Here is a 72,089-nt window from a genome sequence, read left to right as displayed (position 1 = left end):
TTTGAACTTCTATGCTATGGGAAGAGCATTGTGAATTCAAAGTATGACTTTATCAGAAATAGCAGGTAGCTGTGCTCACACCTTCTGAAGTATGAGGGACGTGTTTGCATAACTGACTGAGGGTGCTTTTCATGTGGCTGACATGTTGACAATGATTACTTATCTTAATATTTGCTTGGGTTCTGAGCCTGCACCAAGAGATTAAAGATACTTTTGGAAATTAATGATTTTGCTTGCACACCTTCCTCTAATTGTTTGCTAAATAATTTATCATCTTTGTGTTTCAAATCTCTGAGTACTGAAAATAGTACTTAGACAGTATGTGTTAGTGGAGAGGGAAGTAAATACATATGTGTAAAGAGTGTGTGGATAAAGGAATGAACGAGTGAGCATTAGAGGTTAAAAGGAATGTAAGCATCTTCCACAACTAAATAGGAGGTGATAATTTACAGGTTGCTGGTGTCAAAGAGCTGTAATGTTTCATGCAGACCTGCAGAATCTATCTTTATTACGTGGATGTTAAGTGACCTGTTACAAACTTAAAAGTCTACAGCAAATTTTTCAACAGTTTGCATTTCTGAACATCAGGAAACTCGCCAAACTAGGTCCCTCCAGAAACTAAACTACCTACTCCTCTACTTCTCCCTAATAGATACCTTTTTTGCTGCACTTATTTGTTCTCAGTGGCCCTCATCTGAAAATCACTGGGTATCTTTCTATGTATTTCACTATGTTCTTGAAGGTCATAGGGATGCCTGCAATGTTCAGCTTGTTCTGTAAATATGGTAGGTATCTTTTTCAGCATGAATTTGACTTAATATATGTTTCACCTCTTTGCACCCTATCAAATGCATGGCTCCAGTTTGTAAGCATGTCATGCATTGTTGCTGCCTTTTCTATTGAGATAAAATAAACCAAATGATGCAGTAGGATTATTTAAACAGAAACTGAAATTCTGGGAAAGAGGTAATGATAGAGTAGTTCTGTCTTTGTGATTTCTGATTGATTTCTGAGTTGTGAGTGAAAGGGAAACTACGAGTCTCTTACCCTTTTTGACTGTCATTATCTCGGTTAATCCACTAAAACCTCTATGACATAGCTAACACCGTGCAGTCCAGAAGCCAATGTCTGAATAATTACCAGAAGGCATCGGTCAGCCTTAGATGGGTATAGTTCTTGCAGTTGTCACTGGTATGTCTCATCAAATTTACGATAGAAACTTCTAGTATTGGGAAAGAATTCTGGCTAGTTTGGACATGGTATCCTGTGTTAATTCTGGGCCAACAACCTACCTGATGTGTGACTCATATATATGACTGTTAAAATTGATTATGCTGATGTGTTGTAAAGTAATGGCTGAAAGCACTAATTTCCACAAAATACTGGTCAGCTTCCCCTACTCCTGTGTGACAACACAGCCCTTCATTAATCTCCTGGTGATCTCATTGCTAAGGTCAGCTGCATATTCTTAACAACAGCCCAGCATCAGTGGAAGCTCAATGGCTGTGGTAACACTCTTTTGTCAGATTTAATTCAAGCACTGTTAGGTATTTCCCAAAATCTTTTACAAACACAGAGAGAAAAAATTAAGCAAAGTATGAAGAGATAGAAGATGGGAATCCTCCTACATATTCATAAACAAATCATCCATTTCTATCCTCTGGTATGTCTGGGCTGTCCACATGCAAAATCTTTGGCAAATTTCATTTCACTCTGCAGAAATTTGTCGAAAAAATACCAACACCAAGCCAAGCGAAAAGAGAACTGTGGAGGAAAATTTCATAAGGATAGCATAGTGTTAATGTAGGAAAATGCCATTTGCAAACCTCAGAACAATGATGGATAACTGCATTTATTCCTTCTTTGCTAGATAAAAATAAAAGGAAACAAGTGTGGAGTGCCTTTTACCTCAAATTTCCTCATGCCTCTGTTCATGTAGTCAGTGTTTCCCATTCTCAGTGGATTAATTGATATCGTTCTCCATCCAGCCAACCTATTGGCTATCGATAAAATTATATTGGCTATCCATAAACTTATATTGGCTAACTGTAGAAAACCTACAGACCTCTGGCAGTATATCAACTTACAAAGCCAGATTGGAAGGGGCTTTGAGCAACCTGGTCTAGTGGAAGGTTTTCCTGCCCATGGCAGGGGGGTTGAAACAAGGTGGTCTTTAGGGACCCTTCAAGCCCAAACCAGATTCTATGCTTAAGACTTTGATGTGCATACCAGTGAGAGTGTCTGACTCAAAACAAGCAACAGTAAATTCCTTTTTTAAAAAATGAAAAGGAATCACGGGCTGTCTTCATAGAAGCATAGAATCATAGAATAGTTAGGGTTGGAAAGGACCTCAAGATCATCTAGTTCCAACCCCCCTGCCATGGGCAGGGACACCTCACACTAAACCATCCCACACAAGGCTTCATCCAACCTGGCCTTGAACACCGCCAGGGATGGAGCACTCACAACCCCCCTGGGCAACCCATTCCAGTGTCTCACCACCCTAACAGGAAAGAATTTCCTCCTTATATCCAATCTAAACTTCCCCTGTTTAAGTTTTAACCCATTACCCCTTGTCCTGTCACTACAGTCCCTGACAAAGAGTCCTTCTCCAGCATCCCTATAGGCCCCCTTCAGGTACTGGAAGGCTGCTATGAGGTCCCCACGCAGCCTTCTCTTCTCCAGGCTGAACAGCCCCAACTTCCTCAGCCTATCTTCATCTCTCCTTCCTGTTTTTCTCTCATACACACAAGTGCACCTTAATCTGTTCAAGTCAACCACTCTGTCCAGCCTTCATGTTTTATCTTAGATTTCTGCCTTTCCATTTATACTATTTTTTCAAAGGAGACGTCTTTGATCATTTTTTTCTTTAGCTAAATATTCAAAGTACTGGTAAAATTAGCATCATAGAAATTTCCTTGTGTGCATCCAGATAATAGAGTTTAACCGTTACCAGATTTCATATTTAGGGGTGCAAAATGAGGTCTGGGATATAAAGGCTCAAGTGAAAGAGCCACAGATGCATTTTCCTAAGCCTTACACTGTCTAGAGGAGTCCTTGGTTTAGCTTTCAGTTGATCTAGGTAAAGAAAACAGGCATGTGTGCTCAGTTAAAGGCTTAGGATGGGCTCTTTCACACTCAGCAGATCACTATATAGTTTTACATGCAAGTGTCACTTTTGGGGTTAGCTGGTTGTTGAATAGCTGCTTGTTCCTCAGGCTCCCAGTGTTTGACAATCTCTTCTTGCATATTTGGCTCCTACTCTTCCAAATGTTTTTCTCTCCCAAATGGCTTTCTCAAAACCTATGTTCCAAGGATTTGCTCATGATATAAGTTAAAGGAAGGACATGACTACCTTTATTTGGCCCTGTAGATATGATACAAGAGAAATCTAAGATACAGTCTTGGACTCTGTGATCTGGAACCTCCTGAGTAAACTTTGGAACCTGTGTCATCTCCATACGCCTGCACACCAACACACACGGCAGGAGAAGGCAAACTGAGCTGATGTGTGCTGGCAACTCATCAAAGTAGTTTTAGAGTGGAAAGCATATCTTTGGCATATGGCTCCCAAACTTTGACACTTGATAGGTGATTATAAAGATAGTTAGCCCCAATTCTGAGCCATTATGTTATTACATTCATACTCGTGTTATAGACCATGCTACCCAAACTTGCTAAACAACCAAAAAACCTCACTGCTCTGTGCCAGATTAATACAAACAGATCCTTCCATTTGTATTTGGCTGTTGGGATTACTTGACTATCATGTTTCTCTCTGCTGTGTGTAGCAGGGCTGACAGCTGGGGACAGGAGACGTAGCTTCAGTTCTCCAAATTTAGAGTGAGAGCAATCAGACTTCCAAGCCCCAAAGGCTACTAATTTCCTGACTGTTAAGGCAGAAAAAATATTTTTCTATAGATAGCAAGGCCAACCTTTGAAGACAGAATTGGCAAATTGAAGACAAATTCTCCAGTCTGGTTGAATATCAAATAAACAAATATAATTCTGCCACAGAAACCTGCAGAAATATTGTGCTATGCACAGACTCATGCATGTTTTTACCCCTGGTCTAGGTTAAAGCTATGCACAGTAGTAGAAATGAGAGACCACATGCACTGCAGTCTGATTATTTCCTCTACATTACACAGAAACACTGTGTGTGTTCTTCTTGACTCCATATAGATTCTTAATGGTCAGAATATGTTTGAGAGACCTGAGGCAAAATTCATTCTTTTTATATTCAGAAAATAATGAAGTCCTATCTGGAAGAAAAAATAGGCTTGTTATGATGTTTGATAACATACCAAATAGCAATATTCTGAGCCCCTTGAGATTAATTTCCTGGAGGAACTACACTTATTTTCTTTGCTTCTTGCCTTTGCCTCTAGCTGCCTGCTCCAGAACAGGACTTCCATTCTTCTTTGTCCGCCCATTACAAAAGCATAGTCCAGGAGAGTATTTATGCAGAGAATGGTGCTGCTGCCATCTACTCGTTGAAAGAAGCATCAACACTTTCTTGTAAGTTATGAACAGAGCTCAGTTTATGTCCCAAATCACTTTTGTTTTCCCTAAGTCTAAATGTTTAATCAGAATTTTTATCTCACTTGTGCTATGTATCCACCAGACAATCCACCATGCTTTCTCTTTTCCCCCAGCCACTGGAACACAAAACAAGCAGTTGCATGACCATTAGAGTTTCCTATTTTGTGAAGGGATTAGGAGTACCTAATAAGATGCCAGCTCAGGCAGAAACATTTCCTGCAGCTGTGCCATTAATAATGTCTTTCTCTCACATGGATTCTCTTGGCTTCTGTTGTGGCTGAGCTCTTGCTGCAGTGGCAGCTCCTTGATTTGAGAAGAGCTCTTCATTTGGCAGACTGCCTTTGCAAAATTTATCTTTATACTGTAACAATATACATCTACTGTAAACCTAGTTCCTTTTTATTTTTTTTTAATTTGTGTTTGACAGATCTTTGAGTTTCACTGAGGTGCCTGCCTGCGATTAAGAGAAAGTTTTGGTCCTGTATGTCCAAATCACCGTGACTCAAAATTTAACTAAAATTGGAAGGTTCCATAAAGGGGTGTTACTTGCTCAAGAGGATTCCCTAACATCTCCATTTCCTTTGACATGAGTGGAGGGCTTTTTCTACTGTATGACTTGCCTTCATGGCGCAGGTGTGATTAACATGCTGTTGTGTGCCCTTTGCTATCTGTGTGCCACGAGGGGGATTCTGCAGTGAAAATTTTCTCTAGAAAGGTTTCAGCTAAAACCCCCTGATTTTCCTATTTTCCTTTTTTATTTTTTAGTTTGCTTTTTAATTTTGCTGCCTAAGCAGCACCATATCAAATCAGCTGCAAAAGAACCCCAGCTGAGCTGCATTATTGGAGCACAAACATGCCTGCCTGATTCCTTATAGAGTGGGTACTGAGGACACACTTAAAACATTTAAAGGATGCTGTTTACAGAGTGTCTCATTGCTGAGCCTTTGTCTGGGGATTTGCTGCATGTCAAAATTAACACTAAACAGCAACTGTATCTTGGAATTATTGGAAAAGCAGTTTACAGATACTTTGGTTCTGGTGACATTTGTGCAATATAAAGAAATACAGGTGACATTTTCTGATTTATAAGTTTAGTCATCTTTAGGAAAACGTCTTGATCTTTCCTATGATACTCTTTCAAATGGCACAAAAGTGCTCTGTGTTTTAAAACAACCTTGCTAAAAGTTTTATACATTGAAGCTTCCTTCTGGCCTTCATAAATGCCATTACAGCACCCAAAGGAATACTGTGTTTTAGAAGCACTTCTAAAAGCCTAACGACAGAAGAAATATATTAGATCTTGAAGAAGTAGGAATTAACGACAGCATCGCACTTTCTTTGTTTTCTGTCTCTTTTCTGAGACCACTACCACTGGGACATGAGTACAAACAGAATTTTAAACCTGTATCTGACTCATTCTTCTCTTGAAGCTGCACAAAGGACTGCAAACAAAATGAGGTACCATGAAGGAATTCATGGCCCAGTTTCATCTCTCAGAGTAATTCTTGGTTAGCCAAGGGAAGCAACAATGTGCTTACCATGAGGCACCTAATTTGTTCAAGGAATTATTGCTTATTGACTTGTTTGTCAAAAGAAAAGAGACAGTGTGCAGCACTACATGATGTCTCCAGCTGGCATTGGCTGGAGTCTCCCAGAGCTACAGCTATCCTTCACTATGAAATTCTCAGGCAGAAAATGAAAAAGAAATTCAAATGATCATTTCAGAGAACATTACTTTTTATTATGATTTATTTCTCAAGTTCTCTGCTCCACTTGTGTACTGTTAAACTAAAAAATGGCTTTCATTTTAAGCTTTTACATGAGTAAAGCGATTTTTTTACTGCTAGATTCAGTGATCTAATGCATCTTTCATACCTATAAATGCTGGAACAGGATCTGTTGATAGCAACTCTGCACCAGAGGTTTTCTAACTATAGATATTTTGGTATATACAATGCAGAATGCTCTTATCATCAAATAATAAATGATTTAGTAATAGTAAGATTAATATTCAAAATGTGATGTGCTAAATTATGTCCAAATTTTAAAATGGTTCTCAGTAGATTTGTAGGATGTGTTAACAATGAGATTTACCAATGGTTTTGAAATAAAGAGTTTGAGATAGGCAGCTAGAAATAAATTAAGAAGGAAACCAGGAATAGAGAAATAGACATTTGAAAGGACCTGCACAACATCTCAAGCTGAACAGACATCTTAGTGCTTCAACAGTCTGCCATAATTTTTGTTTTTGTGCTAGAAAAGGCTGATGTTCCCGCTCCATCACTTAGCATGAGGCTATTCTGACAGCTGAGCCACAGACTCCAGCAGGAAGAGGGGGATGAGTAGGTGGGATCTGGGCTAGCCATAGGGCGATAGATAGATGAGAGGAAAAATCCACCTCTGCTAAAGAGCTGCTCTTTGATCATAGAATCATAGAATCATAGAATAGTTAGGGCTGGAAAGGACCTCAAGATCATCTAGTCCCAACCCCCCTGCCATGGGCAGGGACACCTCACACTAAACCATCCCACACAAGGTCTCATCCAACCTGGTCTTGAACACCGCCAGGGATGGAGCACTCACAACCCCCCTGGGCAACCCATTCCAGTGTCTCACCACCCTAACAGGAAAGAATTTCCTCCTTATATCCAATTTAAACTTCCCCTGTTTAAGTTTTAACCCATTACCCCTTGTCCTGTCACTACAGTCCCTGACGAAGAGTCCCTCCCCAGCATCCCTATAGGCCCCCAAATGCAGCAGCAGCTGTTGGCTGCTCCAACGAGTTTCTTTTCATCCTCTTCTGGAGGCTTTCACCTGAACTGCATTATGCTGGATGTACTTCTCTGTACAACCTTGCTTTCATAGTTAATGGAAAAGAGAAGCAGAGCTGAGAACAGGAAACATAATAAAGGCAATCTGTACTGAATATATGCTGTTTCAGAAAGCCCATTGGTGTCTATGGTGTGGCACTGTACAGGTCAGTTAAAGTTAGTTTCACTTTTTTTTTTTTTTTTGATGGAAAAGCATAAACGGGCACAGAAAGGTCATCTGTGAAGGTGTGGGAAATGCCTGCCTGAAAATTGGAAGCTGGGAGGATAGGAAGGCATTATATTCCTTTCTCAAAGACTTGCTACTGGCCTCTCTGAGACAAGCTGCATGGCTGGAGGGACCCCTGCTCTGACCTCATGCATCTGGGCTTGATTGGTTATTCGAAGGGACAAGGACCAAGGGAAGATGTTGTTGTGCAGGAGGCTGGTATGGAAATTCCCAGTGGACCAGCAACAGACACTCCCAGAGCCACCACTGAAGGCAGACACAGGTTGCTTTCCTTTGAAAAGTATCTCCCAGTCACCGTCATATTCTAAGATGTCATCAGAATCTTTTCCCGTATGCATTTCTGTTTAAATACACATGATAAAAACACTGGTACTAAGCTGTGTTAGATAAATTCTGGGAAGTTCCATATGGGCTGTGCTGTTGTGCACACAGAACTTCTCAAATCTGTCACAGTCTATGCTCAGAGAGGGAAGAAGGATGCTCTTCGTCTTTGTGTTTATTCTGGAAAAAGTGCTCAAACTGATCAAAAGTGTTCTTTTTCCTCCAAGGTGATAGTCTGGATGGTGATTTCTTACATGGCAGGGACCTCTGCTGGTGCTAAGGTAATCCTGCAGAGCACCCACCTTGCCCTCGCATCACCCTGGAGCACAGTCCACTTGAGGGGCATGAGGGAGACCATGATACGGTGATGTAGGGAAGGGACCTGAGTAGTAAGGAGCAGACAACAGCCTCTCTTTTATTGCCAGGAGGCAAAATGATACTACTTTGGAGTACAATTTTTAATGAAGATCAATATAAAATTTTAATCATTAAGAAAATTTGCTATAAATTGATAATTGTTCTTGTTTTAACACACCACCAAAATACAAATCATATGCTTGCCCAGCTGCAATGAAGTATACTATATGAAGAACATGATTAGTACACAATTCATGTACAGACAGCCAGGATAATAATGCAGGTAGTTCAGCCTCAAAGCAAAATCCTTTGCATTAATGTCTGTAATAATTTATCATGGCAGGAGGAGAAATGGAACGATGTTAGTGTTCAAGTACCTGCAAAAGTCCCAAAAGGATGGCTGTTTGCCATGTGTGATGAGCATATCTAATGCACATCACAATATCTGTTCCTACTAAACACAGATTATTTGACTGTCCCTGTGAATGATTTCCATGCTGCTGAAGACAGCTGGCTGTGGTGCTGGGATGGCTGAGCTTTCCACTTTCCTGTCTCCATCCTCATTCTCTATGGTTTTATTATGCAGAAGGGATCTCAGTAACGTGACTTACATATCACTAAGTAGTTCCTAATTTTCAGTGGCTCTGGAGAAGTTCATATGACAAAAAAAAATTATTGTGCAATATTATCATTATTGATTTTTGGACCACATATTTAAAATCTGAGGTAGGGAGCTTACCTAAGGACCCTGAGACTACTAACTTGCAATTAAAAAAGCCTATCATGCTTTTGAAAATCTAAGCCTTTGTAAATTAGGCAAAGAGAAATGATGGTCATCTCCAGCAGGAATCAAGAAAAAAAGAGTGAAATTCTACCCAAGAAAAAATGTCCACTTTTTACTTTTCCACTTTTTGTCTAGAGGGAATTACCAGTAATTTATATATAGTCTGTGTTTTGATGAAATCTATATTTATATATGTGAAAGCTGCATAAAGGAGGAAAATAGGTGATAAGGGGGTGCATTTAAGGGTATTTGTGCATATATGTGATGTTCTGAGGCTGTTACAGTACAGTCCTGAAGACTGGCTCCCTTGAGTGCCTCCATAAGGAGTATGAGGGCTTTGGCCCAGAGCCTGAGGAGCAAATAGCCTTTCCCTACAAACCCCGTGGGGAAAGATGGTGTAAGCAGGAGCTGTCTGATGTTTGAGGGCAGACACATATTCAGAAATGCTAATGGAATCTCACTAGAATGAGATGCTCATGAGTTAGCTGGGCTCCGTTTTTATGAGAGCTTTGTGGTATTTAAGGGCATGTCAAATCTCAGTGTTTGCAAGTCACTCTAACATGAGCAATATTAACAAGGACACCCTGTGCAGTACCATGTTCCTAGGGTGTCTGTGGAGATAATCACGCTATGTTATCCATTACCATTTTCATTATTATGCTGCAAAACCTCTATTTTGTAGCTGCAGGGAAAAAAAAAATCAGGTTAAATCAGAAACCTGTTTTATGTGGCAGCTTGGGTTTTTGGGGGGGATTTAGTATTTTTCTTTCTGTTGTCGTGTTGTCCTTCCCCCCTCTACTTCCTTCTTTCTCTGTGAGTAAAACTATAGAGTCAAAGTGGCGTGCCCTCCTCTGGCCAAAGAGCCGAGACATGGGGTATCTCAGCCCGTGTATCCACAGTCACCTTCTGACACACTGGGACCCTGAAGGGTTGAGGATGTGAACCAGAATAAATTCGATGTATTTACATAGAAAAAAAGCTGCAAAAAGCATGTCACAGTGGTCGCAAGGGGGCAGAAGAAGCCCAAGATTAAGTCTGCTTCTCAAAGGTGGTTTGCCCTAACCCGGGTTCCTTCTATTTACGTTCAAACTCATAAAATCTTTGAACAAAAATGAAAGCACATGCCTTAACACAGTTATGCCCAGCTGTATTATTATCTCAGTTTTGAAAAAGAAACCCAAAATGTCTGAAATTACTTTTGTTTATAGTCTGCTGAAGAGATCAGCTTTCTTGGGAGCTGAATCTTGGAAACAAGGGGCTCCAGAAAAGCCAGGATTTTGATAGCATCCTTACTCACTCTCTCCCGTTCCTTTAAAATCAGTTGCAAGACAAGTTCTGTCACTGCAGAAAAGAGAAAATGAAGAAAATATACTAATTTCTTCAGGTGAGATATGATTCTTTCCCTTTGCCCCTCTTCATACGTTTTTGGTTCTGATACTAAGAGGTTGGTTTCATGCATTCAGCTTTAATTATATAAGTAAGTATCCTTGCTAAGTCCACTCAGGCCATAACAGTAGAGCAAGGCTTTTTAGGATCAGATAACACCTGACTTTATATATCTGTAAATCCTGGAAATCTCTCTATACACCAAAATTAGCTCCAAAATCAGCTCCAAAATAATTTCAAATTAGTTCAAAGAAGCATTATGAGATTGGGCTCTCTACATCAAATTATATAAATTTCTGATTTCGATGCTTAAATCCAAATCTGAGCCTGTTCCTTCCTGCCAACAGCTCTGGACCAGATGGGCATGCAGCATCCCCACTCTGCCATATAGAAATGGCCTCCTGAGCTCCTCCTCTGCTGGCTGTTGGCTTCCAGCAGCATGGAGGAGCCAGCACGGGCAAGCACAAGCCTTGTTGGAAAGGGTACAGACTGGGAGCCACTCAAAACTGATCCAGAACTTCTGTGTTAGACAATAACCTTTTAATTTAGTGCTCCAAGCAATGACTCATTTTTTCCATGTTGCTGAATAATTCAGCTACTGAAATATGCATTAAGAACAAAACTTGTAATGACCATTTTTAGAAATAATTCCATTTACCACTTAATGAAAAGGACAGGCAGAACCCCTAGAGAACTTATCTGAATACTCTGCTTAATGTAATACATGCCTACAGGATCAAATCCATTTATTAATAGGGGACTTAATTTACTGGGAAATGGAACAATATAAATAATAATGTAATAATGCAATAGTATAAAAGAAATAAAACACAGACAATGGCATGAGTGGTGAACAGACTCAAGAATCAAACCCTCTTATTTGTTGTCATTTGCATATTACCTTGGAGAGGCAGGCCTTTACATATGCTAGACCCCTGGGTAGCCTGGGACACCAAAGAATTTGGAATAAGTATTTCAGATACCAAAGTATTTGAAATAATTATTCCAAATACCAAAGTATTTGGAATAAGTAAACAGCTTCCTATTGCACCAGTCCCAAATGATTGAATCCTTGTCTGTGTGACCTTCATTGCAATTTAGAGGTGGCGTGAAAGGAAATCTTGATATTTTTCAGGGATTTAAAACCGTGATTCATCCTGCAGTATACTAACGATGACAATTTCTAGGTTCTACTAATTAATTCCTAAATTACACATGTCACTAAACCAAGAAGGATGGCAAATTCCTTTGATGAGTAGAACAGAGCTCAAAATGTCCCCAGCAAATTGGAATATGGACTTAAAAATAGGAAAAAAATTAAAAGAAGTCATAATTTAATTAGCCAAAGGCATGATATCTAAGTGGGATTCATCATTCAAGATGTGGAAAATGGACGATCCAGGGAATTACAGACCAGTCAGTCTCACCTCTGTGCCTGGCAAAATCTTGGAGCACATTCTCCTGGAAGGCATGCTAAGGCACATGAAAAACAACAAGGTGCTTGGTGACAGCCAGCATGGCTTCACTAAGGGGAAATCCTGCCTGACCAATTTGGTGGCCTTCTATGATGGGGCTACGGAACTGATGGACAGGGGTAGAGCAGTTGATGTCATCCACCTGGACTTGTGCAAAGCGTTCGACACTGTCCCACACAACATCCTTGTCTCTAAATTGGAGAGACGTCAACTTGATAGGTGGACCACTCAGTGGATAAAGAACTGGATGGATGGCTGCACACAAAGAGTTGTGGTCAATGGCTCAATGTCCAGCTGGAGACCAGTAACAAGTGGTGTCCCTCAGGTATCAGTGTTGAGACCGGTCTTGTTCAGCATCTTTGTTGGTGACATGGACAGTGGGATTGAGCGTGCCCTAAGCAAGTTTGCTGGGGACACCAAGCTGTGTGGTTTGATTGTGTCATGGTTTAAACCGATCCACACAGCTTGTCCACTCACTCCCCCCCTTTCTTGCCCTCCCCCTTCTCCCGGAGGGACGGAGAGGAGAATCAAAATGAATGCAACTCCCACGGGTTGAGATAAGAACAGTTTAGTAACTAAGGTATAACACAAATCAGTACTGCTACCACCAATAATAATAATGATAAAGGAAATAACAAGAGAAAAGAATACACCACCTCAAAACCAGCCGACCAATAACTTGCCCCACTCCCCCCAGCCGAGCACCGACCGATACCTCGTCCAACCCTCCAGTCCCCCCAGCCCTTCCGGGTAACTCCCCGTTACATCCTGGGCATGACGTGCTGTGGTATGGAATACCTCTTTGGTCAGTTTGGGTCAGGTGTCCTGTCTCTGCTTCCTCCCAGCTTCCCCTCCTCCCTGGTAGAGCATGAGGCTCAGAAAGTCCTTGGCCAGACCAAACATTCGAGCAGCAACTGAAAACATCGGCGTTATCAGCACTGTTCCCAGGCCAAAAAAATCAAAACACAGCACTGCACTAGCTACTAAGAAGGAGAAAAAATAATTGCTACTGCTGAACCCAGGACAGATTGATACGCTGGAGGAAAGGAACGCCATCCAGAGGGACCCTGACATGCTTGTGAAGTGGGCTGATGCCAACCTTATGAAGTTCAACCATGCCAAGTGCAAAGTCCTACCCCCGGCGTTGGAGCTATCCCAGGCACAGCTACAGGCTGGGCAGAGAAGAGATTCAGAGCAGCCCTGCAAAGAAGGACTTGGGGGTGCTGGTCGATGAGAAAATGAACATGAGCCAGCTCCAGTGTGCCAGAAAGCCAACCCTATCCTGGGCTGCATCAAAAGGAGCGTGACCAGCAGGTCGAAAGAGGTGATCCTGCCCCTCTACTCTGCTCTTGAGAGACCTCACCTGGAGTATTGTGTGCAGTTCTGGTGTCCTCAACATAAAAAGGACTTGGAACTGTTGGAACAAGTCCAGAGGAGGGCCACGAGGATGATCAGGGGACTGGAGCACCTCCCATATGAAGACAGGCTGAGGAAGTTGGGGCTGTTCAGCCTGGAGAAGAGAAGGCTGCATGGAGACGTAATAGCAGCCTTCCAGTACCTGAAGGGGGCTTATAAAGATGCTGGGGAGGGACTCTTCATTAGCGACTGTGGTGATAGAACAAGGGGCAACGGGTTAAAACTTAAACAGGGGAAGTTTTGATTGGATATAAGGAAGAAGCTCTTTACTGTGGGGCTGGTGAGGCACTGGAATGGGTTTCCCAGGGAGGTTGTGACTTCTCTGTCCCTGGTGGTGTTCAAGACCAGGTTGGATGAAGCCTTGGGTGAGATGGTTTAGTGTGAGGTGTCCCTGCCCATGGCAGGGTGGTTGGAACTAGATGATCTTAATGTCCTTTGCAACCCTAACTATTCTATGATTCTATTATTCTTGTTGATACAGGATAGGGAGCAACTTTCTTCAGCAGTTTTGATGAAAAACAATCTAATCTAGTATGGTCATAAACTGGCATTCCAGCAACCATGTCATATCATTACAAAAATAGGAAATGTTACCCCAAGTTGTTCAGATGTCAGAAAACCTGCTCCTGCCTGCTTTGGCCCCTCAACATGGGCTGCAGTGTGGGTTTCTGTGCCACTGTCCTCCCCTCTGGGCTGCAGGGACACAAGCTGCTTCACCATCACAGGCTACAGGGGAATCTTTGCTCTGGCACCTGGATCACCTTCTCCCTGCCTTCTTCACTGACCTGAGTGTCTGTGGGGCTGCTTCTCTCATATTTTCTCACTACACTTTCCCACAGCTGCTTAGCAGCATTTTCACCTTTTCTTAAGTACATTATCACAAAGGCATCACCAGCATTGCTGGTGAGCTCAGCTTTAGCCAGTGGCAGGCCCATCAGAGCCAGCTGAAACTGGCTGTGTCCAATGTAGTATCTCCTCACAGAAGCCAGCCCTTCATCTGTCAAAACTTTGCCATGTAAACCCAGTACAGGAGTATAGTCTATTCTCCATGATGGTATTGGACAGGATGAGTAATATGTGCTTAAATTGCAAGAAAGGAGATACGTGTTAGCCATTCTTGTGGTGAGGCTAGTAAACCAGTAGGATTTCATGGGAAGGCTATGAAATTTTGATTACAGGATGTGTTTAGAAAAAGACAGAAAATCTTTCTGTCAGAAGTGATCATATTGCAGAGTAGAGATAGAGGGCCTTTTGAGGCCCCTTCCAATTCTGTGATCATAGAAGGTTGAAAGAATGAGTTAATTGGTGTCAGATAAGGAAACTTTGCTCTACAGGCAAAGCCATGATTTGGGAGTTTACTTGACCAATTTATTATATTTGCTTATTTAGTATTTTGTGATAATTTCTTAGACCTCACCCCTTCCCTCCCTCCCCCCTAAGCTTTGGTGCTTGTGTAGTCTCTTACCTGTAGGCTATTATCTGTCTCTCTGGAAGTTTTATAATGCTGTGTGTGTCCATTACAATTCCAGTTTAGTCTTTACCGCATCCAAGGGATAACAAGAGTAGTGTCTAGCAGATTTCATAAAGTGTTTGCTTTTCTTTTGCTTTCTGGCTAAAAATTTCTGCTTTGGGGTTTGACCTTTAAAATGTAGGATATATTAATATATGTTTTGTTTGTGCCATTAGCATAGCTCCTGTTAAACAGACTGTTTCTGAGAGTGGATGTTTTCTGGTTATTGCATTTTTCCTCAGGTGCAGACATCATACATTCAAATATTTAGTGCTGACCTCTTTCTTTTGGGCTGTCTACAGAGGCTTTTAATGAGCTTGAATATTGCTTTAAAGGCTTGTTGATGGCTCCCTGGAGAAGATTAATCTTCTGTGGATAGAGTAATAGCAAGTAAACATTAAAGTCTGTTCCCAAGATACTCAGTCTTTGAGCTCTGCAAAGTGAGGAAGGCGTTTTGCCTTTCATGTGTAATATAATACTCCTCATGTTGCAATGGTAGATGAGGGAGCATGCTGCCACTGCCTATGATGTGTGCCACCTCCAAGATGGGACAAACCGGATGCCACCAGCCATTACATCTTTTCCTGATCTTTCCTTTCTGGGTCCATAGCAAATAGATACCCTGAGCATAGGGATTCTTTCCTGCACAAAGAGAGAACCAGGAGTGCTGAATGTTATGTGGAAAACTCCAACCTGGCAGCCTATGTACAGCCTGTGTTGGTCCAGTGGAGACTTAGCCCTTGCCTAGGACTCACAGGCATGTGGTTATACACTTGAGCCAGTAATACAAAGCCCCTTAATAGCTATATTTGAATATTACATGCAAATTAAAAAGAATATCCAAGGCAATTGTCTTTATTGCAGTACTGAATTAGACACTAAACTCCTCAAGGCCCGGATATTTAGATGAACTATAAACTTTTCTGAAACACATTCGATTTTACCTCTCATTTCCTGCCCTTTTCATAAACAGTCATAAAGGTTTTCCAATACACTATGATGCAATCAAGATGATGATTTAGTTTAGAAAACATCCTGGGGTTTAGAAAGTGAATATTACGATGCTGAAGATGCACAGTGTAAAACCACAGCTGGCCACAGAAGTTTACTTTGGAGCATCTGTAATAAACTAATGACCCCCCCTCAAGTCAGAAAAAGAATGTAGTGCACTAGATATCTCCATTTGACAGGGAAGGGAAAGGGAAAGGGAAGGGGAAGGGAAAGGGTAGGGAAAGGGAAGGGGAAGGGAAAGGGAAGGGGAAGGGAAAGGGAAAGGGAAAGGGAAAGGGAAAGGGAAAGGGAAAGGGAAGGGAAGGGGAAGGGAAGGGGAAGGGAAGGGGAAGGGAAGGGAGGGAAATGGAAAGGGAAGGGAAGGGAAGGGAAGGGAAGGGAAGGGAAGGGAAGGGAAGGGAAGGGAAGGGAAGGGAAGGGAAGGGAAGGGAAGGAAAGGAAAGGAAAGGAAAGGAAAGGAAAGGAAAGGAAAGGAAAGGAAAGGAAAGGAAAGGAAAGGAAAGGAAAGGAAAGGAAAGGAAAGGAAAGGAAAGGAAAGGAAAGGAAAGGAAAGGAAAGGAAAGGAAAGGAAAGGAAAGGAAAGGAAAGGAAAGGAAAGGATTGATGCTGCAAAAAAGAAATATAAGAAATTCTCGTGGCTTGGTTTTAGGCAGATTGAGAAAAGTCTGTCACTTTTAATACTGATTTGCAAACTTTCGGTGTTTACAAAGCTAAAGCTATCTGTCACTTCTTTTTTTCTTTTAGAGGAAGCAGAATGTGACAGAATTTGGTCATTAAAGAATAAGGTACTCCTACTCGCTCGGCACTGCTGCTATTCCAAATCCCAAACACAGCTTGCTAAAATCAGTGCATGCATAAATACAAGAAAATAAGCATTAAACCCACAGAAGTATACTCAGCATATTGGCAATATCCACTCTTTAGAAATGGTACCTGAAAAGCTGTCTTGAAGAGATGTGAGCATTTGTAACCATCTGAGACAGCTGCCTTAAACCTGTTACTAATAGCCTGCTATGGCTTACTGAGCAGCCTCTCCAATTGAATTAAAACCACTAGAGGAAGTAGAACAGTTCAGTTTACGTGTTGCCAAGCTGTTATTCAAACCCTTCACTGGAAACCCCCAGAGCAAACACCAGCACGAGGGCAAGAATGGTACACACTGTTGTAAGACAGCTTTTGGCGTTGAAGAAAACACCAGTTTCTCTGTAAGTCTCATGGCAAAATAAGAAATGTAATCAGAATCACAAACTGACTACACAATGATCATTTAGACATGCCAGGTCTGACAAAATTCATGCTACTTTTTCTTATGTCCACACTTTCATCAAAGGTGTAGCATTTCCACCTAGGATTCAGTAATGAAGCTGCAGTAAAAACTGTTTTAAATTACAGTTTGTAACATGTACAGGTTATATTGTCATCTGACACAAGATAACATATTCATTTTGGATGCATAAAAGCCTGTTAATACTCAGAATTACAATATTAGAAGATTGTGACTGTAGTCACTTAATGAGCACTTTGGAGAAAGACAGCAAATTAAGCAGGCTCTGACATCCAGCATACACCTACACACCTGCTCTACTACATGACACTTCTGAATGGGCATACCCCATTTACCCCAACGGTATTTGACAAGGGATGGAAGGTGTGCTGTTAAATCTGACAGTCTCTCTGGTCTGTATACCTAGGATGCTTTTTGTTAAAACACTTCCAGCTTTGGGTTTTCCTGAACAGAACCCCTACTTTAAGAACTGTATTGGCACATTAAGTAAATCCACCTGTTTATCATGCTGTATTTTCTAGCAGGACTCAAGGATTTAAAGACCTCTGTGTGAGGCTCCCAAAAAAGGGCCTGAATTCTTGGAAGGTGGGTGTGCAAAATCATTTATCATTTTCCCAAGAAGTACATAAAGTGATTAATATAAAATATGAATGTGTAGCATATCATAGCAATGTTGTTTCATGTAATATACAATGTATAAAATATACATAATTATAATAATTACATGAATCCACTTACTAAAATGAAATTATGTAATTACATCTTATAGTAATATATATAGAATCATAGAATAGTTAGGGTTGGAAAGGATCTCAAGATCATCTAGTCCCAACCCCCTTGCCATGGGCAGGGACACCTCACACTAAACCATCCCACACAAGGCTTCATCCAACCTGGCCTTGAACACCGCCAGGGATGGAGCACTCACAACCTCCCTGGGCAACCCATTCCAGTGTCTCACCACCCTAACAGGAAAGAATTTCCTCCTTATATCCAACCTAAACTTCCCCTGTTTAAGTTTTAACCCGTTACCCCTTGTCCTGTCACTACAGTCCCTGACGAAGAGTCCCTCCCCAGCATCCCTATAGGCCCCCTTCAGATACTGGAAGGCTGCTATTACGTCTCCATGCAGCCTTCTCTTCTCCAGGCTGAACAGCCCCAACTTCCTCAGCCTGTCTTCATATGGGAGGTGCTCCAGTCCCCTGATCATCCTCGTGGCCCTCCTCTGGACTTGTTCCAGCAGTTCCATGTCCCTTTTATGTTGAGGACACCAGAACTGCACACAATACTCCAGGTGAAGTCTCACAAGAGCAGAGAAGAGGGGCAGGATCACCTCCTTCAACCTGCTGGTCACACTCCTTTTGATGCAGCCCAGGATACGATTGGCTTTCTAGGCCGCACACTGGCGGCTCATGTTCATTTTCTCATCGACCAGCACCCCCAAGTCCTTCTCTGCAGGGCTGCTCTGAATCTCTTCTTTGCCCAACCGGTAGCTGTGCCTGGGATTGCTCCGACCCAGGTGTAGGACCTTGCACTTGGCATGGTTGAACTTCATAAGGTTGGCATGGGCTGACCTCACAAGCGTGTCAAGGGCCCTCTGGATGGCATCCCTTCCCTCCAGCATATCAACCGGACCACACAGCTTGGTGTCATCGGCAAACTTGTTGAGGGCGCACTCTATCCCACTGTCCATGTCAGCGACGAAGATGTTAAACACGACCAGTCCCAACCGGTCCCAACCCTAAGGGACACCACTTGTTACCGGTCTCCAGCCGGACATCAAGCCATTGACCACAACTCTTTGTGTGCGGCCATCCAGCCAGTTCTTTATCCACCAAGTGGTCCATTCATCAAATTGATATCTCTCCAATTTAGAGAGAAGGATGTCGTATACTGATATTTCTTTAAAATATAAAATTTCTTATTAGCCTTAGCCTTTTGCTCCAAACTGTGACAAGTTCTCTTTTACATTTTTAAACCCCTGAATTTTATTGTCATTTTTATTTGGCAGTGTAGCTGATTTTGAGTATGCGTTTCAAAACTGTCACTGTTAAGTGTATGAGAATATGATGTGTATATAATAGCCATTGAATGAATTACTGCCCATTCCTACCTTTCCAAAATCCAACATCCGAGCTCCTAAAAAAAAAAATAAAATATGTATTTATTCAATTCTGTTCCTTCAAAATGCTTTAAGAACAATAATATCCCAATTTCCCCCATCTTCAGTGATTTTTGATCCAGCCATTTAAGGAAAGCCTGATATCCCCTGTCCTGACACTGGTGTTTTGTTCTGAGGACTTCAGATGCAGCCAACTCAGCAGATGTGAGGGGCTGTCCCATAAAATATAGTTATAGCAGCAGTCCTAGTATTATAACAGAAATCATGGCCTTCAAGGTCATGTTCCTCCTATATTGCAATAAGTCAGGCACTCTCTTGTGTCCTCTCCATTTCTCTGAGTTCTTTTTCCATAGACTATTTTCAGGAGGAAGACTGCAGCATAACTATTTAAAACAAACTACTTGAATATTTAGGAAACTGTAACAAAGATGGGGAGATACCAGCCTGGATATAAAATTAACTGATATTATCCTATGTCCTAAGTTTAGACCCTTAAAACCCTACTTAGTTTCTACATAACACTTCAATGTGTGCTTTTGTTTTAGGCAAGTTCCCTGAACATGATGATCAGAGGACTGGGAAGACTGCCACATGAGGAAAGGCTGAGATAATTGGTAAGAAGGCTCAGGGGAGACCTTTAAGTATTTAAAGGGTGGCTACAAAGAAGACAGAGACTCCATTTTTCAAGGAGTCTCATGGAAAAGACGAGGGGTGATGGGCACAAGTTACTGCTGGGGAGATTCCAGTTGGACACAAGAGGAAAACTTTTTATAATGAGAGCAATCACCCATTGGAATAATCTTCCCAGAGAAGCGGTGGATTCCCAAACATTGGACACTTTAAAAATCCACCTGGACAGGGTGCTAGGCCATCTTGTCTAGACTGCGTTTTTGCAAGGCAAGGTTGGACCAGATGATCCTAGAGGTTCATTCCGAACTGGTATTCTATGATTCTATGAAATACCTCATTCTGGACAGGTTAAGGGCTACCTCCATTTTGACAAAGTATGCCTGTTTGTCCAGTTTCTGCGCAGACTCATAAGCTAAACGTTTCTGTGGCCATCTATCTCAGTGACAGGGTTCAATCTCTTAACTCTTTCAGCCCATGCCTCCCAGATAAAACACTATACAAAACAGCAGTAATGCCTCCTTTTCCCTGAAGGCAACCTAAAGTACTCATCCTTCTTCTGCTGCCAGAAAACACATATTATGCGTCTCCTTGGAGAGTTTACTGATCATCATGAATGTCTTATTGTGACTTGGACTTCCATTTCCCATAGAGTCCCAGTATATTCGCTGCCCTCAAGAGACCAAGTGGATAAGAGTATTCAGTAGCTCAATGTTCAGTAGCTACAGTACCAACTAGGGGAGGCAGAGACCTATTTACCCGTTTCTACATCAGCAAATAGTTAAATTTAAGCATTTGACAGTTAAACATTATAGCCCCTAAAACCTCACAATAAAATACCTGCCAGACTGTGGGAAAGGTGTGCAAACATTGCAGCAAATAGCAGAGCTGGTCTGTGCCTTTTCTTTTCCAAGAACAACCTGCAAACACACTTAGATCTCTGCAAAAATGTTTCTCAAGTTCAAAGTAGATTACATAGGCAGTGTGAATGAACAGGCTTTGAGTGTCAAAGTCTTGGATACAAATGAACATACCTAAATATATGAGTTCTAAACAAGTGCATTACAAAATGGTTTGTAATCATAGGACAGGTTCACCTGTGATTTCCAATACAAAGCACGTTGGATCTTCAAGGTGGATAAAATCCGAGTCTGAAAGCATGTGGGCATACTGGAGCAGAACAAGATCAGCAGAGGGTTTGCAGGATGGCTGGGGGCTGGAGCATGGGGTATATGAGAATAGACTAAGAGACCCGAGGTTGCTTGGCTAGGAGAAGTAGTCTACAACTACTTATGGAAAACCAATGTCTTTCTACTATAAAACTCACCCTCTTGCTTTATGAAAGACTTCTTCAAATGGAGTGAAAAAATTCATCACTGCATGGGAGATTACAAAATATTTTTTTCCAACTTGAGCATAACGTTGAGAAATCTTCACTAAAGCAGGTGAGAATTTTCTTAAGCTTAGAACAAAATACCAAACCTTGGAGTAGGACACCTGCCACAGCAAAAAAACCTCATTTCTTCTTGGAGATATCCTTAAACCCATCCATTGTCTGATCTAATAGGTGATTTCTTTCATTACATAGTCAATGTATCTGGTTTGATAGATCATGGTTTATTTGACTTGACAGGTGGTATGTATTGGGCCATAAAAGATGGATAAGTTTCGACAGGTTACACGGTTTGAAGCTCAGTCTAAAACATGGACACTTCCATGAGATGTTCACTTTGGATACTGATGTACCATGCAGTACAACTTACAAAGGGGCTGCATGCTTTAATAAATACAGGGAGTATTTACAGTATGTAACAAAACATACTTTTTCTCCAATAGTGAATTATGGAGCTTCAAAGTCTCTTCCTCATTACCATAATTTTAGATTTATTTTCAGGAGTAGAGTATGTAGCATCTAGTAAAAATGAATACACCATGTTGCTATTTTTGGTTATTTCAAATTTTCTTAATGTTGTTTCTTGCCAATGTCTGTTATTTGCAAGCTCTTTAGGAGAAACTTTCACCCATTGAATGTGATTTATTCAGATCTATTCAGAGGACCTATTCTTTTTTTATAATGCAGTTTTTTATTATAATTATTTATGGATCTAAAGCAAAAAGGTTTCAGGTTACCACTAGTAAGGCTGTACTTGGTGTATAATATCCCATTCTAGGCCTTGTTTTTAAGAGTGATGCAGATTAATTGGAAGAAGTACAGAGGAAAATGAAAAGAGGTCAAAAAAAGCTTATGAAGTCTAAAAAGCATGATTTGTGTAAAGAGGCTAAAATATTTGGGGGTTTTGAGATACAGGGAAGAGGAGAAATGAAGGAGAAATTATACCAGTTTTTACATCTTTGAATGTGTGCTATGAAAAAGAAGGCAATAAAGTGTCCTCCATATCAACTGGGAATAAGAGGAGAGTCATCCATTTAAACAACAAAAAGGAAAAGTTAGATGCTAGGAAAGGCTTTCTAACAATTAAAGTAAGATAATACTGAAATGGGTTTCTTAAGGAGTTTGTAGATCTTCAGCACATGACCTCATCACTGGATGCTTTTAAGACCCATTTCAGGAAAAGATTCTGGCCCAGTAAGGGAAGATCGATTGGTTAGTCTCTTCAGGTCCTATTTAAGTCTTTCTTTTTGCATGTCTCTGTACATTAACTCTATACACACACAGCCACAGGCACAACTTTTGTTCCCCAGAGAGTATGTTTCAGCTTTTTGCTGCCACAGCAGACGGGTCTGGCACAAATGCTGCCTAGAAGCTATTGCTCCTTTCTTTGAGAAGGGTGAAAACACACAGATAGCACATAACATTCAGTGATATCTGTGAATGTTTTGCATCTCAAACAAAGGAATGACTTTAAGAACAGTTTTAAAATATTCTATTTAAATTATATAGCCACAGATTTTCAAAAATATAATGAGAAAACCTGTCTTCTTTAGTTTAGAGGTAGAAAAGCAACTGCATGGGATGTTTCAGTGGCAGACCTGTTCCTGACGTCACTGTCTTTGTGAAATGTTTCAAGATATGTAGAAGGAAAAACCTATGCAGATGCTGCACAGCTGCAAATAACACAAGTTTTAAAAGAAATGATTATGAGACAGTTTATGGAAGACATCAGGAACTAATTTGGCTCCCTAGGTGTCTTCTTTTCCCCATATATTTAATTCTTGTTTGCATTATACCATCTAAAGATAAAAGAAGCTAAGTCTTTAATGTAGCACTTTTTTCTTTTAATGTTTGGAGAACTGAAATCTCATAATTTTTTTCCAAGTTGAATTTTCTAATGTGAAAGCACCAGAACCTGTAAATAATTTACAATCCTTTGGAAGTGTCTTTAAGAGCTTCACTTCAGCGATATTCAAATGGAGATCAGAGGCAAGATGAATATTCTCATGATACCCTTTGGTTTTAAAGTACCACACCAGATTGTCTGAAATGTGATATGAACATTTCAGTGAGTTAAAGCAAAGTGCAATATGGCATTGTTCACATTTCGTTCATAATGTTACCTCTCTGCATTTAAAAGTTCTCTGCATCTTTTAAAGTGGGAAACTCAATTTCACAAGTGTTGACACATTAAACACCAATTACATTGCTCAGAAAGATGTCTTAGTTAGCTTTGCCTCACTGGTAAGCAACATTTATCATCTGATGATGGCCCAAATTCAGCTCAGTTTTGAATATTATGGCTTAGCCCATGTATCTAAGTTTTCTAACACAGCCTACTGTATTACCGTAGTAGAAAACTACCAGGTGACAGTAACATCGAAATTCAATTTGAGTATTTCATGAGCTCACTCTCCAGGGAAAGGGAGAATAAAGGATTCCTCTGTATAAAATGAACAAGGAGCTTTTTCCTATTCCTCTGCCTCAAGCCTTACCAAAACAAAGCTGTCAGAAGGCAACCAGCAAGTGTGAAGCTCTGTGCTGCTCACTTCTAAGTCCTGACTCCATGACAAGTCATTTGCAGTCCTGTCATGAGTCTGCCAGGGTTTTCAGCGGCAGCATTGCTCTTATGGGAGGTATGCTTGAAGCTGAATTCCTCTTTAGCAATGGGAAAGAAGGGATGGTGTTTACCAGGGCTGGTAAATAACAACTGATCCTCATTTAGAGAGAGGACTGATGCAGAGAATTTCTCAAGGTACTGCACAGTGCTGTCTTCTTTTGGATGTTGGATTATCTTCTAAAATGAGAGCCTACACATTCTAGTAGTTCCACAGGAGCATCCTTTTTGCAAACTAATTCCCTTGAGAACTCCATCTGGGACCATAAAATTCTCCTTCTCCAGGCCATATGCCTCTTTTCCAATACTTTTAATTAGTATCTTGATAATTATGTCATGAATTATGGTTCTTAAGCGTATGCTGACATTTCAGACTCATAACTGAATTCATACTGCGACAGCTGATTATATTGTTTCAAAGTGCATACAGAATGTGTCAATGTCAAGAAATCAGATATTCTGTGACAGGAGACGCACAGGGTAGAGCTTATTGCTTGCTTTGAACAGATTGGCTGATCTAAACACAGGTGAAGAGTCTGTCTGGATGGAGTAATAAAGCAGCATGTATTTCCATTAGAAATGCTTTATATTGTAAGAAGCTTTTTCATATACATTTAACTCTTGGCGATAGAACTTGTAAAGACAGATTTTCCTTTAGGGCTATAGGCAGCTACTGCAGGCAAAATCCCCCCGTGAACTGAGAGTTCTAGCCTTACCGGCTGTGATCTTTTACTCATTACTTTGTATCACATAATATAAATTTGGGGTGGGAATAAATTTTTCCAACAGCCAAGAAAATTGTCCCCTTGAGTTTTTAATAATGTACAAGTATGCAGCATTTTCTGTCTGTTTTCACCTTCCTCTCAAACTAGTGCCACTTAAATTAGTGCCAAGTGCCAGAGCCGTCATGAATCTCTCTAACATGTTCTCTAACACAAAATAAACTGATCTTGAGCTATTACCTGAACAGGCAATGTCCAAGACAAATGGTTCTTTAGCAAAGTACTTAGAAGACTGTAATTGGGAAGACAGGCTACATTACATATCCCTTATTCTAATCTACCCATTACAGCAATAAGGGGTCAACAGAGATGTTTTGATGCCAGTGATAAATGCTGGTCTCCACTGAGTGGAGGTAACTCTCTGCCAATTACTTTCTCACTTCTTTCACCTCACTGTCAGCTCCTCTTTCCCAGTTTCTTTCTAGGCTGGCAGGGCCCGGTGCAGACCAGACTGCAAATGCAGACAGCAGACCCATCCTCCACATAAGAAGAGTTACTGGTGGTCTCAGGGGGTAGGTCCATGCAGACCAAGCTAGTCTGAGGAGCCAGGCTTCCCAGTCTGCCTTTGCTGCTGCTTCCACTGCATTTTCAGCTCAATAAATGAGAGAAAAAAATGTCAGTTTCTTTAAGGAGCTAGCAGGGGTTCCCTGAAGAGTGCTGATGCTGACTCCCAGAGGGCTGAGGGCTTGTCCTTCGCTTGGTGGTGACTAGGAGTGAAGTAAAAGGCAATGTTTTTTCTTGTCTCTACATTCAGTTACTTCTGTATTTGTCCTCTGTGTCAAAGCAATTTGGGTTGTTTACTTCTAAAGCAGCAGTGCCAGCACTATAAGGAGAAGCTTCTTGAACTTCAGAAGCATTCTTGCCCATTAGAATTAAATTCTACATGAAGCTGAAGGCCTGAAATGTTAAGAATTTGATCACTATTGCAGCTCATCTGTGTGCTAATTACACATATTTCAGGAGAGTTTTAAACCTAAAACTGTTTTGAGAGGAATATTTTGCCCAGAGGTAATTTGAAGGTAACATCTGATTCTTATTATTCTTGTGTGAGCCACTCTGGGGATTCAGGAGTTGCATAGAAAGTTAAAAAACTAATTTTCCTTTAAATTACTTGGCACTAACTCATTTTATCATGTTACATATGAATGAGCCCTTCAGCATGTAACAGATGCTGATACTGGAAGCTGAAAAGGGATGTAACCCACACCAAATCTGCTGGGCAATGTTGCTCCCTCTTTGTGATTACTGGGATACATTGAAAGGCAGAGGGGATACTGCAGCCTTGACTTACAAGGCTGCTTGACTTTTTGCTTGTCAAACTGTAGACAGTTGTAGGTGTAGATCTGACCTCCAGGCTTCCATTGCTGGTATCACCAGACACATTCCACTGTAGAAGGAAAAAAAAAAAAAAAAACAAACCAAAAACAAACAAACAAAACCCCTCAAAAATCCCTTATTCTGACCAGTTCTGAATGATGAAATACATTGATATGGCAGTTTACAAAGTTTATCGTGTAAAAATGGAAGCTTGTTATTGTAATCTCATTTGTTATTGTAACAGTAAAGAAAGCATGAATTTACACTGCGTTAGGTATGTATATCTGACTGAACAGCCAGTGCCTGAGCCTTCTCCTGCAGTCATTTTCATGCTTCTTATCCCCAGACCACTTACCATAACAACCAACTCTCCTACAAGTGGGGTGTGGAATCTAGGCTTCTTTCCTTACACAAGAGTGCCTGAAACATTAGGTTACAGGCAGATAAATCCATGTTCTTTCTTCCTAACATAGTGACTTACCTGCCCTTCTGCAGAGACATCCACCTTCAACATGGTTTGAGGACCAAACCTCCTTTGCAGTCCCAGTCTTTATACAGGATCACTCAACTGGAGTTTCCATCTTCTGGGTTTATCCTTTTTCCTATTATTGTAAACACCTGGCCCCTTACCATATATTATAAAGGGTAACAGCGCTTGCCCATTATCTTCATGAAAGAAAAGTTGCGTCTTCTGTCTCAGGAGGCTGTACTGGATCTGGAGGCAGAAGAGGCATCAGTCTGCAGCATGGACTCAAGCACTTGTGGCTTGGAAAGCAGTATCTGTTTAAGCACATATCTGTGTCTGCTGTTTATTGATGGCCAGTTCAAACCATCTCCATTCCCAGTTTGACACTGACTCCCTGAATAACTGCACAAGCACTGTCCAGGAGACCTGGGAAGCAAGTTGGGGCATTTGGATTCCACTCAGGCAAATCAGCTGCTTGAAATTTAAGGGTCACACTGTGTTAATATGCAGATGTCAACACTTTTTGTTGAAAGACAAAGTGCAAAAAAAATCAGTGGTCAGTTTCTAAATGAAAAAAGAAACAAACAAACAAACAAACAAACAAAAAAAAAGAAGTCAAATGCTTCTGAATCAATTCCCTTTTGCTAATTCAGGCCACCCAGACTTCACCTGAAAAAATCAGCATCTTTGTCCTCCTTTATGATACACTTAACAGCAGGAACCCATCAGAGATAATGCACTGTCTCCAGACAGGATACCACATGTCACTGCGGCTGATTCTTCATTAAGGGAGCTAATTGTCCTGTATGACTGCAACCTGCTGCAATGAGGCAACAACAGTAGGTTAAAACTTGGGCTCAAAGGGAATAGCATTTAAGTACATTAAAATGTAGCAAGAAGCCATTATTACTATCTCTCCCCAAAGTGGGAAGTTAGTCCCCCTTTGCATAAATGTAAGATTTAAATGTGATATCAAGTATTCAAAACTAAAAATTGGTACTGCATTGCCTAAGGTATCTAAATACAACATATGGTAATAGGACTGTACAGATACAAACCCATTTAAAATCCTTTTTGGCAGCAAGACTCAATTGTCATGTTTTGTTAGGTCTGTTTTGTGAAGCAAAGGCAGAGCTTGTGCACAAATGCAATGCAACAAAGGATTTCCTACTATGCCGCAGGAAAACTGACAAACCAAACTATTCTCTAATTGAGTTGTGTTCCACTGTACTGAAAAATGTGGTCTTTTCAGCAAGCAGCTTTAAAGCTAATTAAAAAGTATCTTAGGCTATCATAGCTCGTTTTTAAGAATAATGTTATGTAACTGCAGCTTCAGCTGGGTGCTACAATGTCTGTCCATAGCAATAGCAAATCATGACATAATCTTTTTAAGTGGTCTAGATATTTTGATAAGAAAGCCATACCGTAAGGCTGGCAAGAAAGCTAGTAGATCCCAATTCAAACTCTGCATCACATATGGAACAAAGCTATGTACTTTTTCACAGAAACTGAAAGTAGCTGAGTTCACTGTCCTCTGCCTTGAACAGTGCTTCTGCTAAATCCCAAATCAATTTTTTTTTACAAAGACTTGTTCCAGAAGTCAGTGTGAAAATAGACTTTGAAACTGGAGCAGTACACATTTATTTTTTTCTCCAATAATTGGTCCACAGACTATTCCTGAAGTGAGCAACTACATGAGACAATTAGGAGGAAATCAATTTTTGAGATACCAAAGATAAAAAGAACAATTTCCAGAAGTATATGAATAGATCAATAAAAATGCTGATCTATTTCTCAGTGGAAAGGCAAAATTAATAAAATTTGATGCCAAGAAAGTCAAAGTGATGAAGCTCCATTGCTTACTAAAAGGTTGTATGAGCAAGTGTCTGTATTGTTACCTGTGAGAAAGATGCCAGCCAGGAACCACTTGGAGACTATTAGTGGTTGAACATCACAGTAAAATACCTGGAAACCTGACTGAACAATCTTGTTATCATTAGCAATCCTCCTTGAGCATTCACAGGGGATGGACAAGATACTGTAAGACTGGAAAAAAAGTCAAACACAGTATCCAAGAGCAGTTCTCAGAAGACAAGTGGTAGCCACAAAGAAAATAATCTCTTCTTCATGTACCTGGTGGACACAGCCTTGGGAAATGGCCAGTAGAATAACGCTATGTATTGCCTGGTAGGGAACAAAACTTTCCTCACTGGACACTCTACAGAAGAGACTGTGTAAATGTAAAAACCCCTGTTTGGAGGGTCACAAGAGTAACTGGTTGTGGTTTAAACAAATGCATGGACTAGATTATTTCCTGAGGTCTTTCCAGCTCTGTTCTCTACAGTTCTCATGCTCCACAGGATTAAACAAGTATGGAAGTCACTGGGGTTTTGAAGCCTTCATTATTTTGTTATTCTCATGAAATGATCATTACTGCAGCTGTTGCTGCAGATGCAGTGACTGACCAAGCTACATTCTCCCTCTAGACAGGTCTACTCAGTGCATGTAAAATTCATCTGGATGTTAAAAGATTAACACCGCTTTGAAGTTACTTTATGGTTTCCGACATATACATCAATACCCCTTCAAAAATCTGGAGAGAGTCCATTATTTACACAACTGAATTTAAAATCTTCAAATGACACCACCACTTTTGGAATTTACTTGTTTTATTTAATGGGCCTCTCAACATAAAAGCATTTTTGGCAGGCACACTAATAGTCACTCAACTAAAGAACTGATTTAAACCAGCTGACATTCTTTTCACCACCACGGCTGCAACAGTGCAACATTATACTGATGAAGCAGCACACAGGATAATGAACCTATTTTTTATTCTGGAGTTTAAAACCCTAGTTCTCCAGGTACGTCTGCTATCATCAGGTAATTGTATGCTCACTGACCCTAGTTCAGGCCCCTGTAATGGGCTGAAACAGTAAAAAATATGGCCAAATAGCTTAACCTTAGAAATTAAACCAACAGGTGCATGGTAGAAGGGCGATAAAAATCACAGGGGGAAAAGAGCATTCAATACATAGGAACTTTTATTATGCTACTTTTCCAATTGGTGTCAAAGGCTTTTCAGAGCCACCCAGGAAATGAATTTTCTGAATTTTCTTGTAAACTGGTAGCAGTATCTATGAGATACAGGGGAAAGCATACAAGAAAAGACAAAATATGCTTATTGTAAACTGTTGAATGGCAAATTCTGGGAACAAGAAGGAGAGAGAATTGAAAATAAAGTTGAAGCAGCTAAGCCATGAAAAGGCACCAGAACAAGCTGTCAGGAGCTCTTTGCAGCTGTGGTGAGAAGAGCTGGTTGAGTATTTCAGAAAATAGCTGGCAGATTTGCAAGCTGAGCCAGACAAGCATTGCAGCCAGGTCTGTATCTCAGGCTTGCATGATGCAGAAGACCTACAACTACAGCGAAAGCTGGGCTGCACCTGCTCCTTAGTACGTTCAGGATCAACCACTTGGCTCTTCCGCGCTCACCTAGCATCAGCTCCTGCATGACCCAGCTACCACCACCTCCTCCCGCCTGAGTAGCCAGGCTTGCCTATTGCTGGTGAGATACCGAGCACAAAGCAGGGGCTGGACCCGGTCTGCCCCTAGAAACCCAGGGGTGACCCCAGGCCACTGAAGCCCATGTGTACTGGGAGGGAGGGCGGTGCCGGGACCGCAAGCGCCTCCGCCTCAGCCCCCCGCCGGGAAGGGGCCGGGTCGCTGTCTCTGCCACCGCCCCCTGGCGGAGCTGCCTGCCGGGCCGGGGCGCGCCGAGCCGAGCCGAGCCGGACCAGGCACCGCCGGAGCTGGAACTGCTGCCGCTGCCGGCCCCGCTGCCGCGGCCGCGCCCGCCGCTGCTGGGGGAGGCGGTGCCTGCGCCGCGCCCCCGCGCCCCGCCCGCCCCCGGCAGCAGCGGCAGCGGCAGCGGCAGCCTCAGCACCTCCGGCAGCTCGTCCGGCAGCTCCAGCGCCAGCACCATGGACCTCTCCTTCATGGCCGCGCAGGTGCGGCGCGGCGCCTGGGAGGGACCCCTCGGGTCGGGTCGGGTTCGGTTCGGTCTTCTAGGGGCAAGCGGCGGAGCGCGGCGGGTTCCTCGCTTCTCGCGTTCCTCTCGGTTCCGTTCCGCTCCGGAGTTGCGTCGCGCCGCGTGAGGAGGGCTCGGGGGAGAAAGGAAAATACAAGGGGAAAAGGGGAGAAAAGAGCAGCTCGAACGGGGGGCGCCGCGGGAGCAGAGGCAGGCGGGCCAGCTCCGGGCAGGGCACCTGTTAGCGCGCTGAGCCGGGCCCGGCAGCTGCCCGGGAGCGGTTACACGGCAGGGAGGGGGCAGACAGCATCTCCTTTCGAAGGCAGGCTGCGAATAGACATGGAAGATGCGATCTTTCTGTTCTGCTCCCTTCCATACCGTGTTTGTAGGTGCATTTGTGCTTTTATAAGTTGTCTTTGCCCACAGAATCTGGCTTGGCTGGTACAGAAATACTGTTTGCATGAGCAGATTGTTTAAATCATAGCTAAGTTCTGGATTTCAGCCTCTTTTCATGGGTATTGCTTTTCAATGTGTTGATGCTTAATATACTGAGAAGTAGGTAATGGCTATAAACTGCCCTATTCCAAAAATCATCTTGGTGATTCCAAGTGAGTTAGGTTTTTAAACAGACATTTCTGTGCTTCAGAAAAACTCACACTCACTGAGCATCCATTTCATATTTTTCCAAGGCACAGATACCTAACTGTATGTACATAACTGTTTTTTCAAGAATGATTTGGATCCAGGTTTGAGCTTATGCCAAAAAATGTCACCCTCCATTTGGAGGTGCAGTAGGGGCCAGGTAGGCCTTTCAGCACTGTTGCTGCCTTCAGCAGGAGGTGGTTGGTGGAAACCAAATCTGATCTGTGTCGTGTTGTGCTGTTTCATTAATGCAATGGCTGTTTTGTCTTCTTCCCTTCCTGAAGTCTGCTTCCTAAAGTCAGGCTCTGCCTTTCTGAAGATAGGTGTGGGCTGTCCAAGAATCTCTTCCATTTGGAAGTATTTCTAAGAAGAATATTGTTTTAAGGAACCCAACAATGGGGAGGAAGAAGGCATCATTTCTACCAGTTTGAAGTTTTCCTGGTGACTGGAGTATTCAAAGGCAATTTTGTATGTGTCTAATTATTTTTATATGGTCCTCAGTAACATCAGTGAGCTCACTGTGCCCATCTTGTGTTCCTTCAGCAATGAGTTGATGTGGGATGCCGCTGTTGTGCAGAAGCAGAGGAGCAGCACAGTGGCAGGTTTTATCAGCAATCAGTTATGTGTGCCAAAGCTGGGACTAGTGCTGCCCTTTCCCTTTCTATGCTTTCCCTTATTCTTGCTGTCCCCTATTCCATGTATCTTCTGTCCTAATTCTGTGCATTGGAAGAGTCACAAAGCTGGGTGCTTTAGTTGTCTCATAAGTTCCCTGTACAAATACATCTTACACTTGCTAAGGTTACTAGTGCAACAGTTTACAGTGAATTATGTGTTTTTCTTCCTGATCCTCTGGGGTTGGTTTATTATTTTCCTTTGTCACAAGTGACAAAGAATAATTATTTTCAATGTAATTTTGGTGAATTTGGGGAATCTGCCTTTCCTCAGGTGACACATTTTTTCGGGAAAAGTATTTGTGTTAAAATCCCGAAGCAGGAAAGCTTCTCTGTGAAATGAGGTTTGCCCTCCCCAAAGTGGGTACAGATCTCCTCTTCCTAAGGCAGAAGGGGCAGAAGCCTTCACTGCGTTTCCCCTGTCCCACTCTGGATGCCATCCAGTAGCTTGGGGATAGGGACAGGCTTCAAGAAGAAGGTGCTGTTACACACAAGCCTTCCTGTGGCTCACTATGCCTTGGGAGGAAAAGATGAGTACCTTGGAGCTGTCTCTGCTGTGAAGCCCTTTGGGTGGTGAGGGGATGGCAGGAGCTCTGGGGGTCTCTCCCAGTTGGGGCATGGGGCTTACCAGGTCTGCACAGGACCTGTTTCACATGGGTATTTGCATAATTAACCTTTGATGAGCTATAGCAGAGGATTTATTGGGCTCCCCTTCTACTGAAGGAAATAAATCCATTTGGGTTACTGCATACAGCTGATGCTATGCTTATCTCTGTTACTCTGCTGTCACAGTAATCTTGTAGTTTCTTTTTGAACTGGGCAACCCTTTCTGTTCCTGTTCCCACAGTGGTATTTAACCCCCATAGGGTCACTTCTCTAATTTAGCTATTTTCTTCAGCTTTCTTTTCCCTTCTATATCTCTTTGTCCTTTTTTTTTTTTTTTCTTTTTAAATCATCTCTGGTGGTGTGGTTCATTGAGATGATCTTCAATAAGAAATATGTGAGAACAGAAGAGAATTATTGGCCTGTGCACCCTGCTTATAACTGCTTTTAAAGATGCTCTGCTATCAGTCTTATTAACATCCTCATGACCCGCAGTGGGGATTGTGTTTTATGTGATGAATACCAGCTGCATTAATACTTTATACACGGAAATAGGTAATGCCTAAGCTGAGATGCTTAGTGGCATAAAAGCAATGGTTATCTCAAGTTAATCTCTCAAATTAATTTCTGCAAGATACTGTAGACTGTTAAATGTTCCTACAAGTTGCTTTTGTGTATTATTCTTATCACACCTTTGCACTGCTCATCATGGACCCAAATCAGTTTTGCTAGATGTCTTGTGAGACACCACCATCGTAAATAATCTGTACTTCAGGGCCCCTCTCGTGTATGCACAGAGACAGAAAGTGTGTGTAAGTTAGCTTACCACTTTCAGCCTCAGTGATACTGTAGTGTGTTATGGAGGCTTAAAATCTGGCCTCCTCTAACATGCATGGGGTGAAAGTATAAGGCCAAGTAATGGAAGAGCTATGTGTCTCTTAAGTAAAATTTTGGTGCACGTGGTAAAAAGTTCAGTGGTGAGAGTCTGCACATCTGGATAACTGTATTGGTATGTCCACCTCTTTCAGACACCTGAATACAAGGAGCCCTGTTTTCTAGAAGCACTGGGTGTAGTGAATAAATATGAATACATTTATATGGTATATTATATATGGTATATGTATATATATGGTATATTGTATATGGTACATTTATATGTATGGTATGGTATATTTATATATATGGTATATGAATAAACCACAGCTTTCAAGCTTTCATATTCAGCACCTCCTTTCATTTTTAAGATGTCTGTGAGATGGTTTGTGCCTTGGAGGCCCTGAAATCAATTCATGTGCCATCAGAAAGATAAATCGAATGCACCCCTGAATGATATATTTGATGCTATAGAAAGGATAATGTTTTACTGATAAAAATTATTGTTGTGGAACAGGAGATTGTCAGGTAGTAATGCTAACAAATCCATGCTGCATAGATACAGCATGAGGGTTTGAATGCACAGTTTAAGCAACCGCATCTGAACATCTCAGCTATATGTCCCGAACATAGCTATGTCCCGAATAACAGCTTTTGAGTGTAACAATTAAATCTGTGGTTAAAATAAGCCTTGTTGCATCTGTGCGTTCATCAGTAGTTGGTTGGGCAGGCTTGAGTGCCTTCTGTTCTGCACGTGGTCTAATTGATTTTTTGTTAAGGTCAGTTGTGATGATAAGCATGACCTGCACCTAGTCAGAGCCTATAAACTAGTACTTTTTTTTTTTTCATTTTAAATCCATATTTTAATTAAAGTCATCCTGTCCACCTCAAGATGCTATGTCAAGATGGTCAGCTACTGCTGAGCGGTATGACTGGATCATTTCTCTGTGGTGTTTAGCGGTTTCAGAGTGCTCTTGTAGTCTAGGTAACCTCAGAAACTGCCTCTTATAGGTAGAGACATTTTTTCCAGTGTAAAAGCCTGGTTTTGGGGGGTGCTGAGGGCTGCTTCCATCTAAGAGCACTCGGAGCTTTTCAGCAGGGGTTAGGGGTTTGCTCTTGAGTGCTGAGCTGCCCCCCTCTCTGCTTTTTGACATGCTAAAATAAATACTCATTTAACAACCAGCTAAAGCATTTCTAATGCAAAACCCTGTAACAATGAAAATTGCATCTGCATTAATGACAGCAGGGCTGAAACGTGTTTTCAACTTGAGAAAATAGAAGTGCATAGTGGGGAAAAACAGGGACGCTAGAGAAGAAAAGAATTATGTCATGATCTTCAGTATGGTACAAATCAACATGAGCTAAACAGCACCTGCAGTCATAATGCCAGTTATGTGTTTTTCAAGATTCATGTTGGCAATTCAACTTAAATGATTTCTCCAATTTTTGTTTCATATTGAAAATAAGGAGTGGATTTCTTGACCTTGCAATATTTTAATAGTTGGGTATATCCCCATACAGTAAATATATTATTTTAATTGTCAGATAAATGATCTTTTACATATAGAAAAGAGACAAACTGATAAGACACTTGGGAGTAATGCCATTTCTGTGGATTTATTTTTGGTCTCAGTCATCTACAGTTTACATATGATTTATCTGTTAATTCCTTATGTTCAAAAGCTCTTTATAAACAACTGCCAAGGATTTGAAATACAGTAAGTTGAATTCTCTGTGTTTAATTTCAGTGATTGAAAGTTGTATTTTTGTAATCTTTGGTTTCTGTTGTAGGGTTGAGGATGTTTTTTAATTAAAAAAAAACCCAACAAAAACATGACATGCTTCAGGAGCTAGAAGAATTGAATGAACAAATTTGGTACAGAAAGCAAACCGTAGTTAAATTTCATTGGGCTTGTGTTCTGTATTATCCTTCTAGGATTTCAGGTCTGGGCAGTGGTGATTCAGGTTACTCTGACTGTATTGGCAGTAATTCAGTCACTTTTCCCAAAATAGGGCTGTAGTTCTTGGTAGGTCTTGGAAAAAAACCCTTTAGCTACTTATAACCATGTGTACTAACAAGTACAAGGCTGCCATGCTTCCACGTATAACGTATTATTAAGAACTATGTAACTTCTGGAAAGCACTGGAAAACACAGAGTAGACTGAGTTCATTTAGGACACGTTTGACTTTAATACTTATATTTTCCAGAAGACGTGGACTGTCTGTCTTAGGCTGTCTATGTCTATGCTGTAAAGCTGGTGTATGCAGAGGGGGTACTTGGCATTTTTGGGTGCCCGACCTCCTGAACACAGCTGCTGTATTTCCAGAATTTCCAGGCATAGGTGCAATATCCTTTAATTGCTTTTACTGAATTTCTGGATGCTAGAAGGTGCACAATTAGGATCCGCTGTACTCTGCTGTATCAGCACAGAGGAACAAGAGTGTGGGGTAATCCTGCATCTGTCTTCCCTCTTTATGTGTTTTCCATTTTAGGGGTCAGGAGGGTTTCAAAGTCTTTATTAGCTGTATGCTCTTTCTACAGGCGGGTAATCTGAAGGTATTAAAACAAAGAGGGTTTAGATTTGGGGTTTTGGTAGCTTATTCTCACTGTCTGAAAACACAATCCATGCTACATGCTGAACATGAGTTTGCATGTGTGCCATGCCTGTGTGCAACATAGATGTGCCAAGAAAGCTGAATTAATTGCCTGCCTTCAGAGAGACACAGACCTTTCTGTCATGTTTGTACTTGGAGAATCTATGGATAATGCAGCTGAATGCATTGATCATTTGGAAGCTTTGACATTGCTGATGTAAGCTTAGGATGGATTCATTTTACTTACTTTCTTTAAGAAGTGTGATTGCCAAAAAGTAAGTTCTATGCTAAACCACAGGGACCAGGATTTAAAGATTCATGAACCTCTCCTTGTCAAAAACTTCAGGGATTATAATCTAAAATGCAGACAAAACCTCTTTGATCCATAGCATCAAACATTAATATTGTTAGCTAGGAGGACGTGGGCATTCTCTTACATGATCAGATCAGTGCTTGTTTATGTATGGCATAAAAAGGTACTGACCATTGCTTTGCCAGTTTTGGTTTCTCAGAGGTTAAAGTAATTTTCTCTGGCATAATTTGATTCCTTCAGAACGTCTTGACCTATAATAAATATAATCAAAGCATCAGGAAGCTGAGAGAGCAGACCTGAATTTAACTAAGGGTGTCTCAGATGCTCAAAATTCAAACTCAAGCCCTGATTCCTCGCTGTGGTATTGCACAGCCACAGGGACCAGCCACATAATCCACGTGCTGCGGAACTCCTGTGTGCAGAAATCGGTGGTATCCTCATCCAGGATGTTGCTAGCAGTTGAGATGAGAATAATTGCTGGAGGAGTCTTTCTGCTAGCTACTCGGCACAACTGCATTAGTTTTTTATTAGTGAGGGGAACACAAGGAATCCCTGCACTTTCCTTATGACTGCAGTAACACTGCAGACTGTGTTTCCAAGTCTTGTACAGCAGAGATGTCAGTTCTGGCAAAGCTTTTGAAAATTCTGTGGAGATTTGGGGACACTGGTTTTATAAGGTGTTGATAGTGCTTTTTGGAGGAGGCTATTGTTCCAGGATTGTGCTTGTAATTGCTGTCAAAAATGCTAAAAGCAGTGATTCCAATCCAGCAAAACACTTAAACACTTACTGCACTTGGAACAAGTGTATACTGTTCTTGGTAACATCAGCAGGTCTGTCCTTTTGCTTAAAATGAAGTATCTCAAAGCCTCGCACAGATGGGGTGAGAATGTTTTGGACTTCATAGGAAAATGTCCTAGAAGAGCAAGAGGAAGCCTACTAGGTCATACTATTAATACAGAGAAGGCTGAGATGTGTGTTTTGGAGTGGTTTGTTTTCCACTAATTAATATCATGACCAATTTCTCATAGGAGCTACTGAATGTTAGAAGTATGTGATAGAAGGAGGATGGTAGGGAAGGGAGAGCAGGTGTGGCTCAGGTGCTGCCTAGAAATGTATTTGTGTAGTCTGGTTTTCGTAGCCTTGCCCAGGGAGGGTTAGAAGATACTGGAAATAATTTCTTTGTGTTTCATGTGATGATTAACTGTGAGACTAATCCTGTGAAGTGGGGTCTCACGTGTTTCTCTTTTTGAATGTGGAAAGGAGGTTTGTAGGATGACTATGTATGGACACATTCATAATCACTTTACAAAGACAGTGGGAGCCTTTCACAACACAGTTGTGGCAGCAACAGCTGCAGTCCTGTTGTACACAGAAAATAGCTACAGATGGCAGGTAGGAGGAATGGAGACTGAAGAAGCACTACATTCATGCCAAACATCGCGCTTGTTTGGGTGCCTGGTATTTCTTGAGGAGCGAGAGCCCAACCGTCATACACTGAACAGTAATGCGCTTGGCAGACTTGGTGAGAACTGTTTTTCTGGGCAGCATCTGTTTAACCCAATGGTATTGGCTCCTCAGAATCCATAGGCTAGAAAATATAGACTGGTTATAGATTTTTTATTATTATTTTTTTAAGCTTATTTTGGGCTGGTCTAGACTGAATGTCTTAATTCACTGATGAGCTGCAAGCATGAAGGTTGAGGGTTTTATTGTGTTTTGCTGGAAATGGGATGGATGCTGGCCATTAGGAAGCTAGTGTCACCACCTTCCTAAACTTATTCCCATACTGGGAAAAAGGCAAAAAAACCTCCAAATGTTTCCAAAGGTTGCATGTGATTTAGTAAAGCAGTGTGATGCTTTGGAGACCATTGGTACACCATCAAATTAAATCATTGATCAAAGAAAATATTAGCGCATTCAAATGAAGTGCAGTGATGTGGAAAGTGGAACACTAGAACAGCAACCAAAATAAATTCAGCAGTGACCAGCTCTGTGTCACTTCTGTGTCTGTCTGCTGGGACTTAACTTCTCTTGAAGATATTTTCTCTTATGAATGGCATTGTCTGCCTAAGCCAGTGAGGTCTGTTGGAGTACTCTGTTCTTTCCACATGCTTCTTGGTTTGAGCATAGTATCCTAAACAGGATTAGTGTTAATCCCTTCCAGTATTAACAGGGATGATGAGTTTTAAAGGCGTCTTTTGAAATAGTGATGGTTCTCTTTTTTTTTTTTTTCAGTGGATAGTATCCTCAAGTGTGAAAGGAAAGTTCTTGAAAATTGGTTGTAAACTGCTGATAGCAGTGTCCTCCATCAGTGGCTCAGTCTATATCTCCTGCCAGTGGATACGCCAGGAGTTGCTCCATTTCCATGGAGTAGCATGGAAGCCTTTGGCAAACATGATGCTGACACTGCATATGCAAGTTGTTAGTGCTTCAGAACAAAGAGACAGAATTAAATGTGTGAGCTTTATTCTGAAGGTGCTGAGCGGCCAGGTGTGCTCTCCTGTCCCCTCTGGTACTGAAGTACAGTACCTGTCCCTACCCTGAGCACTGAACAGGAGGAAAACCCACAGCCAATTGTGATGCCAAGACCAGGAGTGCTGAACACTTGCTGAATGCACCTTTGAAAGGGTTACAGGGAGCAGAGCCAACACAGGGTGGAAGTTCTCTCCCTGCAAAGATGACCACGTAGTGCATACGTGGCAGCCAGCACTGATGCTGTTAGCACCAGTCACTACCCAATCTTTCTCTCGCCGGCTTGCACACCCGCATGATGCTTTCGGGTCTGTCTCACAGTACCGGCTGTTTGAAATGACACATACTCTTAGGCTGAATCTTCTGAAAGCTGAATTCCATGGTCCTTGTAGCTGCCAGAACCAAAACCTGCCACGCAGCAGCTAATTAGAAAACATTAATGTCACAGTGGCTTCAGAAGAGCTCAGAGCCTCCTTGCAGCAGGCTGTTTGACAAAGGGCAAATTCCTTTTGTTTTGCAAAGTGATTATCTCCATTTTGGAAATGTTTTAAAAAATAATTTGAAAAAGCTTTTAACCTCATCTGGTTCTGTTTGTTGTAATTTTGCTTCCAAGCCTTTCAATTTTTAGGGAAGGGAGAGCAGTCTAGGAGTGAGCTGCACCTGGCTGAAACAAAACCAGTCTTCCAAACAAGACTGACTTCTGCTGTGGCTTTTTTTTTCTCCTGCCAAAAAAACTGGACGAGTATTTACAAAATGGGGGAAGATGTGCTGGATTCTGTGACTGATAAAGCTACCAGCCCCACAGGGTCGCTGTATGGAAGGAGAAAGAACAGCCACGTCTCTTTGGCTGATGCATAGAGGTGTTGAGGTGTACATCTGGGGAAAAAAAGTAACAGTCAAACTGATGAGGAAGCAAATATATTAAAATATAAAGTTTTGAAATTCTGAAAGTGCAGGTGATTACACTTAAGTTATCTCAGCTCTCAATTTAAGTGTGCGCTTAAAGTATGTGACTAATTCTCTCAATGACACCTCTGTTTAAATGAAGTATATAATTAAGTGCATTGATAATCTGCAGTAAGTAGCAAAGCATTTGAGCTCCACTCAAAATAAATTGAGTTACTCTAATCTTTCTGCCTTACCCTCCTAGATGTACCATGTAAGTTTTTATGGGCCTTTCTCAGAGGTTTTCTCCCAGCTTTTCTGGTGTATGCATGTCTGAAATGTTTTCCTTGAAACTCGGGTATGCAGTCCTTTTTGAGTATCTTCTTCCTATTGCTCTCATATCCAACACTTTTACCTTCTGTAAATTATTTCAGATGTTATAGTTGCAACAGCTGAAGTCCAAACCTCATGGAGATTTAAGCTGAGATCTGGAAGATGAGAGCCAAAGAGTAAATGTTTCTTCTGTTCATGGACAGGAAGTGCAATTGGAACAGAGCAGCAAACTAAAATGCTACAGTCCCTGAAAGTGTAAGCAATGTGGCAGAAACTTTCTCAGTTGTATTACTAAAGACAGAAGCGTGTTAGTATGTCTGCATATTCTTTACTGGGCTGCGGGTTAGTGAAAGTTGAGCGGAGTTAGATGTAGGAATGGAAATGTCACCCCCTCTGCTCTGTAGTTTTGTTGCTCTCCAGCTGGAGCAAAGCAGCATATAACTTCGTTGTCAAGAGTTCTGAATTCTCTTTAGATGCTGAGCCTAGCAATCACTTCAGAAAAAAATACTGAAAATGCACTCCTCCCTCTTTGCCTGTCCTACAATATCTTTCCCTCCACAGCTTTGGAAGAAAACCTTTATCAAATATGTGGTTATCAACATTAAGGCACAGCAAATGATTATCGTTCTGTAAGAGGATCCAGCCTGTGAAAGGTTTCATTCTGTGTTGGTCTCTGAGCCATCTGATTGAGTGTGATGCAAAGCAGTGCAGATGGGCAAGGCAGTGAAATCCTGCACTGATTTGTTGTTGTGGAGTAGCAGATGTTTTATTCTCCTCGTTCGTTCTCTGGCATTTCCCACAGACATGAAGCAGAATCAGAAGAAACTGAATTGCTCTGCTATCTCTCCCTTGTTCTCTGGGTTATTTTTGCAACCCATTTCTCCTGTAATCTTTTGAAGTATGAGAAGAGGCATGCACCTCCTGACTTCTCTTGCAACTGTGCTTTATACTTTCACAGGTAACCTTTGTTACAGAGCCAGCTGTAATTGTCAGCATGAGTGGTTTCCATGGTGCATCTCTTTCTTATCACTTTAGGGTATTTAATACCCTTGACAGTGCTTTAATGGTAAGCGTTTGGATGACTGTATAAACAATCCTGCCTCTAAAACATTTGTCTTCTGACCTCTGGTCTGCACAGTACATGGTTGGCAGAAGAGGAGGGCATGGAGAAAGCAAAAGATGACATGCTGATTGATGTAAACTGCTGTATAGGCTGCCATGATAGCAACCTCTTGCTGGCCCTTAAAGCCTTCAGGTGCCTGCATATGCCACTGGGAATGCTGAAAAAGTGAAGGGAAATTGGAGGCAGCTAGCAAAGGTAGTCTTGGCCAGATTCTAATGTCTTCCTTGAGCATGCAGCATGGTATGATTTGGGTTGATGCAGGGAATGCTGGCCAGCTCCTGTGAGCCAGCTTATCATTTCTAATATTATTGTCTTTGGAAATGGTAAATGTAACAGTTATTAAAAGCCTTAAATTCAGTTCTAGAGAAGAATAAATGGAATTAGGAGGGTCTCTTCTGAAATGAAAGTTGGTCTTGTCTTGCCATCTGATCTTTGCCATTAGAAAACTAATCATGGTTTTACTGAGTAAGTTTACTCTTGCCTAGGCAAGAGTAATTTCATCGATACAAAGAGGTTCAGTACTTTTTTAGTGCTAGCTTTTGTAATTAAAAGTAAGCATCCATGCCTTCTATAGCACATAGGCTATGAAAGTAACTCGACTGGATTCTACCACATCCATGGTATCTTTTTTTACAGAAATATCTAGCATTTAGGGTATATGCGCATCTCCATACTTACTCTAGAGATATCTGGACCCCTAGAATATAAGCAATTAGGCATATGTTGTCAATTTGGTGAGAAATTACACACCTTGCACCCAAATACTGTGGTGCCTGCACTCAGTCTGCAGGACTGTGGCATGACCAGGGAGGAAAGGGACTGTAACAGCAAGCTGCTGCATGTCTGGACTGGGCAAGCATAGGCATGTATGCTTGGAGTGACAACCAAAGACAAAATGGGTGTGTCTGTCACCTATGGGTGGCTTCTGCTGCGTTTCAGGGGTTTTGTCTAACTACAACATCTAGCAGTGACTTACTGCTTATATATTTTTATTTTTATTGTTATCTATGGTGTAATTTCTTGTAAAATTCATGCAAAATGAATCTTGCAGCCTAAGAGCTCTTACTGAAGTTTGGAAGACTGGGACTGTCAGACTCCATACCATTTCAGTAAAGCTTGGCCAGCTCTCAGAACAGGGTGTGCTCTTCCCAAGAAAACAGGCAGCATCTTTGAGTGCTGATTTTGACAGAAAACCCAGCACTGGTTTAAGAGTAATACAGCTCATGTGTAACTCTGCCTGAGGATCATACTATGCTCCTGTCAGGCCTGGTAGCCATCCTGTTCACTGCCTGGCTTGCAGAAGGAGCAGAGTGGTGACAACAGACAAGACGCTGCAGCTGTCACACATATTTACAGCTTCTCGGTCACTGGCATGAGAATAAACACAGTGTTCATGCTGTTGCATGGTTAGCATTTTATTTTTAGAATCGGTCACTTGAAAAATATCAAGGCACAAGTAAAATAGCTCTGTCAGCATTTCCTGTGTGATTTGGAATCTAGTGCTTGACTTGAGGGTTCCCCCACTCCTGTTCATTTAATAGAAGAGATAAGGTAAAGGCCACATTCTTACCAGATAAAAGCACATTTCTTCTCTGGGTAAAGCTGTACCAAGATGGGATGGAGCTCTCCAAATGCAGGGACATACTGAATCTTGTCTTCTGATGCCGTTTTGTTCCCTGATTTTATTACTGGCTCTGCAATGAGTAATTATCTTGCATGTAAGCAAGTGATACTTACTGTAAAAAAGGCTGAGCGAATTCATAGTTGAGCGAATGTTTAAAGAAGCAACAATTACAGGCTGCTTTGCTGTCTTGTTTGAAAACACTGAGAAGAAAAAAACCAAACCTTAAAAATATTTTCTCTTTGATAGCCAAGAAACAAATGCTTGAGCTCTTGTCTCCCAGCATTGCATTCCCAGAAATGTGGGCATGAAAGTGGTTGTATTTAGTCACTAAATCCTTATTAAAGTAAAACAGTGTCCGACAGTAGCCCACTTGTAAACAAAGCAGTAAGTCAGGAAAGTTAACAGGAGTAATCTGTGGTCTGCTTTTGGAGGTGAAGTGGGACAATCCCAGATAAACAGGAAGGCAAGCACAAATAACCCATGTAGTAGACACAGTATTTGGGGCCAAGGATGTTTCACTCTGTTTTTCCTTTTGTCTCTGCTTTCCTTCTCCTCAGAGCTATGGAGGGGACCACACAGGAAAAGCCTCTCACAGCAGGAACTGTATTTTTGGCTAGATGAGAGCAATCTCCTAGATTGTGTGACCAATCTACAACGCTCAGGCATATCATTGGTAATTGCCCTTTAGCAGCTGGCTCTCAGAGATGTGCTCTGGTGCAGTGGCTGATACAAAGGGAAACTGTAATCAGGCTGACTTTCGGTCAGTGTTCGTAACCGGGACTTGCTGGTCACTTAGGATGTCACCTACTGGTCTGTTCTTGAAGTATATGGGAAACAGCGTGTGTGCTTAATAAAACTTAATGTTGATGATGGTTTTAGGGACGTGACCTTAGAGTTACAATGAAACATTTAGGCTCCTTTGTCTCATCTCATTATGGAAGGCTTTGAATCTGCTCCTGCCATCTTGTTTTAATGTGCTGATGCAGTCTTGCATCTAATTCCCAAGTGACAGCAGCACGTGGCAATGCTTGAGTATCTCTGTCACCATCTGACCCTCCTCTGTGTGATGGTACTGTTTCTCTACTGTCCACCGCATCGGCTAGTACGAAGTAGGTTGGGTACTTGTCTCTTAGAACAGCTGAGGGATGTATTTATTCAGTAACTTATGTCCTATGTGCATGTCATGTACAGGATCCTGTACATGAACATGTACCTCCTGATGTTGTTCCCACTGGTCCATCAATAGCAGAGCTCTGCATTTCCCTGGAGGCACCAGATTGTAGCCTCCGGAACAGCAGTCTGCGTGTTTGGGCTTTTTTTTCCTCCCACTTACATTTTTCCTCCTAATCATAAAAGCATATATAATCATAGAGCAGACTTGCTTTTCTGAGTCTGGGGATTGCTGGAACCAGTGCTTCAGGGAATTCATCTTTAAAATGTGCTACCATTTTTGCTCTAGGAGCATTCATTTTGCACAAAATCTAGGCTGCTTTTACTTTTGTGGGTCCAAATTCAACTGCAGGCTGTGCACTGGGTTTATGTTATGGTAACCATCAGCAAAACCCTGCATCCTCCAGAATTCGATGGGTTTGGTTTTGGTTTTTTGTTTCACTGAAGTTGCACAGATAGCCTCCAAATCTGTTCTTTGGAAAATGTGACAAATTCACAAAGAGACGGTTTGATGGGAACAATTGCTGTTAAAAGGCAGGAGGCAAAACAGTGGTAAGGGCATGTGTGCCTTCACATCATGTAAACCTGATGTCTACCAGTGGGAGTCTGTGCACACTTTCCTCTCTGCCCAGAAAGCCCCACAGCAACAGAATGACCTCATTGCCACTTAAGGACAGGGTTAGCCCTGGCTGTATCGCCAGTGTGTGGGAGCAGATGGCTCCTGTTCCTGTGTCCTGGGCAGAGCAGTAGCCCCTGAGTGCTGAGGAGGAGTGGGTGCAGGGTGGCACAGTTCTTCTGCTCTCCATCTGCAGCTGCCCACCTGCCAGAGCAGAAGTGCCTCCATCTGAAGAGCTAAAGGGGAGTCCAGGAGAAAGGGTGCTTGCAATGCTTTTGCTCCCAGGTCCTCATCTTTGTGTGTGAGCACTGAGTGCTTGATGCTGAGGGCAACCATAAAGCATCAGTGGGAATAAACACATGCCTTGCCTGCATGTCCAAGCAAAAACAATGCTCATATAAGAATTAGCATGTGCTGAGGATGCATAGTAGAGTTTAAAAGAAAAATACACAGGGATCACAGGCAGATGTAAATCCACTTGCTGTCACTGTGTTCCAGGCGATGTCAGGGGTGCTTTGGTGGTAGCCGCTTCTGCTGTGGAGTAGGCAGTCTGATTGCAGTGCCCACAAACTGCTCAGCAGCAGCAGAGTACATAAGTACAAGGCAAATGAGCCTTGTACAGACCTATGGAGCGAAAAATACAAGCCGGGGAAATAACAAGTGACTCATGAGCACTCTGCTTTTCGGCTGGATGGAGAGCAAACTGAGAGTGGTATGAAGATTTGGAAATCTGAAATGATTAAGAAAAAAGCAATAGCTTGTTTCTTTGTCTAGTCTCTGGCCTTTTGTCTGTCATGATTAGCTTCTTGCTTTCAAATGGGGACAGTTTATATCATAAATAAACCCTTGTGTCAACCATCTCATCCATCGTTTTAGATTTCCTTTCAAAATCACATCGTCTCTTAGTTCCAGCTAGCCTACAATGATCTCTTCCATTATCCACTTAGATTTCAGGGGCGCCTTTTCCCATATATCCCCTCAACCTAGCATTTAGTTCTCTCATACAAGTTGCTTTACTGTATTTTCCCAGAATATGTTCTGAAAACCATCCTTTTTTAAAGTTGGCAAAATACTGTGCAATGAGTGGACTGCTTGTGCCTGTAATTTTCTACTTGTAGTTCTGTCTCATTGCCATCTTTGCCTTTCTCCCATTCCTTTATTCTTAGGTTTTGATCAAGACATTATTTATTTTCATAGTTCTTGAGAGATCCGTGTATTTAATTAGAATTATTAGTCCCTAGACTTGAAGTAAAAAAATGAAATATTTTCAAATCAGAGGTATTGGAGGATTCAGCCCACTGAACACTGTGTTGAGGGAGTTTTATCTTTTTCTCCACATCTGTGTAGAAAACTAGTGTAACTATATTCCCATATATACATCCATATATGTCTGAAAGCTGTCAATCTGCTAGTGATCCTCCCAAGATGTGTTCCATAGTCACTGGCTGTTTATTGTCCACTTCCCATGTGTCAGGTAGCTGCACCATTCTCTTCCAAGCAATGACTTGAGTTACACAGGAGCTTAATACCATCCTGGGTGCATCTTATTTTTGCCAGTTCTCTTTAATGTCCTTCAGATTAGAGGCAAAGCCAGACAAATAAAGGACAGCCAGTAAAAAAATGGAGATTAATTAGTATCCTTTCCTTATCTTATTCAGCACTTTGTGTAAAATCTTTGATTTTTCACTGAGAGATGTTGTTAATAGCAACTGAAGCATTTATCTTAGCAACATCACATCTCTTAATCAACAAAAGATCACAGTAACCTTTGAGAAAGTAGAGTACATCAGTATCCCTGTAATTTACTCCATCAATGTCAAGCTTTTCATGTGCAAAAGATCTCGTTTGCATTTCTGCAAAGGAAAGAAACATGTCATCATCTAAATTACAGGCTTTAATGAAGGCCTAAAATGAAAATAGCATGGATCAGATAGTATTTAAAGGCTGGCAGCTCATACTTGGTTCATCTTATTCTGTCTCTAGATGCCCAAGTAGAGTTAGCAGATGCCAGTGCTGCATTTTCTTGCTTTTTCCACTGTTGTAACTAGAGATCAACAGGGATCAGCTGTGCATTTCTCAGTCTCAGAATGCCAGGAAGACCTTTGACCAAAATTACTCATGGTCTAAGTAATTGTGATGGATCAAAGGCTGGAGAAAAAGTATTAAATAGAGGAACTGGGGTGATAAAAGGGGAAATAGAGCCAGGTGAAAAAAGTGAGGGGAAAATAGAAGTTTAATGGGAACAGAGAAGGAGAGATGAGAGTGAGATGGGAGAAAGGATACAAAATGAAATGTGACTAAAGCACAGATAATAGAATCACAGAATATCTCAAGTTGGGAGGATCCATAGGGATCATCGAATCCAAATCTCTGTTCCTCGCAGGACTACCTAAAAGTAAACCATATGACTGAGAGCATTGTCCAGGTGCTCCTTGAACTCTGACAGGCTTGGTGCAGTGACCAATTTGCTAGCAAGTGTGTGCTAGCAACCAACAACCCTCTAAGTGAAGAATCTTTTTCTAATGTCTAATCTGAACTTCCCCTGACGCAGCTTCATTCCATTCCCCCGTGTCCTATCACTGGTTCCCAGAGAGGGATCAGCTGCCCACCTTGAGAAAGTTGTAGACTTACATGAGGTTACCCTTCAGCCTTCTCCAAGCTGAACAAACCAAGTGACCTCAGCTGCTCCTCTGAAGTCTTGCCCTGGAGACCTTTCACCATCTTGGCTGCCCCCTTCCGGACACACTCTAATAGTCTGATGTCCTTTGTATATTGAGATGCCCAACACTACAGGCAGCCTTTGCTCTAGTTCCTCAGTATGATTTTTTTTTCAGCAAACCCAACATGAATAAGTTGGGGGATATTAGCTATCTGATGGTCTTTACTGCCTGATCGTAAGGCTGATTGCCCTAGCACAAGTCTTCTGGGGAATGGCCATTTTCTTTTTCTTCTAATTTAACTCCAGGAGAAGACAATGGTGCAAATAACTGATGTGAGACACTTACCTTCTTTAATAAGGTCCTTTCACCTGCTGTGGTCTGTAAATGGTGTTTTCTGAAGAGAATGAGTCTGCCCTTGTATTTGAACCTCTTTGTGAAAAGTGTTCAACATCCTTTGGCTGATCTAGAGAAAAAAACCTACAGGAGTTATTCTTCAAACAGAAGTAGGGGAACAGCTTGCTAGATTTTGAGTTGCTCAGGGTTGTGAAGCCACTGGTTCATTAGGACTGGCAAAGCAAGCTATAGATGAAAATGATTCAAAATCAACATCAGAATATCACTAGTTTATTACAGATCAAGGCAGCTTTGGAGTCAGAGGTGAGCTAAACACTGGCAATCCTTCAGAAACTCATCAGCTGGTCTTTTGATGGACACTGAACAAGTGCAGAAAACACTTAAGAGCTTAGAATCAAAGCAGACAAGATAAGGCAAGAAGGAACTTAACATATGAATCAGAGGGAAGGTTTAAGGTCCATAAAGAAAATTAGTTCCAATTTTCTTTTTTTTCCTGCTTCATTGTGAAAATAGTCAGATTTGTAACACAGATCTTCTTGTGACACAAATCCTGACTGGCATATTTTAGTACTATTTTCTGATGTGAGCAGATTCTGGATCAAAGCCCACCCCTTCTGGAGCCTTCATAGCCCAAGATCAATTGGCAGCTGTGGCTTAGTTCCAAGTAATGGGTAAGGATTTTCATGACACAAGGTGTACTGTACCTTTCACTGAAAGCTGCCAGTTCATTCTGAAGGCAGACGTGACCCAATGGTATTTCCTCAGTAATGAATCATGCATTCTAATGCCTTCTAGAAAGTTTTATTTTTTATTTCTCTTTTTTTCTTTTTCTCCATCAGGTCAGATGGAGATTTGGATTCTACAGACTTGGATGAATTGTTAATGTTTCCTTTTTTTTTCTTTTTTTTTTTTTTTTTCTTTTGTGGTATGGTACAGCTATAGGGAGCTTGAAACAGAAGGGATGGGTTATCTATGGACAAAGGGTACTGGTGGTATTTTTGAAACAGAACCTTAGCTTTTCTGTTGCTCCTCAAAAGTGAGCGCTTTCCTTTTGGGGGAAACCCACGTGGTGGCTGCACAGTAGGATTATAGAGGGAAATGGGCAATGGAAGGATAGAAGTGGAAGCATACTCTTCTGCTACAGCTTGGGCAGATTAGTGAACACCCCTTCTTCTATTTCTGGGGCTGGCATGCAAAATTCAGGCTCTGCTTTCACCTTGGAGATGGTGGCACTGGTTTTGTCATATTGGCGCTGGGTGTTATTTAGTGCCTTATAGGAAGAAAAATGCTGCTGGGGGCAGAGCTGCAATACACAGATGGGATCCCTACGTTTTATTTGAAGAACATGCTTAACATCAGTGGTGACCCTTATGTGCATGTGGGAATTGGTGTGTTAGCCCCTTTTTTCACACTGAAGCTCTGTCCACCCGCAGATATGGACAGAAGATTTTGCTTTTGTTTCCTCTTCCTTTTCTGTTTAAGCTGTAAAAACAAGAAGCTGCTTTTGATAAAACTGGATTAAACAAGATTCGTGAGCACAGTGCTGCAGAGCACCAGATTCAAACTTCATTTTGATGTGTTCTCATCTAAGCTGGGAAGACCCAAGCTTGGGAAACACAGCCTCTGACTGAGGAATGAACATTTCCATCTCATTCTTTGTAGATCTTGCAACAGAAAGTTGACGTTGACCAAGGCCTGCTCATGCAGCTCATATCTGAAGTAATTGGACTCTTAAATTTCTGGAGTGGGAGTTCATTCTAAGCCAACGTGAAATAAGTACCCAAGGTATATATGACTTCCCAATGAATTGCCCTCCCCTGCACATATTTATGATGTACCTCTTCCTGTGGACCCTCTGTCTATCTGTGTCTGTCTTCTCATATCACGACCTCCGGTTACCCTACCAGCAGCGTGTGATGATCCAGAAACCTGGACCAGATAGTGAAGGGGAGGAAGACACTGTGGCCTCGCAAGCCACAGTCAGGCAGGACATTGTTTTACATGAAGAGACTGTAAACAAGCGCCTGCACAGTCTGAACACTATTCCTCTTCTGGAAGCAACATGGCAAAGTCTGGTTCTGTTATGTTCATTGCACTATCTGAGTATCCCTGTTGGACGAAGCAGGGTGTTGGATTTTGTGAATATTCTTTAGTTGTATCTTGTCATTTTTGCCTGCAGGTGTGTAAACCCTGCAGCCCTCTGAAATCAGTGACATGATTGTGTATGACAGTCATTAGTGGGTAGAACAGAAATCTGTCTGTGAGCATCTGTTTTGAGGGAGCCAAAAATAATTAAAGTTTAACCATGCTGCATTTGCTCTTTTATTTACTGGGACCTGGTCCTTCTTCTTAGGGATTGCAGTCACATTTCTTGTGGTCCTTTGACTTGCTGCTTTTTGTTGTTGTATGCGTATTTCATCTGAGAATGTTTTGTATCACAGGCTGGGTCAGAGGTTTGTTTAGAGATTCACTTCAGGATAATGATACTCTGTTGAATGTCTTCAAGATTTTCCCAAGGCTAATCCTTTCTGGTTTCATGTTATTCTGAATGGGCAGACTACACTGCTGTGTTTCCCAGCATAAATCAGGTAAAAAATTACAGCTGCGGGTTTTTTGCTTATAATACACCCAAACTGATATTGTTGCAGTAAATGTCAATATAAAACTAATACAAAGGGAAGAACTGGGTTCAGTGAATCCACTGCTTTTCCCATGCGTATAGAGGACACACCTATGCCATAGATAGATGAAGGATGTCTGACAGCAGTTAGTTGTTTATACTATATTGGCTTTTGGTATAAAGAGCCCCTGATAATTCTAATTATTAGGTATGGTTGTAAATTAATGGCACTGTAGTCAAAGTGCCTAGGCAAGACTGGGACCTCCCTGTGGCAGGCTTTGTGTAAACTAAAACTAAGTGGAACTCAACCATTCTGCCAAAAAAAAATGAACTTTTCTGAAGGGGGAAAAAAATTAAGGAAAAAAAAAAAAGAAATGAAAGCAGCACAGAAATGTAATTTCTGAAGGTACTGGCTCAAGCAATAGCAAGGATGCAAATAAGAGTTTCTTGATGACCACCAGTCTGCTTGCCCATGGCACCCAGTATGTCTCAAACTATTCTTTTCCAGTTGGGTGACTGTCTAATGGTCGCTAGTGTTTCTGCTTTGAAGCAAGTAGAGCTTTTCCACTGGCTTCTACAAGCTCTCTAGATTGTACCTCAAAGGGATGTGGTTTGGAATTAGCCTGAAACCACATCATATTCATCTCTTAAATCTGGTTTGTTTGTTTCATTGACTTGACTTGTATTCATACGAGCAATGTGGAAATAAAAGGTTTAAGAGAGATTTGCGTGTTTCCTACACAAGAATTTTCATATTATTTCAGAATTTCCCACTTCTCTAGGTCACTTATTCCTGAACTGGGCAGGAGCTTATTTTTACGTGGAAATCCCTAAGATGGGCAGCTCTCTAGTAGCTAGCTACTGTATTTTACCAGTTATATATCCATGAAGCTGTTGAACAACAGGGTGGATTAAACACGGTCTTATTCTGCAATTAATTCTCTGTACTTGCCAATAAATAAATAATGTTTTTCCTTAACTTAGATTAAATTCATGTAATGGTAAACTACAGATGAAAGGAATTATGTTCTCCCTTAAGGATGTAATGCAGAGATCGATTCTGTAGTCTTCCAAGTCAGAGAGCGATTATGGCTTGGTTTCCAATTTATTTCAAGGGAAAACTGGATCAGGTATTGAATGTGCTAGGAGGAAAGCACTTAGACCAGCATCTGTACTTTTATAGAATGTGAAGATATTACTTAGGTCTTGGAGAATCTTTGCATAAAGGGGTGTCTTGAGTTCAGGCCTACCAACAAATATGTAGAAAACATTGTTTTATTTGGAATGTTTTAAACTTTCTAACTTAATCTCATTTTAACTTGGGTGATCACGGCCATCTGTTTGTTCTGTTTATCTATTTGTTACCTGATGTTACTTTTAGCTCTTTGACTATGCTTTCTGTGTACAATCACTCATATTACAAAAGGACTCATGATTTGCAGGACACTTTCAAAGTGACAGAATGCAGAATTGCTTTAAAGAAATGTTAATTTCCTTTGAAGATTTCTTTATTTTTTTTCTGTTATTCCTTATTATTTTATTGATTTAGTTACATTTAAGATGGGTATGTGTAGATAATTTTAGATATGTGTCTGTCGCTTTTTACTGCAACTCTTACACCTTAAATACAAAGTTTCTTGCGTAAACGTGCAAATGAGCAGTATATGCACTCTCTCAAGGTGAAGTACTTGCATTCTCACATATTGCCAGTGGAGAGCAATAGGTGTCTTCCCAACGGAGACCTTGATGTCCAGTTTAAATTTCTAAATTTGCCTCCTTTGACTGGTTGGTGAGTTTAAGAATGTTCTTAAAGAAACTGCTTCTAGAGCGTGTAAACCAGATGAAGTGAACCTCTCTGTGTTTGGTTTTGCTGATGGCTTTGTTTCTTGGGACATCTGTTGCAGTCTTTTTTTTTTTTTTTTTTTTTTTTGGGGGTGACTTTTCTTCCTGAAAAAAACTTTTTCTCAGTACCTCATTGTGTTACAGATTTATTCATGCAAGACAAAGAATGGTGGTGTGGGACACATAAGTCTCTTGGAGATTTTTTTTGAAATAAGGATCTTCAATTTCAAAATACAAGTGCTTAAAGAAGAGAGGGATGCTTGTGTTTTTACAAGTACTAGATACTTGCACTGTTGTTACTCCCATGCTGCTTATTAATATTCCTGTGTTGGATTTTTGACGTGCAATGCTGCCCTTCAAAAAGGCTTGGGCTGCAATTCTGAAGACTTCATCATGGCTGGGATTAGTTCTTCTGTGAGTAGATAGCTGTCAGGCTGCCGGGGTAAGGAAGAGGCCCCTTTCTCCCCAGGATGCAACAACTTCCAGAATGTTTTAGGGCTAGTTCCAATCAAATTTCGTTTGTCTGTTACCTTCTTTAAGAGGTCTCCCTTATTAGTCAGTCCGTCTGAGTTCAAAGGCTGCACTAAATGGTAAACAGATATCCCAAACCTCTGTTTTTAACTGAGCTGTGCCTGTATCAGGACCAGTGGCTCCTTGGTGAGAATCTTTGTGAACTCAGCAGCTTTTATCTCATTCAGCATTTAATCTTTTTACCTTATCATTGATGCCATGAAAAAATGAGATTATGATATTATGTTGACTTCAGTGGGGTCATACATAAAACCTCAGAGTGAGTGAAAGTGTTATAACCTGCATCAGTGACTTCATTATCTGACTATGTGAGCTTTGGACTGAAGAACCTAGCCAGCTCTTCAGCTGTGCTGCAAACTGCACCCCTATGCACATGGTAAGACCCCCTGTTGCCACAAGTGTTACTCTTCTGCCAGGCATTTTTTGCAACTGTTTTTGTGTGACTTCTACTAAGGGCTTACAAAACAGTGATTTGGGTTTTGTGGAGTTCACTTACATAGTATTTTAGCTTACTTTTTGTATTTCAGCAATTGAAGTTTATTCTCAGTCTTAGACTTTTTTTGTCCAGATACTTATTTTAAACTCACATCTGTAGGTGCAAGATACTAACACAAAATTATGTGTGTAGTCATGTAAATGCATGTGCAACTGAGTATCAGTCTAGGGGTATGTGGGTGTACTTGTCTGCCTTCAGGCTGAACCTTGTTCTTAAAGCACCAAAGGTATCTGTTATCTGTTCTGTTGTTGAATTGACCATCTGAAGTTCAAAGGGCTCTGAACTTCAAGTTTGCAGAAGACTCTGGGTGTTTACCTTGGTTGGGAGGCTGTAGAGAAAACCTGCTTGACCTTGGAGCCAGCCCATTTTCTGATTACAACACTCTTTATGTGAAGGACTTTTCAACTCGTGCACTGTTCTGGTGGTGGTGATTTCTTCTGTACCTGAATTGTGTCAGGGTCAGGGACAGCTGTCATGCACAGGCACAATAGCAGTTCTCTCCTGTTTACGTACTTTCAAAGCATTGCGCCAAACACCCTAAGATCTTAAGACACCAGCGGAGCGCAGAGTTGCATCTTCTGTAAGCCATAGGAGGCCACCAAATCACTCCTCTCTGAACTGTTCTAGCTCTTTAGGCCAGCAGTGATTCCATAATTCAGATTCCAGTGAATAAAATCAAGGAAAGTGCAAATACATTATATTTTTACTTTATTTTCTTCGTTCCCTGCTCAGCCTTGCATAACGCAAGAATAACTGAAAAAGCTTTTACAGAAGTCACTTTTGGGTAGGAAAAAATTAATTTCCAAGGAAAGCTGTTACATATTCATGTCTTTAATTATCCTTTGCAGCCCCACCAACTGCAAAAGTTCAAAGCACAAATATCGAATTACAAATAAAAATATAATAAATTATACATTGATTTGTGCCTATCCTCTATATATGGCCATTAAGGGGTGCTATTTTGCCTACACAGAGATAGACACGTTATCTAGAGAGAAAGTATAAATGTAAAATTTATTATATTTTTCTGTAATGTGCTCTGAACTGTTTGAACAATCTTACACATAAGCACAGAAACACAGATGGCTTGGCTGTTCTGTTTGTATTTGGCGTGATAAAAGATGCCATCAGCTGCTGTCTTGTTCAGCCACACTTAATCATCCCTTGATGGTCTCAGAACTAGAGCAAAACCTGGGTTGTGAGAATCGGGGTTTGTGAGAACATATGGAATATTTGGCTCTTACGATGGCCATTCTCACGCACTGATGAAGGTTTCCGTTGTCCCCTATAAAGAGGCAGTGAAACGTCCTGTGTAGGGGCTCCTCATGTACTTCAAAGCAAAATGATTGAGGCTTATTTTAAGCCATTTATGAAATGTGTTCGCATTATGCCTGCTGAATTTTCACCAAAGTGGATGAGAAACACATGTTCCTTCTCTTCCTTGGGCTCTGCTGAGGGAACAGTAAATCCTAGAAGGCAGCTGAAAGAATTATGAAATAGTTGCCTGGTGGCCCTGAGTTCCTAAGCACTCAAGATTTACACATGATTCAACTTTTAGTCTCTTCATGATACTAAACGAATAGTTATTTTGGAAAAAACTTTTCTTAGCATAATGAATGCTACTTTTCAAATACCAGAAATTAGGAAATTGTAAACATTTTTTACCTTCTAATTTTTATTTTCTTGTGCATTGTGTGATTAGGTCATTCATGAGACAAAATGCAAGAGAATAGGATCAATTTTTAAGCGAACTGTGTGTTTTCTTCAGTTATAAACCACTACTGAAACATTACAGAATAAGCTGAGGGGGATGTACAGTCTATAGGTTGTTCGAAGTGTATATTGAGCCTGATATGCCTGATGGTATGAAAACATATGGCAATGTGCCAGATGTTGGTATTCTATCAAAGTGAAGGATATGCAGGAAGGGTAACATTTTGCAGTCCTCCTTTCTTCCTAGAAACTCTCTGTATGCTCTACCTGACCTTCATGCTGGTCACCAGACATGAAGAGGACTACATTGTCACCTTTCTCTCCTGTTTTTGTCCATCTCAATTGGAATGCCTTGTTTTTGTTGACTCTCAGGCTTGTTGTTTGTCTTGAACTAGGTGCCAAGTAAGCAAGCAAAAAGATTTACAGAAACAGCCGTAAGTAAGACATGAGAGATATACCTCAAATGTTATGACCAGCAGGTCGAAGGAGGTGATCCTGCCCCTCTGCTCTCGTGAGACCTCACTTGGAGTACTGTGTACAGTTCTGGTGTCCTCAACGTAAAAAGGACATGGAACTGTTGGAACAAGTCCAGAGGAGGGCCACGAGGATGATCAGGGGACTGGAGCACCTCCCATATGAAGATAGGCTGAGAAAGTTGGGGCTGTTCAGCCTGGAGAAGAGAAGGCTGCATGGAGACCTCATAGCAGCCTTCCAGTATCTGAAGCAGGTCTATAAGGATACTGGGGAGGGACACTTCATTATTGACTGTAGTGATAGGACAACGGGTAACAGGTTGAAACTTAAACAGGGGAAGTTTAGATTGGATGTAAAGAAGAAATTCTTTCCTGTTAGGGTGGTGAGGCACTGGAATGGGTTGCCCAGGGAAGCTGTGAATGCTCCATCCCTGGAGGTGTTCAAGACCAGGCTGGACAGAGCCTTGGGTGAGATGGTTTAGTGTGAGGTGTCCCTGTCCATGGCAGGGGGGTTGGAACTAGATGATCTTGAGATCCTTTCCAACCCTAACTATTCTATGATTCTATGATTCTGTCAGCATATCTAAGCCCTCCCCCCATTTTGCTTGTGAAATGTAATACAGTGAAAGGGAAAGAAAATAAATAGGAAGAAAATGGATTTAAATGACATATAGCCAAAATAATATTCTGTACATCATTACCAGTTTATTCAGGGAGTCTGATAGCATATAAAAACTTAAGGAAAATAATAATTATGGAATAAGTTGAGGCTATTAAATTGATTTAATTTCCTTTCTGAGGCTTCCTATTGGATGTCTGCAAGTATTTTCAATGGGAGAATTAATCTCTGGAAGTCATTGTAGAATAATTTTTTTCCTAGTGGGTTTGCATTATGATGGGGGAACTGACCCGACTCTTGTCTTACCATATTTGAAGTTAGATTCCAGGTGGCTATCTCAAAGGTGCTGAAAATGAGGCATTTATATCATATCATTAGGTACAGCACAGCTGCAGTGGTAGCAATTAATTTCCTGAATAGGCATATGTATCCCAACTTGTCTTTGTTGTACAGCCATCACTGTGTAAAATTAATCAGATGTATAGTTTGAAAGCTTTTGAGTCTGCATGGAATAGTAAATAATTTCTCTGACAAAATAGAGCTAAGCTATATTATGCCTGTTAGTGTGGTTTGGTAAACCTCATCCAATTAATCTTTCATGGGATGTCTAGCAGGGATAGGAGCTAGCAGGCAAGATTTTTTTAATTGCTGCTGGCTTTTGGTTTTAAGAGTGGTCAGCTTATGCAACATAGAGGAACTTGTGTGTAAGTATTTTTCTCTAGAATAATAAGATGATTCCAAAATGTCACATCCTTCTAGATCTAGCCCCTAACACCTGCCCCTTGAACTTCTTACAGTGTTTGTGAGAAGCATCCTGATTACTGAATACTAAACGATACAGTGATTTACAAAATCACTGCTTTTGCCCATGCCTGAAGTCTGTGATTTAAACAGTTTTTCATCTGGAAATAGTTCTAGTTTTGAAATTGTGTCATCACTTCCGTTACTGTGAATGGCTGCCAGTTCCCGTACTTCATTCCCTGGGAATTTCCTAAGCATTTTGTCAGGCTAAGGGAGAAGGAACAGAGGGAAAATCAAAAGAATATGAAGGTCAGCCCCTTTCTCTGCTACCAGGTTATGTTGGCCACCACGGTAAATTGATAATAAGGCACTGACATTTTGTCAGAGACAAAAATGGCTTCGAAGATCATGGTGGACGAAGGGCTTGTGCAGCCCTTTTTCATTTTGAGAGAATTTTTTTCCTACACACCCTCTCTTGAGCTCTGCTCTGGTTTTCTGCTTACACCTCATCATTTGACTTCGCTGTTTATGATGGAAATGCCTTTTCATCTTGCAGATATAAATCGTCATTACAACCAGCATGTGTGACTCTTCTTCTTTATCCTGTCTTGTAGAAGAGGAACTTGACACTCGAAAGGGATTGCCAGCCTGGTTCACAACAGGAGAACATGTAACTGCAATTAAATCCAGTAGTCCAGCTTTGAAGTTACCAATGCCCAAAATACCATAAGGTTGTGCCAGAAACCCTCCAATACGTGCAGTAATCAGAACCTCTTTCTTTTCACATGTGATTAAAGAGTTTAAACTCAGAAGCTTGGTGGTTGAAGCCCTTCCAGCATCATGTTGAGTATTAAACTGATACAGCTCTGCAGGTTGCTCCTATTTCTAAAGGAATTCCTGTTCTCTCTGAGTTCCCAGTATGACTACACAGGGTGTGAAAAGGTTCTCTGTTTTGCCAGTTTTGGAAATTGTAAATAGATTTTAATAGCTTCTGCTCATGATAACACTGATAGTTAGTTTTACAGCCTCCTACTGAGTTTTTCCATATTGATAAACACTCCTCTTCCTGGTTCCCTCTGTTTGTGTTTTTAATTCTATGTGCATGTGCTCCTGGAACTACAAAAGTTATAATTACATGTCAGTGGGACCCAGGCATCTTCTGCTTCCCCAGAGGGGTGTCCGCTATAGGAAGCTAGCCTCAGCTGTACTACTTATGTGGAAGGTCAGCTAGTGCTGCTGCTTGAATCATTGTTCCCAGCACATCCATGTCTGCTTGACTGCCCTGCATGCTTTTGTGATATGGCAGGGGGGTTGGAACTAGATGATCTTAAGGCCCTTTCCAACCCTGTCTGTTCTGTGATTCCAGGATGATTCTATAATATTCACCATCCCCTCCACTTTAGAGTATACAGATTCACAATTTAAATTATATGTGACTTAGAGTTGCTGCTTCTTCATACAGGTTGTTTGCATTTCTGTTTGAAACTGACAAAGCTTGCTATTTTCCTTGGTACAGCATAGCTGGCATTGGCTGTAAAAAGAGGAGGAATTCTTCAGACCGGTGTTAGGATGAGGAACTCCTCCTCTGTTTCCATTTGAGACTTGTCAGCAATAAAAAGGCTCTTGTTTGTTCTTGTCTTCCACACTTGGGAGATGAAATCCAACAGCAGTTTTAAAGCAGTAGGATTCTTTGAAATAATAAAAAAACATTTCAGGGAGATACTGGGCAGATGTAAATTGTGGGAATGGAATCATAGCACGTTTATCATTAGAGTATCTGGTTGCTACCTACGCAGAAATATGAGAGAAAAAAAAAATCAGGGTGAAAACACCTTCATGGCAGTTATTTACACTGTTTCTTGCAGCTGATTCAGCAGAACTCCACAGAGCTTGGTTCCCCATGGGAACACTTCAGGTAAGGGAAATAGGTTTCTACAGCCAAGAGCAAACACAGAATTGACGTGTGTGCTGCAGCATCTCGGAACATCTTGAAAACATCTTTAGATGTTACTTCCTGAATATTTAGGCACATGTTGGTTAAGGAAACTCTTAGTGTGGTTCAACAGCAAGGCTGAAACTTGAACCTCTGAGATACTGCAGAGGAACAACTCTGAACAGCTATCCCATCTAAAAGGACACAGACATCATATCTAACCTAGCATGAATCAGGAAAGAAGCAGAGGAAGTAAAACACAGGTCCTAGGAATACCGTGAATTGGAAGAAAAGCAGAGATTGGTAGAATTGATAGAAGAGAGGGGATTTAACAAGATTAAAAATAACAGGTGAAATCTTGATGCTTCCAAGTTAGAGTTAAAATTTTCCATTGCCACTGCTGGGATGAGCATTTTGACAACTGTATTTTGAAAATAAGCAGCTCTTTTTTCCTAAGCTTGTCAACCTAAGACTGTGATTTCAGGATGAAGCTGGGATCTGAATTAATTAAAATGAGAATTTTAAGTTAACTACATAAAGCACTTGTGTGGATCCTCCCTCTTCAGAATTAGACCTATTTAATTAAATTAAATAGGATTGCCTTAGGTGCCCTTTGTGCCCTTTAATTTTGGTTGTATAGGGTCTTAATGTGTTTAAACTAATCCACTAGCAGTATACATGGGCTAACTGTCTTGGTTATCACTGTGTAACCAGTCTTTGTATTCTAAGTAGTAGGGTGATATTCTGGCAAATGGTGGACAGAAGAACTTGGTTCTCTAGATATTACCGGTAAATAAGTAGCAGACAGGACATCTTCATTTACATAATAGTACATGCTTTAGATGAGGAGAATATATATATATGCATGTTTCTGTGGGACAGAAGAGAATTAGCATGGGGAGAATATTGGTCAATTGGGGTATCTGTTTAGTGCAAAACATATTTAAAAACAGCTTAAAATTAAAATGTGTTTGTGATGCTTGTGCAAACCTGTATGTTGTTGCCATCTTTGGCTACTCTGTCAGATTGATTTGTGATTGCAACAGATTTTCAGACACAAATATGCACTGCAGTGATCACATGCTGCCAGGGCAGAAGGAAATAATAATTCCACTTTATGTATTCAGAATATGTCACCATGTAAAAATATCCTATCTAAAATACAAGCCAAAAGAAACACTAAAAAAATGAAATATTCTGAAGTAACAGCAGGGATTTTACAAAACATCTGAGCTGGGGTGACATGTCACCTGTCAGCATCCCATTCCCAAAGTGGTGTATGGTGAGGACAGAGCCACGATGCAGTACAGTTGTTCAAGCTGCTGCTGAGTTTTCCTAATTTCTGAAAAATGGCTACTAGAAGATTCAGCTGTGCTTTCAAATCTGTGTGCCAAGCTTGGGTTCTCAGTAAAGTAGAGTAACTAAGTTTTATGCTTCTGTATCTGACTATGGAAAAATGATGGAAACCTGATTCTGAAAGAAACAGCACAATGTAATTGCTAAGTGATGGATTTTGTGTGATCCAACTCAAGAAAGCTGCCATTTTAGAGTACCAGTGACTGGTACTCAACATGTTGTTTTTCCTTCATGTGAATCATTCTGGTTATAAAATAGGATTTTTCTGCTAAGTGGAAATTATGTCACTTAACTGTTCAACAGCCTTGTTTTCTTCCTCGTGACCCTAAATGCATCCTCTTGCTTGTCAGTAGGAGGTATTCAGCGCAGTGGGTGTTCTCATTACCACTTGACATTTTGCTATTTGGTTTTCTTCCTGTTGCTATTTAATTATTTGAATTCTTTCATCACCAGTCCCAGACGCCATTTAGCAAGCAATGCACTATTAGTGCTACTTAACAACATCGACATCATAGCCATTAGGAAAAGAGTTTAATTTTCAAACAGTGCTACAGCATCCCCCTTTGCCATCTGCTCCTGCCATGTCCCTCACCATTGTGTTTCCCAGTTAACCCTTTGCTCTGGCCCTTTCGTCCAGTGCTCTTGGGGAGGATGGCACAGGCTCTGCACAGCTTTAACAGAACTAGAAAAGTCCTCTGAGGCTAAAGCAGACTGCAAGTCACTGTAATGGTAGTGATATGGGTGAAGTTTTTGGCTGATGTAAATTGGTGTCTATTTGTTTTGTAGAGGCATGAACAAATAGACCAAGCACAAAAAGCATGGTAGGCTTTCTGTCTTCAGCCAACTGCTTATCTCAGGCACTTCACAACTCCCACTAGTGTTGGGTCTAGATGTCTCATAGCCTTTAATGTAATATCTCAAATAAGACTGCAGAGGGAATAAACTGTACCTTTTTGGAGAACAGAGACATCAAGACTGATGGTTAGATTCATTTTACAGAAGTTAATCTACCTAAAAGCTAGATTGCTGGTTGATATTAATAATCTGTGCTTCCCTTTCTCCAGTGAAGAGATGATATCTCCCAAGGATGATTTATGTGACTGATCACTGGGCCACCCTGACAAGTGGCCAGACTGAGAAGGATGCTCAGCTTTAGATGAGCTCGGGTAGAGGCTGGACAAATTCAAGGTAGCAAAATACTTTGAGAGTTATTAAATCTATAGCAATAGCATCTGGCTTATGAATTTCCTAAAGTGAAAACAGTCAGAGGCTGTGAGTTGCTAAGGAGTAGTATCAGACGTATTTGTCCTGGTGTTCTCTTCTTTCCTAAGCATCTGTTCATGGCCACTGCTGGAACCAACACACAGGGGAGATAGACTTTAGATTCCCGTGCTCTTACATGAGGCCTTTTTAGCAGTGAGAAGTGAGAAATACGCATTTACTAAGAGATGATTTCTGCAAACTAGAAGTTGGCAGTAAGGTTTATTTCCAGATCTGAGGTGAAGTGCTACTGACCTACAAACAGAAAAGCTGGAAATCAGTTTTACATGAAGAGCCCATGCCAAGTGCTGAGTGTCAGCAACCCTTTTGGAGATTCAGATGAGCTGTTTCACCATGTGTTCCCCTCAGATGGTGCAAACAGCTTGTTTGAGCCTTAGATGGTATGAGGAGATTCAGATGTGGCGTAGTTTGCACTTTGGTGTGTAGCTGTGCTGCTACACAAATGTTCCCTTCCTCTGTGACAGCATCAAGTCTAACAGGGTGGAAGCTTGTCACTTCAAATAACTCTCTGAGAGCACAGAATGTGTGGCCCAAAACCCCAGTATCACTTACAACAGCACACATGACCTCCCACTGTCTTGGGTGCATGCACATACATGTGTAACTCTCTATTTTGGATATTTGCTCCAGTTGAAAGATTTTGCAGAATTGACAGTCCTAAATGCTGATACCCTTAACATGTTTTGCTAAGTAGCGAAGCAACCTCACTTTGAGTATTTTGCTGCCAGTTTGGTAAATGTATGCCTGTCATTTATTGCAAAGATCTTTAATTAGTGTCTACAGAGCTGTCAATGGCAGCAACACTGTGTAAACACACTTTATGTTTGAAGTCAGAATTGTCTTTTATGGCAATCTCTACATAAAAAGAAATCCCGATTAAACTGTGCAGTGTTCTCCTTACCAAATTGCAAGACATAAAAAAGGCTGGTGGAACTGGATTAAAAGCATCAGGCTGGGCTGCTTCTGAAATGGAACCTTTTGCTCTCTTTAAAGCATATTCTGTGTGGAATCTGGCAGCAAAAGTTTTGGATGGAGGGAGAATATATCAGACTTTACTTTTGAAATTTCCTGTTCGGTTTCTTGAAAACTGCTTTTGTCTAATCATATTTGATTTCACAGATAATTTTATTTAATGTGGATTAAGTATTATCACATACCTGTTGTGGTCTTTCGTCACTCTCTGTTATATTTTGGATGTGACATGATATTTTCTAGTACAGCTAAAACTTGTTCAGCAGTCAGCTTTGAAAGAGAGTGTCTTTTGTAGCTCTGTAATATGTTATAGATAGTGAGCAAAAATAGTTACTTTATTCTCAAGCTTTTAAAATTCCTTACACTAATTTGTAGATTACAGCAGCCACTGTGGAGAGGAGAAGTGATTTATCCTTGAATCCTGCTCTGTTTATCAGCTTCCCTAGCACAGCTGCACACAGCTGGGAGGGGGTATAGTTTAGTACCAAAGCGAGAGGTTACTGGAAGAGTCAAAATGTAGTCCGATAGTTGAAGGACAGAGTGTTAAGAGAGATTGATTTTTCAGCCCACTGAGTACTGGACATGGTAATTTAGGGCTGATGGTATAGCAGTATTCTGTGATGTGGCTGAATGAAGGCAAGGCTGGTTCCTCTGTTACTCATAGGCCGTGGTGATTTCAACACTACTGTTGAGGTTATAATGGTATTACTGCTAGTATAAGAGCAGGAAGGATTTTTATTTTGTTATAGAGCCACAGGGTTTCAACTGTAGAAGAAATCCCTATTGAGAAAAATTAAAAATTAATAATGCCAAAAAAAAAAAAAAACACTTCTTTCTAAATGTATATCATTATGTAGGCTGACTTGGAGCCTTCATGCTCTTATGTACATTCCACGTATACATAGGTTTTCTGCAATAATATTGATTCTAACGGAAATGGAAAAAATACTCTAAAGTGTGTGTCTGTAGTATTTCTGACAGGTTAGTAATTTTGCAGGTTTGCTAGTGGCTAGCCTTTTGTAATGACTTTGAGACGAAGCAAATACAGATATTAGCCTTCAATCTAATTTTGCCATATCTTTCTTCACAGCTTCCTGTTATGGGAGGAGCCTTTATGGACTCACCCAACGAGGACTTTAGTACAGAGTACTCCTTGTTTAACTCGTCAGCCAACGTCCATGCAGCTTCTTCCATGCAGAATCCACCAGAAGAGACATCCCGTTCTTCAAATGATGCCATATTGTTATGGATTGCAATAATAGCAACAATTGGAAATATTGTGGTTGTGGGAGTGGTGTATGCCTTCACCTTCTAGGATGACTGTCACTCCAAACACTGGAAGAAAGGATAACTGCAACAGTATTTGTCATGTGTATGCGTGTATATATACATGTATATCGATATAAATACATATAGGTAGGGACATTGTTGATTAAGTGCAGCTGGAAATGAAATGCAAGTTAATAATCTTGAATCTTGATGGCAGAAAGTTTGGATGCAATTGCAAGTTGTGTGGAGGTGAGAGCTTTCACTGAGAACAGAGCCAATATCAGTTTTGTATAGAAATATAATGAAAGGCCAACATACATACAAAGTGACATTTATAGAGACAAGTGATTATTTTCTACTATTTAGATTTTTCCAGCAGTTTTGCTGCATTTTTTCAGCTTTTTTTGTGCAGTTTTTACTGTGGTGTAGTGCTGTATGACATTGTTCTATGTCATGTTTGCTGGACATCTTGGTTTTTGAGGTGGACTAAATGGCTGGCATTGGCACAGTTCTGAGGAATCACGCGTTCACCGTGTGTGAGTGTTCTGCATGTGCATACACTGCTAGGCTGTGTTCAAGTTCCTGAGTCTGAAAGCTATGACAGGCAGATGCGTACTATCTAACACTTGCCTTCCACTGTTAGTTGCTGGATCTGAAAATATAGGAATTGATGCTAAACCTGTCTGCTGTTTGCAGGAGAAGACAGCTATTGCAAGGTGTGGCTGGTCTGCAGACATGCTGCGCTCCAGGGGAGCAAGTGTTAAACAGCAGTACAAACTCCCATTTCTATTTGGAGGTACTGGATTGCAGTGATTCATAAATGTGTCTCTCCCAGGCAACAGAGGCCAAATACCATGCTTTTCAGATCATTTCTCTGTAATCCAGATTTCTTACAACACCCGTGTATTTTCATAAGCTTATTGGTGTATCAAAAGGATGTGGGGAAACTGCAAAGTCTGATTAATAGTGAAAGGTATCTTATGAGAAAAATAGAATTAAAAGAAAGACTTGACACTTCTGTGCTCACAACGGAGTGAGCGCAAGAGTCAGGTATGTCCTGGGATTGAAACAGCACAAAAAAAGGTAGTAAGTGACAGAGATGCAAGTGCTTATACTTTAGTATTAATATGTCTCTGTGTACTGATGAGGCTTCTGCAAGTGATTTTTACATAGCCTGCTTTAGGTAACAACTCCACTTATCACTTGGATTTGTTCTGTTGGGGGACAACATTTTCACTGCATTGTTCCCACAAGCAGTTCCTTTTCAAGATCTGTATCTTTTCAAAACAAGTTGTAGCCTTTCTTGCCTCAGAGATTATAAAATCCTGAGGGAAGAAACAAATAATCACCTCTGCAGGAGATCTGCCTCTTCCCTCTTAAAAAAAATAAACACAAATACATAAAACATCTGCACTTTGAGAGTAGCAGACAAATTCTTCATCTATGTCTGCATGTGCAGGTTTTCTGTCGTATACAGCTACTCCCCAGAAATTCCAGAAAGCTGTTTCTGCAGGCACAGAGACTATTTTTGACACTTGCCTGCCACAGAGCTTGAGGCTGGACTAAGAGCTGCTGAATGTGAAGAGAGGGTTGGATTTTCTTCTTTTCTCTTTAAACCCATTTTCCTGCAGGGCTGGTGGACAGTTACTTGAATCAAAGCAGCATGCCCCAAATCAGTATGTATAACCACTCATCACTATGTATATTGTTTTTCCACTCTATAAACTGGCCTTTAAAGTTGGCAAGATGCAAACAGAGCTAGGGGGGAGCAGAAACAAAAGAAATGAAGTTATTTTGAGGATGAGAAAAACAGTGACAGCTCACTTGAGGAACTGAGCTTGTGTGTGTGTAGTTATTTCCTTGTTTGGAAGCAGGATTTTGTGAAGGTGGCTGAGGACAGGTAAGATCTGTGTTAGGAAAAAGTTTGAGAAGCCCAGTCCTGGAAGAACAGTGGGGCAGAAAGCATATTCTGTCTAATAAAATAGCTGTGTCTTAAGAATGATATAAAAACTATAATTTTCATTGTCCTAAAATAGCTATTTGTTCCTTCATAGGCAGCAGATAATAAAAAACAGGGAGCTTCATGAACTGTGTACTTTTCCCATTCTTACACTCCTGTTTGTTATTGCTGAGAGAAGTTTGCAATACAGAGTTGAGCGGGACAGTGTCTGGGTATGAACATGTAGGACTCATGGAAACACTGCTTAATGTAATGTACTGTTCCCAGCCATGTTCTAATATTCTATTACCTTCATAATTGTACCACTTACTTAGGGATTTTTCTTCAGTATGTCTGTAATTAGGCCAGACCTTGCAAGCACTGTTTTTGCATGAAGAGCAACACATTTCCACCTTGATTAAAACCAGTTTAACAGTTAGGTACTTGCCAAATGGGATTATTCGTCTGCTTAATGAATTTTCCAGAAGAGTGTTTTGTTTAAGTTTCCTATAATAATATTAGTGCAATTAACAGTGTTTGCATCTCTCTCCCGGACTGCTGGACTAAATTCTTCGCCCATGAAGTGTGACAGTGGGAACAGCAAAGAGACACCCCTCTGCTCATGAAGCCGAGTGATGCTTTTGTGTTGCTTTTCCAAAAGAAAGTGCCCTACTTTCATATGGAATTGATATAGGAGTGTTGAAAAACAATGAGTTCTGCCTCCCACATCCAGATCATTGTCATATATATTTTCATTGTTAGAGGCCAAATTGTCAAGAAGGGCCAAACAAAACTTTAATTTTCTGTTGGGGAAACAGTTTTAGGATGCAGGGACAAGGATACTACCTTTAGATCTCTAGATCACACTGGGCAGAGCTTTTTCAAATTCTGATCTACTTTGATATTTATAACAAGCACATTATATTTTTGGATATAGTGTTCTGGCACCATCCACTACAACTACTTCCATCTTCTGGGAGGCTAGGGAAGGTCTGAATTAAACCACTAAAAAAAGGGGACTCTTCCATCATTAAATTCAAAGAAGCCACAGAGGGGAACAGAAAAGTAGATGAATGGTGAATGTGTCATAGGTATGGTCCTGTGAAATGTGTTACCAGTTCTTTATGTGGGTATATGTTATAACCTGAACTGTCAGCACAGCTTGACTTAGAGCACTGTAGCTTCTCCCTTCCTTGGAGCCAGGCAGTTGGATAACTGGTATCACTCACTGTGGGGTGACGAGAGTGCCCAACTGCTTTCCTCAGAGCTGTTCACTGTAGCTCTTCAGTAAAGGCAGAAGAGGGCTTTGTGCTTTGCTGAGCCCTTCCTGTATCAGCATGAGAGCAGGATTCTGTTTGTGGAAGAGCCGTGTTTTGAATGTAAGTAAGTGTCTAGCTCAGATGACAGTTACAAGATCTTAATTGGAGTTTGTTCAGTGGCAGACAAAACAAACCACTTTCTATATGCAGTGTTAGCCCTCTAGTTCTGTTGCGATCTTCCTTGTACAAACAGAAGAAATAGTGTATGTGCTTTGCAAAGTTATTAATGAGCCATGGGAAGCAGGGAGACAAACTGGGTGGCCTAACAAGTCTCTTCTAGCCATGGCAACTAATGATCAACCAGATAAAATTATCAAACTTTCTCTAAAGATTATTTTTTTTTGCTCTAAGCAGCCAGAAGCAGCTGTACAGCCACCACAGCAGTCTAAAGGCTGCACAACTATAAAGGTGGGTACAAAGGCACATGAGATAGGAGAACTGAGTGGGGAAACCCACACAGCTCCTGCTGTTGTATTGTTATCTGTCGGGTTAGGAGGCTGTGCTTGTCCACAGCATTAACATCCTCCAAAATTAAAATGAGGGAGGGGGATGTATTTCTGTGTCAACACATCTGCAACACTGAAAAACAGATTTTGAAAGTGATGCACCGACGGTAGTAGAGAGACTCATCTGCTATAAGTAATTTATTTGGCCATTTGGGTGTGCAAGTGAAGTGATGGATACCTCAGAAATAATGAGATTCCACCTCTCCAAAATCCTTATTCTATACATCCATTTGAAGATTAAGGGAAAATATGCCTTTGTGTCTGTGACCAGACAAAACCCAGGAGCTGAAGGTTGTTATGTATTTTGTCTACTAATAGAGGCTTTCATTTTGCTATTTTCAAACAAGTCCAGTTGTTAATACCCTCTTCCTGTTTCTCTGCAGGCTGCTGAGAGTTGTTAATTTCATGTAGCTCTGTCCTTTTATCTGATGTAATTTTACTGGGTTTCCTGTAGCTAATCACAGGGCAGAATCTGGAAAATTACTCTCTTCAAGGATGATTTCTATTGTTGAGATAATTAGACCAAATATCAGAATCCCAGATCAAAATGCTTCTGTTCTTTTGGAACATTCAGAGCTCTGGAGAATTGGATTTCATCTGTTTAATGCACAGAGAGGAAAAGGGTGATCAGGTCCCTGGTGATAATGTCAGACATCAGGGTTCTGACAGGCAGAGATGAGTGCTTCGTTAACTCCCGCTCTGTCCCTGTGACCCCTGTGTGCTGCCTGGACCGACAGCCTGAGCTAAGTTTAAGTCAACTAACCATCAGGTACAGCATGTACCTCCTCATCTTACAGCTTGCTAATCCTCAGGGAAACAAATGCATTTATTCCATTTGCACAAGAAGAACCAGAGATCAATATTCTGTTAGGTGTATTGTTATTGGTACATTGATCAGCCACCATAAGGTAAAGATAGGGATGGTTTAACATGTAGTTAGCCCTTTGCCCCTGATCTGGGAACATCCTAAAGAAATTAAAGCATCCTTGAGACCTTAAAGTCTCCTACTGCTGTTAATTTGATTCTAACTTTTTGTGCTTCCTCATACAGACCCTTTTGTCTTTTACCTTGTTTTCCAACTCAAAACAAGGAAAATGAAGTCACCCTATGCTCTTCTCTGGATGCATAGGGAATGTGGCCATGAAGCTGGGTAACTGTACTGCCAGGATCTATACAAACCAAAACTACCTTTTAGAAATTCAGATTCTATAAATATACTGCACTGTTCTTCCATCAGCATGTACTGAGCTTTTCTCAACCCAAAGTACTTTGTTACTTTTATCAAATCAGAATCAGTGGTAATGCACTTGGAGTAAGGCAAGGGTAGTAAAAGTGAGCACTACGAAAAATACAAAAGCTCCACATGAATAATTGTAGGGTCAAGGCCATTAAACACTAGCCTATTTAGTAAAGAAAAACAACCACAATGTACTAAACAGTTTCAAATCTAGACACACCTGTAATTCTCAAATTCACAGCCAAGCTGCTATAGCCAGATTGAGCATTTTTAAATCTCATTGTGACCAAAAGGAAGTGCATTTCTTGGCCAGATCAGAGAGTGCTGAACAGCCTCCCTCACAGTCCCTGGTTGTTCTAGTATTGGTTTTGGAGCTTCCTGGTCTGCGGTCCATTAAGGTATTGTCACACTTCCTGTGGAGTTCAGTCCCCCTAGTGAGCAAATAAGATTGAACTGTTTACAGATCTATACCTAAAACTCTTCTCAGTTACTGCCTGCACAAGGATGATCAAAGTTCCTGAGCCTGCAACCTGCTCCATCCAGAGGGTCCTTTGCCTCCCTCTGGAATCAACCGGATTGATAACACATCTACACTTCTGCTTCAGTGGATCAACTTGCAAGACTAGCTCTGGGTTGCTGGGGGTTTATTTTAAGTGTATCTAAAGATGTCCATAATTTCCTAATGAAAAACAAGCAAGCAAGCTGAAAGCTGTATTTTTTTAAATTAGAAGGTAATAAAAACTGAGTCTGACTATTTTGATAGATACGCTGGAAGGGTGTATAATGTAGCAAACAGTTGCACTATTTTTTCTATTGTCTAAGCACCTAACCTGAGAAATATTTATTCTTTCTCTAACAAAAACCTCTTTCAGTTCTGAAGTTACAATGTGAAAGGAGTGGAGTGCAAAGCCTCAGTGAAATTTTAAACTCATGTCAATAAATCTAGTAGCTGGCTTTGTGAGGTAGCCTATAACCTTCGCTTTTCAGTTATCTCAAATATTGCCTAGGGGGTTTTGTTAGGTTGGGGTTGGGGTTGGGTGTTTTGTTGTGGTTTTTTTTCAAAATAAACTAAGTGTTGACACTTGTGGAAGCATCTGTACTTCACACAAAATCAGAGTCATGTGACCATATGGAAATTACATCCTTAAGCTCATGTAAACAGCTTTACAGGAGCCCTTTAGTATGCATTGGTATTTTTTTCTTAATAATCCTGGACAATTTAATTCTCTTATCCTTTCTCTCTGCTACCATTTTGTACACCAACAGGGCTTCTCTGTATTGTTTTTGTAATATATGAGTTGGTTTAAAGAAAAACCTTTACTCTTGTAATCCTAGTTCTTGAAATGTGGATCTCTGTCTGTAAAGAGAAAAACAACTTTAAAAATGTCCTGTTTTCTCTAAATTTACTGTTTAGTTAATGGAAGTGCATTCTTTTAAGGTCCTGTTATATTCTTTTCCAGTTACTGACTACTTTCACTTTGTGTGTACTTAGTACTGGTTCATTCTTTTACTATGGTGAAAATGACAAGTTTTGTTAATATCGATTGGAAGTTGTGGGTTTGGATAAAGTTCTTAAAATTGATGGCAGAGTGTGATTTTTCATTTTATTCAGTTTACCTGAGACTATTTAGAAGTCTGTAATTGCAGTTGATGTAGTGACACTAATAATTAGTTGCAGTTTACAGACCTGTGTGATTCTTCAGCCTAGGAAATCATCTCTATTGCATATATGGAACAAAACACTGTGGCTGTTTCTGTAGAAATGGATTCATCTGCTCTCAGAGTCCAGGCAGTGCCTCAACACAGCTTGGAGCCAAAAAAAGATGTCTCAGTTTCTTCACATGTAAGCTCAGAAGCCCTTATACCACGAGCCCTTATGTCATTGCCCTCTCCCAGTTCTCAGTTTAGCACGACTGCCCTGTCCCACAAGTGTAGTGTGGATGTTTTTGTGACTGTGGTCCCAAACTCCTGTCCTAGGGCAGCCATGCCAAGGACTTCTGGGGACTAAAGGGAGGCATCAACCTTCCCTGTAGGATGTTCAGCAAGCTTTATAAAGACAAATAGTGGCAAAAGGAAGAAAAGAAAACATTTGGCTTTTCAAATGCCATCGTTTATCACATGCCATGTGACTCTCCAAAAGGGATCCAATAAGGCATGTGCATTCAGATCTGCTGAAGGAACAACAAAAAGACATGCTAAGTGACCTTTTAAGCACAGTTTTAAATGAAAATTTAACTTACCTTTGAATGAAGCAAACTCAGATCATCACAAAGATGCATATGCCAATCCTGACAGCAAGTCTGACAAAAATTCATTAAAAACAAAACTCAAAGACATGTTTTCTTTTAGTCCTGATCTTTTATCAGTAGAACACATAACATATTCCAGAGTTTAATCATCAGCATGTAAGGCTACACTACAGCAAAACTACTTATAATTCACTTCTCCATTGCAGTTATGGAATCTTACAGATCTTGGTTCCATTCATTTCTAAATTCTGCACAGTAATTAGAAATGAGAAAAACTGATAAATAGAAGGTATGTTCTGTTGAATAGTCATTTAAAGATTTAGCTGTGTTTTGTTGTGAGGCTAATAAAACCAGCTGAAATTGTTGATACTGTCTTCTTGTACAGTATTATCTATATAAGCAAACTGGATGCTAATATCCGCTAATGTAAGTTGTTTTGTAGTGAGACCAACAAAAAACATCAGTCTTTCAGCCCAAGAGAGCCTGTCCACTATAGCATTTCAACTGACATATTTTGCTTTGCCTAATGCTACATTACAGTTTTGTTTAGGATAAAGCAAAATTAATTCAAATATTTTGGAATGACTGAGCATGCGCACATCTGGTACAGGAGTTGATGGAGTACTCTATAACCGGGCTGCTATCGCTTTCATTGCTTGCTGTGATACCAGAAATATTGGAATCAAAGAGGAGCTTGCTTTTTGCTTTGAATTCTTACGACATGCTGCAGTGTTTCTGAAAGGCAGCAAGCCAAGAACACCGCACTATCAAAGTGCCAGCTCACATGCAGTGCAGGTACTGGCACTGAGACTTGGCCCTACCTCAGAGGCCATACCAATGCCAGGTAAGCCAGCTTTCCTGTCCTCCTGCCAGCTGTAAAAGTTTGAACTAATTAATGCTGTTTCTTGTAAAGGCTTTATTTTGAACTCAGCAAATCACCCGCAAAGTTTGTATTACAGTTTATAAAGATGAATCTTACAATTCTAAATACACAAGATTAACTGACTGTCATATTTGCTTTACATACTCAGATAATCATTGCTCATTAGAGGCAAGAAAGATGATGCTTTTATGAAGGTATTTTTCTTGTCATTTTAAGTTACAAGGTTTTATGCCTGCAGATGTTTAGTTGGATACAGAAGCAAGGTTTACCAGTCTGTGGATTTCCCTACTGACTCCTTAAAGGACAGGTAAAGCAATTTATTACTCCTTGGTCCTCCAGTATAGGAAACAATTTTAAACAGAGAATTTTATTTTCTCAGCAGCTCAGCTCTTCTTCCAAGCACCTGTGTGCCTTTATTTATTTATTTATCTATCTATTTATTTAATCTAGCACTTATAAAGTATTTATTTCCTTCACCTTCTTGTAAATCAAAAAACCCATAGATTCCTTTGAAAGCCTCATGCTTTTGGGCTTTTTTTTTAATACTTTATATGACGACACCAGTTTTTCATAGCCAAACTAGTTTCTATCCTCTGTGCAGCGTTCCCTAGTAATGTCTGTTTACTGACTTGATTTTGTTTCACGTGGGTCCCATCTTCTGAAGTACATCTCCTAA

The 72,089-nt window shown here is 40.9% G+C and overlaps 1 protein-coding gene across 1 annotated transcript; it reads left to right on the top strand.

The window, feature by feature from the left end:
* The first annotated feature begins 30,394 nt into the window (after positions 1 to 30,394).
* Positions 30,395 to 69,863, top strand: C6H14orf132 (chromosome 6 C14orf132 homolog). The gene is made up of 2 exons (XM_065685562.1): positions 30,395 to 30,478; positions 63,102 to 69,863. The coding sequence occupies exons 1-2, from the start codon at positions 30,452 to 30,454 to the stop codon at positions 63,324 to 63,326; spliced, it is 252 nt and encodes an 83-aa protein (XP_065541634.1). The 5' UTR covers positions 30,395 to 30,451; the 3' UTR covers positions 63,327 to 69,863.
* The last annotated feature ends 2,226 nt before the right edge of the window (positions 69,864 to 72,089 follow it).

Source organism: Lathamus discolor, chromosome 6 (assembly GCF_037157495.1).
Source record: "Lathamus discolor isolate bLatDis1 chromosome 6, bLatDis1.hap1, whole genome shotgun sequence".
Lineage (NCBI taxonomy): Eukaryota > Metazoa > Chordata > Aves > Psittaciformes > Psittacidae > Lathamus > Lathamus discolor.
Note: the sequence above shows the minus strand (reverse complement) of the source record. Positions and strands in the feature narration are given on the sequence as shown.

Coding starts and splice junctions, on each gene's coding strand:
- C6H14orf132 (XM_065685562.1), top strand. CDS start 30,452: ATGGACCTCTCCTTCATGGCCGCGCAG. Junction 30,479..63,101: donor TCTCCTTCATGGCCGCGCAG/GTGCGGCGCGGC, acceptor CTTTCTTCACAG/CTTCCTGTTATGGGAGGAGC.